This window comes from Lissotriton helveticus, chromosome 10 (assembly GCF_964261635.1).
Source record: "Lissotriton helveticus chromosome 10, aLisHel1.1, whole genome shotgun sequence".
In the NCBI taxonomy this organism is placed as follows: Eukaryota; Metazoa; Chordata; class Amphibia; order Caudata; family Salamandridae; genus Lissotriton; species Lissotriton helveticus.
The window spans coordinates 10,483,444-10,555,532 of NC_136071.1; the positions used below are offsets into that span (position 1 = coordinate 10,483,444).

Sequence of the window (72,089 nt, forward strand, 5' to 3'; positions counted from 1 at the left end):
GCGGGCAGTGCCGTGAGGGAAACGGCCGAGGTGTAAACAAGCCGGGAGGCTGCAGGAGGCGGTCCGCGACATCGGACCACACTCCCCAGCAACCTCTTGGGCGGCGACGCGCCCGTGACGCGTCCAGAGGCGCCAGTAAAAGCCTGACCCCCCGGGAGCCCAGAGGGGGAACACCGTGAATCATACCTGACCTTCAGCCAGCAGGCAGTGCCGTGAGGGAAACGGCCGAGGTGTAATCAAGCCGGGAGGCTGCAGGAGGCGGTCAGCGACATCGGACCACACTCCCCAGCAACCTCTTGGGCGGCGACGCGCCCGTGACGCGTCCAGAGCGCCCGGAGGCGCCAGTAAAAGCCTGACACCCCCTCTCGCCCCGCGAGTCGCGCGCGGGCTGAGCCCGGGCAGAGGGCGGGCAGAGGGCGGGCCGTCTGTGGCCGTCAGGGGCTGCCAGAGGCTGGGCTGGGCCACGTCCCTTTCTACCTGCAGTGAGTACAACCATGTCAACCCGTTCTGGAAAATTGCTTAGGAACGTGGCTGAAAGGGGAGGTGTTAGTGGGAGCCCCGTGATTGGAACTATGGACCGTTTTATCACCAGGGTGGCAGCGGTAATAGATAAGGAGATTGCCATGTCAGAGCGCCGCCTATCTGAGGTCTACCTGCCTTCCAGACGCTCATCCTTGGGTGCCGCTGCACAGGCCCTGACACCGGCTTGTGAGCGGGCTCTACTTGTCTCCCCTGAGGACTTCCCGGGTTGCTCCATAGACCCCCCCCTCAGCTCCTAGACATAGAGCTAAACATAGACAGGTTGGAGCATTTGGCTGCGCTTCTACCTAGTGGCATCGAAGAAGTGGGTGGCTCCAGTACATCCACTCCACCAGTATCACCTATGCCCCAAAATAATGCCATAACACAGTCATCACTGCTAACACCACCAACCCCCGCTATAGTAATTCCAGATGGGGTGCCTTGTGTAACTGAAATTGCTGTAAGTAACCAGAATAAGAGGGCTAAAAAAAAGGCAGGTTACCGTAAAAAGGGTAGGTTGGTGAGACAGGCCGCGCTCTATCAAAGATCAAGAAAGCCCTGCCCAGGTGGGAAACATGCAAAGGCCCTGTTTCTAGAAGATAAAGTTGAGGTAGTGGGGGATGCTGTGGTCACTCCGAAGGGATCGCCTACTAGCGTTAGTACTGAAAATGGCCCCAATGTTACCGACTCGGTGACTATTGAATCTATTTTTGAGAGGGTAAATAGTCTCTTGATGCCCTTACTTACCCAGGTTAAGGGCCTCGGGGCTAGAATAGACAAACTTGAGCAATCAACCCTTGATGGGTTTTACTCACTCAAAACCACATTCAAACAGTTAAAAAGAGTGAGCGATAATCAGGACATGGGACCAATGGGGAGTGCGCCCCCAGTAGTCTCCTTGCCACTACAGGTAGATCCCAATCACCCAAAAAGGTCAAATAGGGCTGAAACTAACAGAGTGCAAGCGCCAGCACCCAAAAATCCGTCCCCACCTAAAGCAGGGCCCCAATCCAAGGGAACACCAACACTCATAGAGGCTGCCAAAACTATGTCTAAGCCACTTCCACAAGTACAGCCCCAGGCAAGCAGAGGTAAAGCAAAAGCTCTCCAAACACCTGGCTCAAAAGGTAATGCCCAGGGACTAGTGACAGGGAAGGTCACCAAAATTGCCCCCCAATCAATAGCCCCAGCTACTACCTCAGTGGCCCCTCAAAACTCCATACGCCGGATCCCCCCTGTAAATCTCCCGCCAGACTGCCAACCATTTGTAGCTGTTCTGGTGAATGTTCCCCCCTTAAAGGAAGGCCAGTTGGAGAACCACCAATCTCTTAAGAATAAGTGCATCCACTGGCTTAAGTCAAATAAGCCAATTCCTACGGGTGTGGATGGGATTATTTTAGGTGTTCGTAGAGTAGGGTGGGTAGGGCAGGGAAAAAAAACCCAGGAGGGGGACTGCATAATAATAAACTTTCAAGACCCCAGAGTAGTGAGCTCCATTTGTACTCCTATAAAAAACATGGATATACCAGGGGTCAAAGTAGTGGACCTAACCTATTTTTACCCAAGGCAAATTGTCATCTTGCCTCGGGAGAGCCCAAGCACCCCCGATATTTGTAAAAACAGGGACAAACGCTGGGCAGGTGGACTTGGGGGTAGTGGGCCGAATCCTCTGTGGGTGCCAGGGTGTTGCTGACTGGAGGTGGAGAATCCCAGGGAAAATGTAGAGGTAGTTGCAGTTAAAGAAGCAGCGAACCGAATTGACCAATTGGTAGCATCACCCTCCCGAACTACCGCTCCCTCAATTGTAAGTGTTAGTGGGACGGTAGCCATCATAGACACTCCTCCAGATTTCTGTTATTTGCAAGCCCCCTTGGTCAGGGCTATAAGCACTAGTGTTCTTGCGACCAGTGACACACCAGCTGTGACGGACCTAGTATTTAAGGTTTTCAGCTGGAATGTCGCAGGGATCACAAGAAAGTTGGCTCTCCCCGATTGGAATGCCTGGGTTGACGAACACTCTTTATGCATCTTCCAAGAGACCTGGAGCTTGGAGCCGGTACATAGGGTGGGATTTTCCTCCCACTCTGTACTTGCCCTAACCTCGAAAACAGGGAAGGGACGCCCCTCGGGCGGTCTACTCATATGGGTAGCAGCCTCCTTGGATTGCAGAACAGAGGAGCTACAGACAGGTTGTCCGGATATTCAAAATATCATTTTAAGAGACCAAAGGGGAAGAATAGTTCTAAATGTTTACAATGTTTACGCCAGAGGGACCAAGGGAGGGAGGAAGTCGCCTGTACTATCCCTCCTTGAGACCCTCCTGAATAAAACCCCACACAAGTCATGTACCCTGCTCGCAGGTGATATGAACTGCACGTTCGAGCCCTTGGGCTCCGACGTTGCCCTTGACCAGGACGAGGAGGACTCCAGGATAGGGATCCCCGTATTAGAGATTCCTCCCATTAGGAAATGGTCAGAAGTGGCGTTACAGCTATACTCCTTGAGCCTTGAACTAAATCTAAGGGCAGTAAATGGACGGACAATCTCGGATAGGGGGGGGGCTCACACTTATAATAGGCCAGGACACTCCTCTAGAATAGACTACATCTTAATAGATGTATGTCTCTGGAACCATGTGAGGGACATGGTTGTGGTCCCGGCGATTGAAAGTGACCATCATTCACTTTCTCTAACCATGGCACAGTGGTGGTGCCCTGTAAAAAAGGGTCCTAGTAACCCCGTATTAGCTCCTCCAGACGAATCTGTTGTCTCACTCTGTGGAAGGCGCATTAAATGGGCTAAACTGGTCCTCTCCGAGGAAAGGGTTGGAGAAATCTCAAACCTTTTAAACCAAGCAGTGACAACCCTGGGGCTTCCCCTGGAAGGGGTGGGAAGGGTGAGTGGACTCTTTGCCTCTCTAGTAGAGGCTTTGACAAACGTGTTTACCATCACTCTTAGTAAGTCAGGAAATAAGCAAAGTAACAAGCAGGGTGATGGTTGGTATACTCATGCGTGTAGGGTAGACAAAACAAGGCTTGTTGAGGCAGTAAAGCATAAATCCCATAGCGATATACTGGAAGCAAGGAAGGCCTACAATAGATCCCTTAAAACCGCCAGGATGGAGTGGGAAGAGAAATTCTGGGAAGACCTACTCCATGCCAGCAAAAGTAGGGACTCAAGGGCCTTTTGGAACCTTGTAGGTTCCCGGAATAGGCCCGAGGCAGCTATAAGACCCTGTAGTATCCCCCCACAAAGTTGGGTAAAACACTTCGGGGCCTTATACCTCCCGGCAGATGGGGAATTAAATGTTAGGGTGATCTCCCCACTAGCAGTCGAACCCCATACCTATGATCTCTTTACCTCTTTAGAGATCGAAAAGGTAATTGGGTGGGTAGCCCCCCGCAAGGCAGCTGGTCCAGACGGCCTTCCGGGGGATCTTATGCGTGCTTATCCAGTGGAGTGGGGAAGGGTCATTGCAGCTCTCCTTAATGACATCATGATGGGAGGGTCAGTGCCAGACTCCTGGAAGGGGGCGGTAGTGGTCCCAATTTACAAAAAAGGATGCAGAGAATCACCGGGGAACTACCGCCCAATAAGCCTGATAGACTCCACCCAAAAGATAGCAGGTAAAGCCATACTTGGTAGGATTCTGCAGTGGGTGGAGGAAAATAAAGTATTATCAGACTTCCAGGCAAGTTTTCGGGCAGGTATGGGGACAATAGAGCAGGTGTTCAGGTTGGCACTTTTGGGGTGGAAGGTGGTGGAGCTAGGCAAGGGCAGTCTATACTTGGCCTTTATTGACCTAAGGACTGCCTTTGACCTAGTCCCCCGAGAGAAGTTATGGAGGGTGCTTCATGAGTTGGGATTGCCCCCATATATCCTGTCTCTCCTCATTAGCCTCCACGCCCATACCTTTGCTCAGGTTCGCTGGGGTAGAAATGGAGAATTAACAGAAAAAATACCAGTGTCTAGGGGTGTGAGGCAGGGATGCGTTTTGGCGTCCACCCTTTTCTCACTATATGTGAATGGGGTGGTGGAACACCTCCAACAAGAACCAGCCGACGCTCCCTGTCTCGGAGGAGTGCGGATCCCCACCCTGCTTTTTGCGGACGACACGCTCTTGATCTCCAAGACTCCGCAAGGCCTCCAGAAACTGTTAACACGTTTCCAGGAATTCTGTGCTGCAAAGGGTCTAGTAATCAACGTGGAAAAAACTAAGTTCCTGGTCCTAAATCCTCCAAAGAAACTGGGCCGCCCGCCTATTCTTAACTCTGTTGCCTTGGAGAAAGTATCCGAATTTGACTACCTCGGAATTCGGATTACGGATAGCATGAACTGGTCTCCTCGCATTGCTAAGATGGTCCTTAACCACAAGAGAGTAGGAGGAGCCCTCCTGAGGGAATTCCGGGCATCACCTAGGAGATCGCTTACCCCAGTAATCGAGATCTACAAGGCTAAGGTAGTAACATCAGCCTTGTATGGGGCTGAACTGTGGGGGCATTGCTGCCTGGACGCCTTGGCAACAGTAGAGAGTAAGCTCTTAAAAGCTATAATTGCCATCCCTTCAAGCACCCCGACAGTACCGGTACTGTTGGATACAGGCTGTAAAAACATTAAAGACCAAGCCCGGCTTCGCCCTCTCCTTCTATGGACACGTATCTGGAGGGGTGAAGATTTAAAATCATATGCTGATGGGTTGGCGGAGATAATGAGCTTGGGCGGTTGGGCAAAAATAAGATGGCTGAGTGACACTAAAAAACTTTTGGAGAAAATCGGACTGGGGGACTGTTGGTTATCAAGATCGGCTCCACCTAAAGAGGTGTTGAAGAGACTGTATTGGAACTGGGTTGCGGAACAGCTAGTTATAAACCCGGATCATTGCAAGTCCACTGCTGCTTTTTTAGCAGTAAAAGATGTTGTAGTGTTTGAGCCCTATTTGGACCTAATTACTCTTCCATATGACCGAGCATTGTATTTTAAATTTAGAGTAGGCTCGTTACCACTAGGGGCTCTGGTATCCAAGTGGAAATCAGGTGCCCACACGTCCCCTTATTGTGCATGTTGCCCTAATAGGATAGAGTCCATTACGCATATCCTATTTGAATGCCCGGATTATGCAAAGTCCAGGAGCTTCTGGCTTAAACCCCTCTGCCGGAATATGGGCACACGTAGTTATCTAGTAGCACTGCGCATTTTAATGACGGACACTTCCCCCCCTATTGTATGTGGCATAGCCAAATTTTTTAAACAGTTTTGGTTGATAAGATGCAAGAGATTGTCAGTAGCGGTTTAATGTATTTTTAGCTAATTTATTTATGGCATTATATGTCCTTTTACCTTTTTTATGTGCACCCAATATTTGCCTTTTTAAATGATGTCTTTTTATAGATTTGTATTGGCTGTATTCTGTGTACGCTTATAAGATATCTTGCATATCGAATAAAAGCTTATCAACAACAACTACCTGCAGCTCAATGCCAGCAAGACTGAGGTCTTGCTGGTAGGAAAAGATGTTTCTGCCTGGGGAGAAAAATGGTAGCCTGAGATCCTAGGTAACCCTCCCGAGCCAAAAGGTGAGGTAAAAAAAAAATCTAGGAGTTTGGGTAGACTCCTCCCTTAATTTTATTAATCATACCAAAAAAGTTGCCGCCACGTGTTTTGGGATCCTTCGGAACCTTAATCCTATTTTTAAATTTTTAGATCCTTCCACCCGCCAGCTCATGGTGCAATCTTCTATCCTCTCTTGTCTGGATTATACGAGCTCTCTGCTTCTAGGGGTTAACCAGGCAGAGGTGGGAAGATTGCAGTGAGTGCAAAACTCGGCAGCTAGAGCATTGATAGGGCTCCCCCGATTCCATTTGGTTGCAGGCACCCTGACGAAACTCCACTGGCTGCCCGTGGACAAGAGGATTAAATTCAAGGCTCTCTGCCTTTCATTTAAAATCCTGAAATTCGCATCTCCGCCTATGCTCTGTCCTCTCCTAACCCCGTATGTCCCTCGGCGAACTTTGCGATCGGAAGGCCAGCATCTGGTAGTGGTTCCGCGGATAAAGCGCTCTTGGATGGGCGGCCGCTCCTTCCGCTATCTGGCGGCAAAACTATGGAATGCCTTACCGCTCCAGCTACGCGGCCTAAATGATCTTTTGATGTTCAGAAAGGCCATTAAGACCCATCTTTTCCTTTAGACTGCTTTGTTATGTTAAAGCCGCAATTCTATGCCAGCGGTAGCTGTTTTTTTCTTACTCTTTTAAAAAGCGCCGGGACGCCCCTTAGCTGGGGCAGCTGCGCGCTATATAAGAATATGTAACATAACATAACATAACATTTTCAACGTGGGTTTGGAGAGTCCATACAGGAAATTACCCAATTTTTTCTGCTGAGGTGGATACTGGTCACTAACATTATCTCAGTGAGGGTGTGCTCAACGCTGACGTGTGTCTGAAACATGGGCTACCTTATTTGTTTTTCTACCCATACTAGTTTCTCCTAGCAGTTCAAACCTGTGCATAGTATTTCACACAACTAGCAGTTCTGCAAGTCACTTCCTGTCTGCTCTTGTGTGTTATATTATCAGTATCTGCATAACCCATTGGGTGTATTTGGTTAATACATTTAATTAAGATGAATTATTATGTGGCTCTGTCTAAAAAAACAAACAAAGACAAACTACACGAGTGATAGTATTGAATCCTTATATCAACACCTTCGCTACATTTACTCACCAAATCATTGCCATTCGCTCCCTCAACACATTAGAACACGTCAGAAAAACGACAAAGATTAATGATTTTAATCCTCAAAAAAGGTGTTCCTTTTTGTAACCAATTTAAAGTCTTGGCAAAAAGGAGAGTTGTGCTGCCTCTGTGACAGAAGCTGGCTCTGGGCCTTGCCTCGCTCCACATCATTCTTCTCAGTAGAAGGACTAGTGGGTCCTTGGATGGCCAGGTGCCCTATGCTGCCTGTAGGCCACTGTCCACAGCTCCGGCCATGTTCGTAAACGTCCCAGAGGTCTTCAGCTGCTGGCTAGTGGGGTTTCCAGCTAATTAACCTCGATGTGGAAAATCCCAGCAAGGCTGCAAAGAAACTCTTTATAAAAGGAATAAATATGTTTTAAAAATATATGATCGCTGCCTTCTGTTTCTTTGCTGCACTGGTTAAGGTGCAAGCTATCCCACAAAAAAAATTAATTTGAAGTTATTTTTTCTTTCGAGACACAACTGTCCACCCGTCTGCAGCCTCCGCCTCATGAAAGTCTGTAGCAGTGGTGTCCACTTGGGGTGTTGCTTCGGGGCAGCCAGATGACGTTACCTCTGGGTAAGACACATGGACCAATAATGGTGGCTCCTCACAATCCATTGCCTGGAAACAAGAGAAAGATATTGAGCTGAGCTTGCATTGTCCACGTCTCATCCCAGGACAACAGTCTTTACATTCATCACTGCAAGAAGGGGCCACTTGCAACTACCAGCTCCTAGGTCCACCACTGACATCTAAACAGACAACAGCAATAAGCCACTCTCACCTGCTAGGCAATGTGATGTTGCAGAACTGCCAGAATTTCCCCTGTGGCTGCTGCAGGCCTCACTGCAATACTACTTCCACCTCACTTTACACAGTGCTGCTGGTAACCAGCACTCCTCCGTGTCTGATGTGCAGATCTTTGAAAACACTGAATAAAAGTCAGGTGGACGTGGCCAGGGTGCCACCTGTGCGGTGACTCTTTGTTGCCTAACACCACCGATTCTCAAAAATCACCCAAATCTCCCAAGTTCCCTCTAAGTCAATCCTTCTCTGCTAGTAACTTAGAACTCTGAAACATTGAAATGTACATCTGTGGACCTGCATCGGCCTGGTGATCCACCCACCAAAAGAGCAACTCCTCAGGTGCGCGCACGAGCTGCTAGAAGCTTCTACTTGTAAGCACTATATAAATACCAGGTCCTGGTTGATCCAGTGATGGAGCTCAGTGGGATAACACCTCTCATGCAAAAACCTGTGTGTAATCTACAAGCCATGTGTTTGCAAGGCCCTCTCCGCCTTCATCCTATACAAATAAAATAAGGATCAGTGATTTGGGTTATCAAAGGAGCTTCAAAGTAGCTCAACTGTGACAGCAAATGTGTCATAAAAACAAAGCATTATTAGGTCAACAGTGATATTCTACTTTTTGAAACAGGCACAGGTTTCAGCACGAGCAGTGGATATTTACGGGCAATTCCCTTGAAGACCCCTAGCGACACTGTGATTGTGGAAGAAACATGTGCTAAAGAGCAGCTAGATGGACTCGATTGGTATAAGGATATATGGAATAACATGCCGTTCTTTTCTATTTCAATATGCAGAATTATGTATCACTTAACGAAAAATGCGAATAAAAACATTTATTAAAAAAAAGACCCCTAGAGACAACATCATATGTAGTAAGTGAGGATATGACCTCATCATAGGTGCGAAGTGAGGGCGTGACCTCATCATAGCGTGACCTCATCATATGTGCGAAGTGAGGGTGTTACCTCATTATATCTGGCAAGTGAGGGTGTGACATCATCATAGGTGGCAAGTGAGGGTGTGACATCATCATAGGTGGCAAGTGAGGGCGTGACATCATCAGAGGTGGCAAGTGAGGGCGTGACATCATCAGAGGTGGCAAGTGAGGGTGTGACACCATCATAGGTGGCAAGTGAGGGTGTGGACGTGCACTGGCTATGTGTTCCTCTCACTAAGTCAAGTGAAAGAGGTCTCTGGGACAGAATCTTCCCATCAGCCAGATAACTGCTCTATAACCCAGTGCCATGGGGGTCGGCCACGGACTGTGGACGACGACACTCGTTCATGGTCCAGCTGCAGGAATTGGAAAAGACGTGCCATAAGAAAGTGCACGGGCCAAGAAAAGCGCTACCGATACACGCAATATAAAATAATATAACACTGCTGACATCTAGTCGAAGCAATTACCTCCTCTTCTTTCTCGTCGCCCTCCTCCTCTTCCTCACTGTCGTCTTCCTCTTGGCCTGGCGCTTGACCCTGCACGGCGCTCACTTTTACATGCTTCTTCCTTTGGCACAGCTGGGCGAGCCTCTCTTGCATGGCTGCCACCTCCCCCCGCTGGCACTGCCGATTGAAGGTGCAGAGCTGCTGAGCCACCTGCCAACCAGGGATAGGAGGGCACAAAGAACAAACAAGTTACATAACCTGCCTCTTAACCGTGGATTCTTTTCATCTCCCCCTTTGCCTTGTTGTTGCTTTTTGCTATCCCAGACCCAAAACTTCATTTAACGTTAATCTAATCTGATAATTTGTCAGGTATTCACGAAATGTACCCCTTTATCAGATGAGCACCAAATCTGCTTCTTAGTCATTAAATCCATCTCAATGGTGGGTATTCAGTAAATCCGCCTCCTTGTCAGATGGGCACCAAATCCACCTCATTGTTGGATATCACTAAATCAAACTCTCTGTTGCGCATTAATTTAATCCATGTAAAAAAGGTATACAGGTCCTAAATTCATCTCATGCGGAGCACCATTAGTGCCACACCTATGCAGTATGGGGAATATACATATTCAAGAACAAGAACCCCAGGATTGCAGAGAGGGGTTGGTTGCCGGTAACTGACCGCGCGTGAAGCCAAATCTCACAATGAGCGAAATTCCGTGCAATACCTGTGGGGCGCGTGTACAATCTCAACGGGGTCGGACTCTTCCTCATCTATTTATTATTTACATGAGGGATCGGTTTACCCACACTTTATAGGTGTATTTTTTTGGGACTGGGCCCTTTACCTATTTGGACACCTGTCCCGAATCCACGAAGATAAGGATATTCTGACGTTCCTGACAAACTGCCATAGATCAATTGTGACTCCCACTTTTTGGCAAGAAACATGCTGACCTTTCGTGAAGTTGATCCCTTGAGATACGAAGGAACATTATTTCTTTTATAGTTTCACTTTGTTTTTAAACTTGACAATATCCACCATCATAATAAAGTAGCCATTAGGTGGCCTTTAGTCATTTTTATATAACCGATTTTTATTGTGTTTACAAAGCAAGCAACATCTAAAGCGATACAATCGTGAAGAACTGAACTTTTCCGGGCTACAGCATTACAAGAGGCAGTTATTTCAAAAAGCAGTCCCCGCATGACGGTAATCCATAATAAGACCTCCACTTCCCCAAAACGTTACCATGTTTATGAGGACAGCCACATGCCTCATGTATGGGTTTTCCAGTTGTGTGCATCAAACAACCCCCTTATGACACAGCTGGGGGATGAGGGTGCCCCCGCACGCAGGCAACATCTCTTTTGGCTCCCAGACAGGCAACCCCTATAAAGATCCTCTCGGAGCATAGCCCCCCGTCTCCTCCAGGAGCCCCAGCAGTGCCGTTCGGGTGTCCTGGTCAACCGAGTGCCCCAGAACTGTTGAGATCTCACAACCCACCCCGTCACAAAAGGAGCACAGCGCAGGGCAGTCCCCTGCCACATGACAGAAGTCCGCAGCAGGGAGAGCCCAAAGTGCGCATGTAGCCTGAGTGGTCGGGATATCCGTTGCATACGGCGTGGGGAAAGATATGTTGCATGCAGGAAGTTGATCTGGATCATGCGCATTCGCAAGGACATCGCCAGCTCCCTCGGTACCAGACGTGCCTCCCTCCAATCACCATCCAGCTTGCCCACCCCCTTCTGTCTAAGGGATGCAAAGCCATCAGGAGTATTGATAATCGAAGAAAGATAAATCAGGGATGTCGCTCCCCTACCCAGGCGCCCCATGAAGATTTTAGCCTAGGAGGGCCTAGCTGTGAATCCGGAGGGGGGGGGGGGACTGTAGACAGATCTGGGAATCCGGGGGGAGGTGGTTCCACAGGGCATGCCATGGCTGAAGGAAACAGAAGAATTGTGTGTGGACAGGGAATAATAATCTCTCAATTCTTAAAAAAACATCAGATTATCCCCCTGGTTGACATCTCCAAAGTATGTCATTCTTATCCGGTCCTTGTGGCAAAAACCCTCAAGGCTTGGGAGCTGTTGAAGCCAGTGCCTTGCCAGACGGGGGTCAATCCAGTCAGGTGGCGGTCTCACCGAATAAAGGGTAACGCCGCCCTCCAACAACGTACTGCCACCTGGGTGCAGGATGGTGGTGTTGGGGGCATTCGGCCCGGTACAGCAAGTCAAGGAGCCCCTCAAAGCCCAGTAGGTTAAGTTCCAAGCAGGAGGCGGGTCATCCGAGTCATCTGCAATCCACAGATTGATGAGCACCAGTTGTGCCACTAGATAGCACCCGTACATGTCTGACACCCCACGACCACCGTCAAAGGAAGACTTGGGCCCTGGGCTGAATACCACCCGATGGCGCTTACCGGGCCACATAAAGGATGCGAGTCTGGAGGTCAGGGAGTGGAACCACCCATGGGGGATTGGCTGGAAAAAAAAAACGCTACGACGTGCAAATTGTGTGGGAGACATCTTAAAGAGTGCTATGCGTCCCATGGGGTTAAGAGGCAGTCGGCATCCGCAGCACAGGTCGCGGTCAAGGGACAAAGCTAATTGGTGAAAATTAAGAGCCCAGGCCGGGTCCGTGAGACATTCTATATGAATCCCCAGGTACTTGAAGGAGTTCCGCATAAAGGGTACTTAAGGGCACCAGTGTCGTCCCGCAGCATCCCCAGTGACTTCCACCAATAAGGATTCACGCATTAACCTGAAGACCAGAGGCCTCTCCATAAAGACGAAGGATATCCAGACAGCGGTGACCAGAGGCCTGGGGGTCGCCAAGAACGGGGAGAATGTCATCGGCGTAGAGCAATATCCGTTCCTTGAATCCACCCCCTCACCTGCAGCCCAATATCCAAGCGTCAAAGCGTATCAGGCGTGCCAACGGTTCAATAGCCAGGGGGCGAATAGTAGTGGGAAGAGGGGACAGCCATGACGTGGCCCTCAGCCATTTTTAATGCTCCACTCTTTCTCCATTCAACACATTCAGCACCCTCACTGCAGGTTCATTGTGGCAAATCACTTTAAAACATGCCCGGCAAAGAGACCCTCGAGGGACCCGTTGGGCATTGCAGCGCCGGCCCCAGAAGGAGCTGCCCGATGATGAAGCGTGACACCCATCCGGGTGAGTGACGACTCTTGCTCCAGAATATTTATATTTCACCGACCATTCTTGGCATGAGCAGGACACTAATGGTGTGCCCTCATGAGATCAATTTAGGAACTGCATACTCTGTGTACGTTGATTAGTCTACATCGGGGAGCGAGTATGCTGGACCTTGATTGCTCCTAGTCCCCCCTTTCTTTTAAGATATTCACTTCATCCAACTCCCTGTCAGCTTATTGTTGGTATGCATTAAATGAATTTCACGGTCTAGTTTTCACTAAATCCACCTCTACACCAGATATTAGCTAAAGACTCGCCTTTGCCAGATAGGCATAAAATCCTCCTCTTCATCTGATATTTACTCAATTAATATCCTCCTCAACCATACCAAAAATTATATTCTTTATCCACTGTTTACCAAACCTGCATCTTGGTTACTTTTCACTAAATCTAGCATTTTAGCAGCCATTTACCAAAGATGTTCCTTTGCCTGGTAGTCACTTAATTAACCTCTGCACCCCCCATTTAATAAACCTGTATGTTCATATGGTATTCACTACGTCTCTCATTTTGCCTCTTAGTTCCTGAATGTACCTCTTAATGAGGGGTTCAAGGAACATTCCTTCCGTTATAGCATTAAAGGAATATACGCTTGTGTCCCACAGTCAAATCCACCACTTCGTTTAGAATTCAATAATTCTCTCTCTTCATCAGCACTGAAAACATTTACTTTGTCTGTTACCAACAGAAATCCACCCCTTGTCAAGTATTCTACCCTTTAACAACATTCAGTACATCTACACCTTCATCCGGCAATCACGAAATCTGCCTCCTCGTCCGGTATTCACTAAATGTGCTTCTTCAACCAAAGGTACTAAATCTGCCTCTATCTCCGATATTACTAAACGATGCGGATTCATCCGCCATATGTTAAACCTGCCTCTTCTATTGTATTCTCGCCAAATCTACCTCCTCGTCCACTATTTACAAGATTGAGGTCTTCCTCGCTTATTGATTTCATTTATCTCCATACCTGGTTTTTAATTAATTTGTTGCTTCATTCCGAATCTTTTTTAATCTGCACCGTCATCATATTTTGAGTCTTCACCCTCACCAAGTGTTCAATAAATTCGCTAAATCGTCTGGTGTGGTCTTAACCTGGTGTTTCATTTGGCATTAAGATGCTTGTTCAGTCTTTGCTCAATCTGCGCCTTCATCTGGTATTTACTAAATCGAACTCCACCAATGCTATTGAATAAATGCTAATTTGCGTCTCTTAATCAATAAATAGGTCTCTGTGCTGGACAGAACCTAAACCAGTCTGTATTTACTAACGGTCTCTTTGTAAGGCCTTAATTACATTTGCCCGTTTAACTGGTTTACCTTTCTCTTCATCAGGTCTGCACAAATATAACTTTTCAGATAGTATTCAAATCTCTGTCCCTTCATCTGGTGCTCACTAAACCTGCCTTATCTGGTTAGTAACATATCTGCCTACATGGGATCACAGAATTCTACCTCCCCTTTTGTTACTCAATAACGGTGTCTCTTCTTAAACGTATTTATGTTCCCTAAAACTACTGGTTTGCAGAGTGGTTACTGTTTCTACATCTTCAGCAGATATAACCCACAAGTCAACACATCTGGTCTTCACTACATCGGTCACTCTACGTAGCGCTGAATGGGACCACGTTTCTATCTGATGTTCAGTGACTCTCTGCGGCGGATCAGGGCACGGTTACGATGGTAGCACACAGCTGCCCAGGTAACTTGTGAATCTTTCACCGCTGGGCTTCGCCAGACACTGCTCTCAAGATCACACGTCCTGGCGTGTGTGAGATCCCCCTCACCTCAGGCAGGCTGCCGTCTTCCACCAGAGTGTCAAACTCATTGTTCATCAGCTCAGACAGGAACTCCTCCACTTCGTACTGCTCCAGGTCAGCTGGTGGGGGAAAGAGAACATGTTTGCATCGGGGAATACAGCAGCCTCGTCCAACCCCAAACTCCCTAAAGCAGGCGGAGAACAGCAAGTGTGAAACGAGTCTGGACAAAGAGCTTCACCTGAGAATCCGCAGACATGGTCGACCCGCTGATGAATCTGCCCCCTCTGTACACAAATAATGTTAAGAAGATGAATCCGCAACTCTTTACGCAGCCCCCTATTAGACCTACGGATGAATCCGCAACTCTTCACGGCCCCCATTAGACCTACGGATGAATCTGACACCCTCTGTACCCACCCCTGGTGTCTCTTTATCCCGTTAATGACTGACACGCTCTGTACACAGCCCCGGGGGTCTCTTTACCCTATTAATGAATCGGACTGTCTCTGTACACAGCTCCTGGTTTCTCTTTACCCTGTTAATGAATCTGCCCCCTCTGTACACAAATAATGTTAAGAAGATGAATCCGCAACTCTTTACGCAGCCCCCATTAGACCTACTGATGACTCTGACACTCTGTACCCACCCCTGGTGTCTCTTTATCCTGTTAATGACTCTGACACTCTCTGTACACAGCCCCACTGTGTCCACACTGTTCGATACAAAATTACACTGCCAAGAAGGTGCTCTGGTAACCCTAACCCCCCCCCCACCCACAGAAGCTCTCCATAGCCTCACATTAGACAGGGCCCAGAAATCAATACTGCTCAGAAGGCCTGTTCCCCATCTCACTGTTGGTTCCATAATGACAGTACCTAGAAGCCAGTGGTGCCCCTGAAGACTTCACTTTGCTCTCACCATTACTGTGGAAATACTCGGCGACGGCTCCCACCATCCACTCAGCCTTCTCCCGGCTGTAGGCGCCTCCGAAGCCGTTGTCCACCGCGATCTGAGGAGCAGAACACACAGGCAGTTACAACAGGAGGCATGGTTTATAGGTGAGAGGGGAGCGGGATGTGAGAGAGGAGGGGGGTGCCAGGCAACAGAGGAGAATGGAAAGATGCAGGGGAGGCTGCAGCATTGACTTGCAGAAGGGACTAGGGGTGGAAGATAGCGTGTGAGGGGACGAAGGAAGGATGAACGTGGCATGATGAGGGACAGAGGTGACCGGGGAAGGAAGATGCTATGTTAAGTCTATAAATGCGCTCGAATGCCCATATGCGTTTTAGCGCTACAGGGGTGTGGAATTTAATAAAATATCTACTTGTCCATGGGGCAGGCTGCTTAATAAATCCACTTGTCCCCTTTGTGCCATGTAATGCAGCAACAAATTACGCAGCAATCTCATTATATAAGAGTTGTGATATAGCCTCTCTGATTATGCCAGGGTTCATACCATAGTAGTGTTTGAATACTAGCAATTCCCTTATGCTGCTATGTTTCTGCAGGTCTAGCTACCGGGGCTGTAAGCAATAGTTCCAGGGTTTGAATGCCCTTTTAGGTCTCGCCTGTCGATGCGCATGCGCATCGAGCAAGCGAGACTATAGGGGCTCATCCAGACTTTATCTAACTTGCAAGGAATCGTGGCGATTCCTTGCAGTGCCCGTGACTTTTAAGCTCAATGCGCATGTGCATTGAGCTTAAAAGCGCGTGCACAGCCGCCCGCATTCCTCCGACACCTTTGAAGTGAAGCTTAGCTTCACTTCAAAGGCCCGGCTTGTTCACACCCACATGCCGCTCTGCCCCGCTCCGCCCCCTCCCCTGAGTCATCCTGCCTGCCCCTTCCCGCCGTGTCGCATTTCTCCTCCCCCCTCCCCTCTCTTCCCTCCGTCTTGTTTAAAAACAGTGGGCACAGACAGTGAGAGTTCGTCACACAGACCGCCTGAAATATTAGGCTATTCGGCACAGTACTTGACACGAAAAGTTGCGGTTTACAAGTCCGTTCCTCGGAGTGCACAAGTCTGGGTTTTATCTTTGCATTCTGATACTCGGTCTGAAACTATAATTTGATATGGAAGGATACATAAAGGACCTGTTCACAACTTAACGAACACCAGAAATGTTGAATTGCGTATATTATTCAGCACAGTATGATGGAACGACCTTTACACACACTAAACTGCCTTTCTGGTCACGCTTCCTCATCGATGAGTCAGGCAGTCACATGTATGCTGTAAGGCTCCTCCCACCCGTAACAAGATGCAGGTGCTCTTCCTCATGACTCGCATATTAGATGTCCCGCCATGCTCTCCACGCCTCTGAAGCAATAAACTCCTCCCCCTCAGCAAAGCAAGGGTCGTCGCGTCTGTACACAAACCCACGCAGCTCTCTGGCAGAGACAGGGTGACGTCACGGACGTCGGCCGCCGTGACCTGCCACTGGCTGCTGGAAATATACAGGAAGTGGGTCGCTGACATGTGAAGAGGGGCTTGAAGTCACCATAGCTCGTTCAACTGAGGCGATACAGGAAGAAACGCAGAGGCAAGCCAAGGTGAGAAGCAGACCGGTAAAATAGCGTCTCAGCACGGGCAGGTCTGCTGCAGACTACCTCGGCTCGCACACATGAGCCACACGTTTTCCACTCTTTAAAGGCAAACCGTCTCTTTACACCCTGTTCACATACGAAAGGCAATTTAGTGATGCACACAAGTCTCAATGTGTTTGTTTGGCTAAAAACACAACAAAACCACCACATAGATCTATATTTACGACGATGTCAATCCCTACAGCTAAAGTGACGCATACTGACTAAAGGTCGATCAATGGGGAACTTGTCTTGATCACGAGAAGATCTGTCGGGATGTCCGGTATTGTTTTGTTTTAAGCTAGTTTTCCATAGTGGGGACGTTCGAACGCCATTTTCATTTACTTGGTCGAAATACTTTTTTTATTGACGAAATACTTTTTTTATTTTTATGTGCAAAACAAGCGATGTATGCGCCATCTGATTAGAGTTGATAATTCGCGTTCGCTCTTGTACATGCTACTTACGAATAAGATCGTTCCAGTCTTTCACGTGTAGCAGTCCGGGTTCTACACTGAATCATGCAACAACGAATACAGGAAAAGTATACACGTTAACGAACCATTCTTGCAAGAGATAAGTTCAACCGTACAGTATACGTTTTGCAGCTTGGCAGGTACTGCCCAGTAACTTAATGCAGCTTTTTTTGCACTGTGAACCCATGAAGGCTCTGGAGGACATGAGCGACACCGGCGCTGTTTGGGGAACTTGCTACCACCTACAAACGCTCAGTTTGGCATTGCCTACAGGAAACAAACAAAGATTTAAAAAAAAAACCCATAAACAATTCTAAAAGCACAAACTCTAATGCTGCGAGACCTATTGCATTTCCAATGCTTGTTTAGTCTGTGCAAACCTACTAACGTGCATGTTTTAAGGGTTTTCACAAATTCTTCTCTAATCATTTCCCATACTGAGAACGGTTGGAAATTTGCTACTGACAGTGGCAGACTTAAAACTTCTTCCAGGGTTGGGAAAAAAGTGGTTGGAGGAAAAGTGAACTTGAAACCATTCAGATTTTCACATAAGCAAATCTACACCTGCATATTTGCTCATGCTAAAATGCAGCTCACAAATATTTTCTAGGAGTACTATTTCTTGGCCTACTTCTGTAAATTCTGGTGTATTCATGGAAACTGTACATATGCACTTAATGCAAGGATATATACCATGGATGCACTTTTGAGACTTTCTTTAATAATTGGGCCTCTAATTAGGCCTGGCGTTAACCAGGACCTTTTGTTTTGTTTTTTATTCTGTCTCTCTCCGTCTGTCTATCAGCTGGCGTCCCTGTAAGTGACAGTATTTTGCTCTTTTAGAAGAAGCATATTGGCACACAAAGTAGTTTTGTTCAGTGCCCAGAACCGCTTTGGCAATGTGTGCTGAGACCAACATTTTTTTTGTTTTGCTTTTGCCAATGCTTGTTAGAATGGTGAGGACCCAGCAGCTCCCACACTGTTAAGGTTTTACAAAAACCATGCCTAAAGAAGTCACGCCTTGACAAAACCAAAAGGCTGACCACCAATTTCAGACCCACTAGCTTTGCCAATGCTGGTTTGTGCTTGTTTTCCATATTTGTATTTAAACTGGTTACACTGATATTCTATTCTGAATATGTTTCGGAAATACTAACATACATCAACATGTTACTAAATGATGCTGCAAAGATACGGTACCTAAAATCTTACAGTAGTTTAGCTAAATGTTTTCTTTTCTTGCATGCATTTTTTTGTGAAAGTTTTATTTTGAAAGCAAAGAATCATCACTCTTGCTTTCAAACTTCTGCAAATATTTGCATATAATCAGAGAGCATTCTGGGTGCATTATACAGAGCCTCATATTATTAAACTTTGAAAATGTGTGTACACTTTTATACTGGAACCACCGTCAGTAGTGCAGGCTGAGCTTAAAACATTTACTTTTAGTGCGCACCCTAATAATAAAGGCTCTGCGTTAATGAACCATATATACAAGTTTGAACAACATTAACACACATATTACATATAACACACACTTTACCTTAATTGTAGAGAATTCCCTTCCCTGAGCCACAATGTGGTACTGTAAACTGGCAGCCAAAGGGTTAATGCTGCAGGGGGCTGGGCCTACTTGTCCCATGGACAAAATGCACATTAACCACTTCCGCGCTCATGACGAGCTCAGCTCGTCATGAGCGACGACGCTCGCACGCTGATGACGAGCTGAGCTCGTCATGTAACGCTGCTTTTTTTTTTTAAACGCAGCGCGCAGCGGGAAAACCGCTAGCGCGCATGCGGTTAAAACTTGTTGCCCTTGACCCCAAACAATATGTCCCGGGCGTCGGGCTATAGGAATTCCACATCCCTGAGCGCTAGCTTTGCTGCTATCAAAAGTACCCATTAGTAAACAGAAGAATATAGCACATTCTGCATTGAACAACCAACTTTCAAAGCCTTCCTAAATATTAGATTGGGCATGGCTCTGAATTTGCAGGGGGAGAGAGTTCCAAGCCTTTGCAGCTCCAATTATAAAACTTCTTTCACCCCAGGAAGGTATTCTAAACGTTGACACTACCACACATTTTGCTGTCGCGGATCAGTGTCCTAACTCGGACTTACCAGCAAAAACTGTTTTTGAGACATTCTGGTCCTTGGTCGTATATCGCTTTGTAAGTGGAACATAGGGCTTTGGAAGTGAGTCTCTGTCTAACTCCCAGCTGGTGCAACTTCCTGATAGATTTAGATACGGACTGGTATTTTGGAATCTTCACTAGCAGTCGTGCTGTAGCATTTTGAAGAATTTGCAACCGGTTCATTAAACGCAGATGAAGGTTTATATATAACCCATTACAGTAATCTATTTTAGAGAGTACTAACCAACTGACTAGCGTTGTTTGCAGATCAGAGGGAATAAAAGGAAGATCTTTTTAATGGTCCTTAATGTATGGAATGAGGAGACCTTAACCGCAAAGATTTGATCCGTATATGTGAATTTATCATCAATTACTACCCCTAGATTTCGGGCCTTACTACCCAGTGACGGGAGTGCCCCAAACTCCTGCGGCTGCCAACTAGGGGTCCAGAAGGAGGACCGAGAACCAAATAGCAAAACCTCCATTTTTCATGAGTTCAATTTTAAATAGTTCCTATTCATCCAGGTTCTGACCGCCACCATACAGTCACAGAATCTGGATCCGGTCTCATTTTCATCACTAGCCATAAAGACGACAATTTGAGTGTCATCAGCATAAGATGTAAGAGAAAGACTGAGTGACCCAAATACTTTGGCTAGGTGGGGTGACACACATTGAACAAAGTAGGGCTAAGCAAGGACACCCGAGGGACCCGCAAAGTAGCAAATAAAGTTGGGAGACAAATTCACCTTGCAAAATCCCAGGCTACCCCAGTGACGCCAATCTCGCCCAACCTATCTATCAGCAGCCCATGATTAACAGTATCAAAAACTACTGATAGATCTAATAAGGATGAAGGCCGCTCTAACTCCTGTCAAGGAACCATCTAATCCCCTCTGTGGCTCTAACGCTGACTCTGTACTATGGCCGCTGTGAAATCCAAATTGGTAGGGTCTAATAGATTACTTTGTCGAATGCAATTAGTCAGTTGTTTGCTCATGCTTTTTCAGCTATTTTAGCTGGTAAAATAGCCAAGAAATAGGCTGATAATTCTTTGGGTCCAAAGGACTGAGAGAGGGCTTTTTGATATTGGAAGCAGAGAGGCTCTCTTCCAGGTGGTGGGAAAGAACCCTGTCCTATACATCAGTTGAAAGTCTTCACTCACCTTGGAGGCAATAGTATCCGGCGCCAATTTGGTCACCCAGGGTGGACAAGGGTTATATGGGGATCGAGATGTAACCAAATTATTCAAAATCATTACTCCTCTTTTTTTGGAGGGGTGAACTCTTTAAGGAGTGCTTTGCTGTGTGTATAACTAGATACATAAACCAAGTAGCTAGAGGGAGAAATCAAATTGTTAGGAGAAAAGAAGACAGACTCTCAAAATCTATTATACACCTCGTCAACTTTGTGTTGAAAAAAAATCAGCTACGGCGTTACAAGACGATTGGCTTCTGTTAACCCGTTTGTTGGATGTTTCTGTTGCCAGTTTTATAACAATCTGGAATAATTCTTTAAATGATAGTATGCATGAAGAAGAAGAGAGAAGAGGCACTCAGGCAATAGAGGAAATGGGTGGAAGAAGCAATGACTGAGGAGGTGGGACTGAGGAGGGCATGTCAGGGACTACAGAGAACTGTGACCAAGAGGCAAACTAGGGAAGATAGCCCACAGGGGTAGAAAGGAATGTGAATGGAGAGGGAGAGGGTTAGGAAAGGCCCTGGGAATCCAAGGGAGAGTAACTGATGATAAGAAAGGCCGGCCTGTCAAAGGACGGTGCATCGGGCACAGGAAGTAGATCAGCAGAGAGGAATGTATACAGCTCTAGTTGTCCCATATAAGAAGTTAGGATACCACCTTATTTGATATCTTAAGCATATCTTATTCTGGTAAGAGTATGGAGGAGTGGCACTCACGCCTTTAGATACTTTTGGGCGATGATCTGTATGGTTGTGTTGAGCTGTGGGGGAATCCCAGTATTGTTTAAAAATAATGATATCTAGAAACAGATACCCCATCCCTAAAGCTTCCTCCACATGTCCGACAAGCAGCCTGTGCCATCAGGACTGAGTAACCTTTGCACTGTAACTTCCTACCCTGATTGTTTACTAGAGGAGTACTGGTGAAAGTAAACAATAGGATGCAGGTCATATGTGTCTGCAAGTCAAGGAGACTAGGACATACTCAGTCCCTCTCATGACACCCAACCTACATCTCTGTATACATGCTTCTCATTCATTCTACTTAAATGTCTTCATTTCATATCTTGTCTCAGGATAATGTGGTTATTTGCGAGGGGGACACCAACATCGGAATGTTTTAGTACTACCTCGGATTAACTCTTTCAGTTCACCCACACTGCTGCTGGTAATGTCCTCCTGCAGACACAGATTCGGCTCAATGAACGTGGAGGGAAAGTGAAAATGTGAGGACCCCGAGTAGACACCCCCGCCTCACACGTCCTCTTTTGCTGTTAAACTCACTAAGTGGTCATTTAGGAGACATCCATGTAGGCAAAATAGATTCTTGGGGACTCATTTCTAGTCTGCTAAGTTCCTCTAGGCTTTATGTGGGTTCTGGTGGCCATGTCTGATGACAAACATATTTCCCTCAAACAAGTAACAATCAAAATGGAAACAGTGCAATATTCTTAATATGGGGTGCTTGCTGTCTTTGTAACCAATTGAATATAAACTGCCTTTATCTACAGGAACAATTTTTGTGATATGTCCATTTAAAATAATGCTACTGGAAACTAAACCTTTAAAACTGTTATTTTGTATACTGCTTGTATGTAATAGTAACTGTTTTCATGTTAAGTACTCTACTATCCGTTTGGATCTTATCCATGTTATAGGAAACTGAAAACAATAAAAATGAAGAAGAACCATTCCTCGTGTGCCACACAGAAACAGCCTAGTAAGGCTCAGCCTTTTCAACAGCAAGCAAACCTACACCTGTTTATAGAGCACTAGTTCCTATTTGGCTTCTGGGTGAACCCAATAAGCATTTACCCGGCTGCCTGTATCCAGAGCGTGCCATGCAGTGCTTCTTGTTTGAACCTGGGTGGAGAATGTGCATTGATGTGGCTCCCTGTAACAGTACACTTCCCGTGCTGCTCCTGGGCAGAACGAATGGACATTCATCTGTCTTCTTGGAACAAGTAAAGGTCATGTGCTCTTTCACTGCTGCTCTTGCAGACAGTTTGACATTTATCCCGACTGCCTGTATCCAATGCATGTCATGAGAGACCCCTTTGTCCCTTTTGAATGGATCTTAGCACGCAAAGTTTGAAATATGACTTGAATTGCCAACTCTTGATGATAAAGGGATGAATGTCCATTGTACGTTTAGCAATAAGCGACAGACTCGCCAGTCCTTTTGCCCTGACTCCTGTTATTTTTTTCACCTTTACTCCCACACTGTCTCTTCCATTAACCTAACACATTATTCCTCCAGACTCTACTAGATGTCCCCTCAGCAGACTACTGTGTCTAAAATATGCACTGCCCCAGAGGCTAGAATTCTGTCATTCTTGGGTTGACTCCATATGCTGTTTCCTACTGGTTTTGCACTTTCAGTCCTGGGTTGGCTCCGTATTGGGCCTTATTGCAGTGCTAAATTAGTAAAAAATAATAATAACAATAATAATTATATTAAGTGTCAGGGCCCTGGCCAGGAGGTAACAACTGCTTGCAACACCTACTGTCCCTGCGAGTACTGTCAATAACAGTCCCACCACACCTGGTAACCATCAAACTCCTACAAGTGTGACTATTCAGACTATAAGAATGGCTTGGGTGGCAAGCATTAGTCATTTTTACTGTATATTGAATGAATAAACATCTGTTGTCCTGATCTCTACATTAGATACACAGCGTCCCCATGTGACAGACTGTTGTGAGTCCCGTTGTTGACAATTAAGTGCCAGAGCAGAGCACCGGAAACCACAAACTCAAATTAAGCACTGCTTTATTATTCCTTGGCACTAAAACGAGGGACTGTGATTTTGTCACATCAGGTATGACAGCATATAATGTTTCATTGTTGCCATTGTCACCAGATGGTAGCTATATGCTTGTATGCCTGCTCACATAATCACTACACAACTGTATGCGCAATCGCTGGAATGACAGCCTACACAACAGACTGCATACTCTCTTAAGAACATATGGTGAACCAGATTATATGACAGTTTACAACACCATTATACACAGATAGGACTCAACACTGCATTGCAAAATATTGTAGTTAACTGCACAACACTCTATAATTCAGTTTACCTAACAAATGACTCTAATGTTGCAAGTATTTCACGGAAAAGTAGGTTACACATCTACAAAGAGCTTCAGTACCCTGTCTGGGTTAGAAAGCGCTATAAAATTGCCATGACTATAGAATGCAATATGTCTACCCTAGTAACGTTATGAAGCATCTCCCAGAGCAGCAAACACACAACTTTACCCTACATAGGTAGGGAACTGTGCAATAAATTTGCATTAAATGCACTTTACAAAATGTTTGACATCGCATTAAAACAGCAATGACCGATTGTAACCCTTAAGCAGAACTAAATCACTAACACTGGTTTCCCACGGGGTCATTTGCTACCCAAATGCAAAGCGCTTCATCGCCCCTTCATGGGTAGTAAAAGCTCTATAAATTTTCATACAGTGGTTAAATAGAAATTTGTAGAAAATATTGTCTTTTTCAGTGGACTGCTGCCTGGATAAGATTTTGGCCTTTAGGAAATACCTTTGATAGCTATAAAAGTGTTTTTTTCAATTCGCTATTTCACTTTTGAAAGATACCAGCCTTTTCTATTTATTACCACTTTTTTCCTGCTTGACATAAAAATACTGGATTGGAGAGGTCCTAAATTGAGGGGGAAAACTACAGATCGCAGTCGTGTTCTGAGAGAACTGCGCTCTGCTGCTCTGGCCTGGGTTGATGACTCTGCGCTCTGCTGCTCTGAGGTTGATGACTCTGCGCTCTGCTGCTCTGGCCTGGGTGCGTGGCTCTGCGCTCTTCTACTCTGCCTTAGGCTATGAGCGGGTCTAGGCCTCGCGTGCGGTGGATTGCTCGGCGTTCTTTTGCTTTGGTCTGAAATGCCCGCGTTGTTGAGTTAAGCCGCGCGCCAGCCCGGCCGGTTGCAGGGACGCGCCTATGGCGTGGACGGTTCCACTTCCCTGAACTCGGGAGGGGGCGCCCCACTGACCTGCAGCACGGCCCAGTTCTCCAGCGCGGCGCGGATCCCCTCCTGCAGCAGCCCGCGGGGGTCGCTGCTGGCCGCCATCACCGGAGCGTCCACTCCTGGCCACGTGAGAATCTCGCGCGCGCCGCAAATGCCAATGAGGCGTGCCCACACCCGAGCGAGATCCCATCCCATCGCAAGATGGACTCCGCTCTTGTGCGTAACGTGCTCTCGCGGACATTTTGGAATGGGAATGTAATCTCACGTAGACGCCATGATTGAAGGGGCCTTCGTTGACGTGCTCATGTACTCCCGAACTAAAATGTCCGCCACGTTGACGTCTTTCACCTCTGTTGGACTCACAGTTCTAATTAAAATCTAGAGCGCCAACCTCTGTGTTGATTGATGGAGCTACAAGAGAAGAAGCGTGCATTAGCATTTCGTACCCACTAGGCCTCTGCCACCCAACAAAACGTGGTTTAATCCTATGTCAGGACTAGAGGTGTGGAATATGCATTTCTTTCTTCACTTTAATTATATAGAAATCAGTTTCAAAGAACATCTTTAATAAAATAAACACAAGCAGAAATAGAACTCCCTTCAACCTATGGAGTGCAAGTGTCCATAACAGTCCTTCAATCACATTTATTCCCATGTCCATATCCAAGACATCCTCTTCCTCTTTCTTCACTGCTATGTCAGTTAAGTCACTCTCTTTTATTGTCTCCCGTATACCATACTATATTGCTGTATTATATATATTTATATATATATATATATATATATATATATATATATATATATATATATATACTGTTCTGCTATTGTTTATTGCAATTAGAGCCAGAATGACAGCAAGTGTGTACGTTCTTTGATAAGTACTTGAAAGACCCCAAGAAGAATATCAACCGATCACAGCGAGCTTGCCAAGATAAGCTCCTGGACGTGGTGGGCTGTTGTAGATCATAGAGTTGGCGGAACAGACCAAAACATCAAGTTCCCCCATGCCCACAGATATAGTGGCTGGCTGGGCTCAGAGAGCCATGTCTCTTTGGGAAACGTCACCTGCGCCTCGTCAATCCTGATTAAAATATTTCCAAGCTCCAGAAACTGGCTACTTCAGAAGCATGTGTCATTGCCTAAGGGAATCTCTTGGGAGAATCCATCGTCAAAGAACTTGGAACATTCATAGTGACTTTTTCCGCCCTGGACATGGCACAGTTGTCCATCAAGAGGATCTTCCCAGGGAAGATTTTTGCCGGGCAAGGGCAGGGCCGCTTCTCCAGTCATTCCTTTCAGCAAGGTTCCTTTTGAGGGCAAAATAAACGAAACAATGGATGTCACAATGTGAGACAGTCAGGGACGTTCTTCCCCAATAGAGGTTCTGGCAGAGGCAGCAAGGCGAGCAGAGGTGCATTAAACGCCCCAGGTGGTTTCAAATATAAGGACTACTCTTCTTTCCCTCAGGACATACAGGGGAGGATCCAGTGGTTTGTACACCAATGGAGGGAACTTACCTCAGATCCATGGGTTCTGTAAACTGTACAGGAGTTTCACCTAGCATTCTTGAGCTCTCCTCTTAAGGTTGTACGTCCAAGGCCCTTGACAGGATGGCGGACAGGTGAGGAGCTCTGGCCGGGAGCTCCCGGGCTAGGGATTGCCTTCTTGGCACAAATCCCATGGATTCTACACCATCCTTGTACCTTTATACATACCTGGGCTTCTATGGACTGCAGTCCTTCGATTCTCCAATTCCCGCGACGAAATTCGAGTCCTGCCTCAGCAACTTATGAGGATCCGTAAATATTCTACAGACCGCAGAGACCTAGCAATCATGGCCGATGCCCGGTGGAGCTACCTAGGTAGCTATAGAGGAGATTGACTGTGGATCTTCCCCTCAGCCATCACCTACCCAGCTGGACATTGGGCACACTTTCCTTCGTCTCTATGCTGTGTCTCCTTCCTCCCCTACCTTCCGACGATTCACTGAAGATCTGCCGTTGGCGGAGCCAATTCAGCACGGCCGATGCCCGATGGAGATGCCTGAGTGGCTGTGGAGGGGATGGACAGGGGATATCTCCCCTCAGACGTCTCCTGCCTTCCAGGCTTGACCGCCGTTGCTTGACCTCTTGCTTCCCCTTCTGGAACGGCGACTGGGGATGCGCCAGTGTTGCTTCCCTCGGCGGGGGTGCAGCAGCGGGAGTTCCACATCACTGTGGACCAGTACACCTGAGCTGGTTTTTCACTTTTCACTTTTCGAGTCTGGGGCGATGCGTCCTCCTGGTCCCCGCTGCTGCCTCCCTCTTCCGGGGCTGCGGCCTAGGCGCCCAAGCCATCTTCCCCTGACATTGCGGCATGCCGTACGAGGACACTGCTGCCCCTGTAGCCCGAGCGTGTGCACGTTAACAACCCGATTGTGATAGGCTACCTCCAGCCCTCCTCCCGCCTTGCTCTGGTGGCTGCCTCCCCCTTCCAGCCCTGCTCCGTGGAGTCTGCTCTCTGGTGGTGTTTTGGATTGGACTTTTTTTGTGAATCCCACCATTTTGTGATAATGCCATCGGTGCCCGTGACCCGGGTCCTCCATCTTGGCGACTACGACCGATTCTCATGCCACTGGACTGCGCCCTGTGTCGCCTGACTGACCTTTACCCCAAGTTGACCCCCCCCCCTTGGGTCCCCTACACCCCTCTCATCGGGTACAGTCACGCCGACACCATGATGTTGTGATTGATGGTCCAAAGCCGGGTTGTTTGACTTTCACTTTAACTTTTTGGTTCCCCTGAAGTACTTTCCCCCTTGCCGGTCGGTCTACCTAACCTGATCTTCATTCCAACCTCTTTTTACTTCCCCCCCCTCTGCCTTCTTTACCCCATTGGACGTGTCTTTACGCTATGCTATGCTCTATTAACTCATGTTACTATGTAACACTGTCTTTTTCCTATGTTATACTATGCACCTGTAACTGATGTAATTTTGTAACTCGCTAATCCTCATGTAAAGCGCTCTGATACCTCCGGGTATAGCCAGCGCTATATAAAACTCTGCAAATAAATAAATACAATTTTCTCAGCTCAGGGGGTGAGTCTTACAGACACCGAGGACGCTGGCCTCCTGGCCAAGGGTTCTATTTGCACGTCAGTATTACACCGAGGAGGGTTTTAAGCAACATTTTCTTAGTGTGGAGAAAGAGGACATGTGCTCCCCTCATACATTTGAGGGAGTTTAACGAGTGGCTGGTGTACCACCACTTCCAAATAGAGGGTATTCACATCCTGGAAGATACCCTCTTGACAGGGGAATGGATGGTAAGGTTAAACTTGTAGGATGTATATCTTACAGTCCCTATTTTTCCTCCTGTCAGGTGATTCTTTCAGTTTTATTGGAAGGGCCAATTGTGCAAGCTCCAAGCCCTCCCCTTTGGTCTCTCCTCAGCACCAGGGTTCTCCATCAAATGTCTTCGCCCGGTGCTAGGATTGCTGAGGACAAGAGGGGTGAGGATGATCATCTCTCTGCACGACATACTCCTGCTGGATTAATCACGGCACAACTAATCTACAATCTGAACATAACTATCGCACTCCAACAAGACCTGGGCTCTTGATCAACAACAAAAAATCTGAATTGGTTCAGTCTCAAACGATTTCCTTCTTAGTATTCATGATAGATTTGAATCTTGCTATCCTGAGCCTCCTGGAGATGAAGGTTTCCAAAATTAAGGAGTTGAGGAAGGCCTTGAGGAGAGACAGGATTTTGCTGAGGCAGCTAGCCAGGATAGTGAGGTTCCTGCTCTCTCCAATCCAGGCCATCTTCCTGGATCCGGTACATGACAGCCCTGCTACACCTCAAGGCAGCACCCCTCAGGAAGGGGCTAGTTCCCCTCAACCATGAAGCCAAGACATAGCTGCAGTGGTGGATAGACCACATGGAAGCCTGGAACGGCTGGGTGATTTTTGGATCCACCCGAGCCTTTGTCATAGAGCCAGGCGCCAGCCGGCGTGCACGGAGGCCAGATGCTGCAACATCTCCATGAGGGGCAAACGGTCAGAGGAGGAATTGGCACTCCATATTACCTGAAAATACATGGGGACTCGTCAGGGCCCATGACCCAGGGTGCACAGCCCAATGATCATCATTTAGATTAAATGATATTCTCTGGTATTGTCCAATTTTTATTCCATGTTTATTCCAACAGTAATCCAAACTTTTGCAAACTTTCATAGATTCAGTCTTTTAAAAGTTCCACGAGTGCCAACCTCGGCTTTGCTCATAGACACAAAAGGTTCACAAGCCATATAATTCAACAATGATGACAATCCATGTAATCCAGCATGGAGATGGCATTCCCAATTCATTTCGGGCACATAAGCCCTTCCTCAAGGGTAACTACAGTGAAAAACATGAGTATGTGAACCATACATCATCATCTAGCCCTACGCTGTACACATTGCCTGGAGCATTTGAAAAATGGTGAAATGTAAGAGGTATAAGGTGTGCGTTTACTATCTTTCGGTGACTCCATATTATCTGCCTGGAGCTCCTGGCGGGTCATTTGCCATCAAGTCCCTGACCAGGGCCAAAGTCTCCTGTTGCTTCCTCTTGAGGATGGACAACTTGTTGGCGGTTCAGTACATCAACTGCTTGGGGGGGACGAGGTCGAAGGCCCCGTCGAATCTGGCAAAGGACTTCTGGTACTACTGCCTGCCACGGCAAATCTCAGAAACAGCAGAAGACCTGCCGGATGCGCAGGACAAAGTAGTGGACTGGAACTCCAGGTATATAATGGACAACTGGAGATTGGCTCACAAGATTTTCACAGCCTTCATCAACCGATGGGCACCTTGCCAGATTAATTTCTTTGCACCCAGAGTGAATTACCAACTGCCCAGCTATGTCAGTTGGAGACCGGACTCAGGGGTGACGGCAGTGGACGCTTAGCTGCAGGATCGGTCAACAGTGCAGATGTACGCCTTCCCCCCCTTTTCTGATGATTTCCAGAGTCAGACGTCAGAAAGCATTGTTGTTCTTGGTAACTCCGATCTGGAGATCACAGGCATTGTTTCCGACACTGATGGAGCTAGCATGGGACCTGTCCACAGCACTGCCGTTCTTCTGTTCATTGTTGTAGGTTTACCTTGGTTGCCTGCATCCCGGGTCCTGCAGGGTCATCTCAGACTCATGGCGAGGAGGATTTCTGGCGACTTTGGCAAAAAAACGGATTTCAGAAAATACTGCTAGATTCATCCAGCAGGCTTGGACCTCGGTAACCATCAAAATGTATTATTCAGCATGGAACAGGTATAATCGGTGTTTGGAGAAACATGTCGATCCCATGTGGGCAGAAGTTACAGATATCTTCAATTTCTTCGTGGAGTTGGCTCATTCGTGTCTAGTTTATCGCACAGTGAACTCTTTCAGCCGTTTCAGCAGGTCAACCCCCCTCTGAACGATGTCCCGGTGAGAGAACACCCCTGGATTTGCAAATTGATGAAAGGGATCAAGATAGCAAAGCCCCTGGAGACTCGATATTCAGGATAATGGGATGTTAATATTATTCTAAGTTTCCTTATGGGCTGGCAGTATAATCAGTTCCTCTCTCTGTGGGAACCATCGGCCAAACTGGCGATGCTTTTGTGTCTGATTTCCTGTAAAAGGGTCTCGGACGTGAGAGCATTGGATGTCTCGGCTAGAGCCTTCACTCCAGAGGGAGTGACTTTTAAAGTTTCTAGGAGGACAAAGACGAGTACTAGGTTGGAATCTTATCCTGCTTTTAAAGCTACACCCAAACCTTTTGTAGTCAGATGTATTAAGGCATACGAGGAAAGGCCGTTAGAGGTAAGGCCGACTGGGGAGAGACAACTCCTCATTGCAATAAAGAAACCTTTTGAGGCGGAATCCCCTCCTTCTTTCACCTGGCAGGTCAGATGGATCATGACCGAGGCAGGCATAGCTGTCCTCAAGTTTGGCATCTATTCCACCAGAGGAGCCAGGCCATTTAAAGCCATTCAGGTAGGTGGTAGATTGGAGGATATTATGAATGCCGCAAATTGATCATCTGAGTCCACTTTTAAGAAGTTCTATTTCAAAACCAATTTCGGGCGAAGCTTCTTTGATGGTGAATAAACTTTAAACAGGCATAATCCTTGTCTCGAATCTTTCCAGAATAGAACATTTCCCAGCTAATTTGAAGAAAAGTTTCTATTCTATTAAGGAGATGGAGGCGAGGATTATCCCTCCCGGAGATCTGCAGCTCACAGACCTATTTCCCACCTGGATTTAATGTGTTAAATAGTAGGTATATCTTGGTAATATAAGGCATGTCATGGCTCATAGTTGTTTACGATATCAGTTGCTGGTAGATTTAAGTAAAATTCCTTTGTCTTGGATAATAAGGTACATACCATGTACTTTTGTAGTAATGAGTTTCTAGAAGGACTCCGATAAAGTTACTGTTTTGTATCGTAGGTAATGATAAATAAAACGAATAGGGATGGCTAGTGAAATTTTGGTGACTGTTGCCCTGCGATTCCTGTATGCAGTTGCCTTTACAATAAATTGAAGAAATACATTACCAACCTTGTGGCTTCTTCCACCGGGGCTAACTTGTGGTTTTGAAAGTGACTGCTATTTAATTAAAGTGAAGAAAGAAATGCATAATCCTCACTCCCGTGTCCTTAATAGAATTGAAACTTTCCTTCACATTAGTTAGGAACGTTTTCATTCTGCTCATTCAAAAACAACTACAACTGTTCCTCAGTCAGGTACGGCATCTTATGCGTTTAAAGGCTCAAATAAATGAGCCATTTTCCTATATACATCCCAATGCTCTTCTTTCCATAACTTAAACTAGCCTTACATTTTAAAGTATGACCATTGGCTGTGATAGAGTGAAATTTCTCATTTTTCAAATTAAATGCATTTATTAGCAAAGTGCAAATTAACAATGTTAAATAACATGCACACATTTAATGAAAAATTTCTATTAGGTATTTACACTTAGCCATTATAATCAAATCTTCGAGTTAACATGTTGTATTAAGTTGGCCTAAATATTATTACCTCTGTACACCATGCTTACCTAACGCCAGGGACAATAGTGAAAATGTATAGTGGAGCACGGACCACATGCCCCAGATGTTCAGCAAGGGTTGCAGATTTTGTACATACGGTATGGAGTGCCCTGTAATAGTGCGTGACTGGTCACGGGTGTCACTGTATCTCGGAGGTGACAATCTCAGTCCTACCAATGGACCCACTCCAATGTTTGCTGGATGCTTGCCCAGTCACTAAACAAACAAAAAAACGTGTTTGCTTCCAGAGTCCGGGGTTATTTTTAGCGAAACGCCAAATACCCTTGGCGTGGAAATCTAACGTAGCTCCGGCTCTGAACCACTGGTGAAAGGATGTGGTTAAGTGGAATAAAACAGAAATAGTTGTACACCTAGATATACAGACCAGGAATGGGAGGTGTCGCCTGCTTGCCCAATGGGAGACTTACCTTAGGAAAATTGAGCCAAAAACTGACACATATCCCCCTTGGAAGTAGAGGCTTACTGGTAATTGGGGGGGACACAACTTTGCACAAGGGCATGAGTGTATGATACCAGAATGCAATAGGTGAACAACTTAATGTGAAGAGACACTCTTCCTAAATAAAGATGTGTGTGGGGCGGGTAATAGGCCACTTAGGTGTAAAGGATGACCTTTAAACCCCGGTGTAATTCAGGCATTGCTGTTTGTTTGTTGCACTGTATACTGAGTTTCTGAATATCAGGTGGTGGTCACATTGGTGACCAGATGTTGTACAATGTGTACTGTATGCAATGTTCCACTGTTGTGTTTGGATAAGAACAGAAAGTGATTGGTGGGGTCGCAGTGTATTGTGCATATTCTATTTTCCCAAATGTGATCTATAAAACGTCAAATAAAAGTATATGAACAAAAAATAAGTTAACCTGAATATTTATGGCATTTTGAATGTTGACTTTACACATTTATGGCTTAGAGGCCTGTTCACGCACGTATTTATTTTTTAAAATATATTTTTATTGCAGATTCATAAACAAACAAGGAATTATTTCGACCTTCACACCTCTGATCACCTTAGGTCACCGATCAACAATGAAACTACACACAGCCATTTAGCCCACATCCCGGAGGCCGGGCGGCATTAGCTACAACTCTGTCAGAGACATCAAATAAAAGATCGAGCAGAGGCATCCGGTCAACAACACAGTCTAGTATCTGCTTTTCTATAACTCCAACCCCCCTCCAATACAGTCAACTGGATACAGATTCCAATAGATATCAAATGATAGCAACACAAACGCGTCTCAATAGCACTCAGTCATCTTTGGAAACGCCCCCCACGTGAGTCTCCTGATATTCTACACTCACATAAGCCAACCACGGTGTCGGGAGCATGCCCCTAAGGTACTCTGTAGACTAGCCCAAACATGAGTCTGGCGTCACTGAAATTCTCTCTGCCCCCTTTAACGGTCCCCAACTGTCCCTCCCCTTATCCCACCCCCCTCAACTGCTGCTGGTGCGGGCCATGTCCACTGTCACATATTTAAATCTCTGTTCACGCATTTATGCAGTTACTTTGCACAAGATATTTATTTTTCTTCCCACTGCAGATGCTGTATTTTTCCAGAAGCCTTCTGTTAACTAGTGAATAGGCATTTGTTATGTATTAGATGACTGATAGTGAGGTTCTCACCAAGAGGAGAGGAAGATGCCAGGAAGTGCAACTTGAGGGAAGATCTGTCTGAATATGATTCTGTTCAGAGTGACAATTCGAGGACCTAGCCATGTATGAACCATTGTGAAGACATGCGAAACTAGGAAGGACACCTAGTAATGAGTTGCAATGCTGCAACTCATGTTTCGTTGAATAATAGTTGGTGGAGTAGAGATTTCTTGATTCCGGAGTCGAGGGCGTTCCCGTAGTCCAGCCTGCTGGTGATTAGTGCGTGGGTGACTGTCTTCCTGGATTCAAGGGGATCCATTTGAAGGTCTTTTGGCGTATGCGGAGGGTGTTGGCGCGTTGATCTGTCGGTTCATGGTGAGGGAGGAGTCGAGTATGATGCTGAAGTTATGGGCCTGGTCCATGGGAGTGGTAGGATTGCTGAGGGCAGGGGCCACAAGGTGTCGTCCCACGCGGAAGAGGTGGATCTGAGGATGAGGACTTCCGTTTCTCCGAGTTGAGCTTCAGGCAGCTGCTCCTCATCCAAGTTGTGATGTCCTTCATTCCTTCCTGGAAGTTTTGTCGGTTGAAGTTGGGTTCCTTGGTGGGGAGAGGATGAGCTGGGTGTCATCGGCGTAGGATACTATGCTGAGTCAGTGTTCTCTGACGATGGTTGCGAGGGGGGCCATGTAGATGTTGAAGAGTGTGGGGCTGAGGAAGGTTCCTTGGAGTTCTCAGCATCTGATCTCTGTGGGTTCGGAGAGGAAGGGCGATAGTCTAATTCTTTGGGTTTGGCTGGCGAGAAAGCAGCGGTTCCAGTCATGGAGTCTGGTGGCTTGAGTGTGGTGTGAGACGGTGTCGAAGACTGCTGAGAGGTCTGGTAGAATGAGGGCTGCGGTGAGGCCTTGGTCGAGGAGTGTGCGGATGTTGTCCATGGAGGTTAGGAGGGCAGTCTCGGTGCTGGGATTGCTGTGGAAGGTAGATTGAGATGTGTCGAGGATGTCATTGGATTCTATGAAGTTTGTTAGCTGTATGTTGATGATCTTCTCGGTGACTTTGGCGGTGAAGGGGAGGAGGGAGATGGAGCTGTAATTCTTGAGGTCTGTCGGGTCTATGGAGGGCTTCTAGAGGGGGAGTTTGACTTCTGAGCATTTCCAGTCATCGGGGAACGTGCCTGTTTCGAGGGTGCAGTTGATAGTCCGTCGTAGTACCGGTGCGATGGTGGAGGTGGCCCTGTGGAAGATGTGTGGTGGGCAGGGGTCCGTGGGTGCTCCACAGTGTATGCTCCTCATGGTCTTTGCGGTGTCTTCTGTGGTGACAGGGATCCAGGTGAGGATGGTCGGCTGGGTGGAGTTCCTGGTGGGAGGTGTTGGGTCAGTGCCTTGGTTTTGTTAGTCGAAGTTGTCATAGACAGTCCTAATCTTCGGTGGAAGAAGGAGCCGAGTTTCTTGCAGAAGTCCTGGGAGGGAGGGACGTCAGAGGTTTCGCTGGGGGGGTCTGGTGAATTCTTGTATGATGTTGAAGAGTTCCTTGGAGTTGGAGAGGATTCTGTCCTGGATGAAGTCCGTCTTTGTAGGTCTGATCAGTTGGTGGTGCTGTAGTGGCGGTCCTGTAGGTGGTGCGTGCTTCCAGGGTTTTGCTGTTCCTCCGTGCTTTCTCTAGTCGTCTGCACACGTGCTTGGATTCTCAGAGGTCCGTGGTGAACCAGGTGGCTTTCGTAGTGTATTGTCTGTCGGAGTTCTGGAGGGGTGCAAGTGTGTTGGCGCAGTCGGCGATCCATTTGTGGAGTTCGTTGGCTGCAGAGTTGGCATCAGTTGTGTTGAGGGGAGGAGTGCGGCTGAGGGCGGAGGCGAGGGGCTCTTAGGTAATCTTGCTCCAGTTTCTGCACGAAGGGCATGGCGTTGGCTTGTGTGCAGTGGGTTTCGAGAAGGAGAAGTGGATGCCGTGGTGGTCCGTCCAAAGGGGTTACTTGGTGTGGCTGAAGAGAATGTTGATTCCTCTGGTGAAGATGGGGTCAAGGGTATCTCCTGCCTTGTGGGTGGGGGTGGTGATGAGTTGCTTCAATCCGATGTTGGCGAGATTGTCTAGGAGGGTGGTGGAGTTGGGGTCAATGAGGTTGTCAAGGTGGAAATTCAGGTCTCCGAGCAGTACATAGTCCATGGAGGCGAGGGCATGGGGCACGATGTAGTCTGTGATGGTGTTAGTGAAAAGGGTGTGGGGGTTCCGAAGATCTGTAGGTGAGGGTTCAGCCTAGAGTGTTTCTGGGGTTGACTTGGACCTGGAAGTGGATGTGTTCCATAGGGGGCGAGGAGTCGTTCCAGATGGAAGTTGTCAGTCGGAGGGAGCTTTTGTAGATAATGGCGAGGCCTCCTCCAGGGTGGTTGGGGTGGTCTTTCCTCTGGATCTTGTACCCATCGAGGATGGCGGTTGTGATGTTGGGTGCAGAGCTGGTGTTGGTCCAGGTCTCCGTGATGAAGGCGATGTTGGGTGAGAGCGTGTTGAGGAGGTCCCAGATTTCTGTTGTGTGTCTATGCAGGGAGCGTTCATTGAGGAGGATGCAGCTCAGGGGTTTGTGTGCGCTGGTGTCCGGTGCAGTGGCGGTAGCTGTCGGGGTCCGGAGGTGGGTGAAAGTGCAGCAGCAGTGTCTGCAGGAGAACGGGCCTTGGGTAATGCTTGGCATCGAGAGCTGGCAGTTGTTGTGTCCAGGGTTGAGTGTGTGGAGGGTTGCTGAGTCGTAGCGGCGGGGTGTCGGAGGACCAGGGTCATTGTCGCGCAGCAGCCGCCATTAAGTAGGGGCTGGGGGGAGGGAGAGTAGCTGGGTGGTGGGATCTTGGACACACAGGTGGTAGGGGCTGCGGGGTCAGCAGCAGCGGGAAAGTGAACGAAAAAAAGGCAGGTGGAAACAGTAAACAGAAAACAGCACAGACAAACAAAAAAGGTGCAAAACAGTCAACAAGGCACAGGCAGAAAAAAATGGGGCTCAAACAATCAACAAGGCACAGACATAAAAAACGGGGCACAAATAGTCAACGAGGCAAAGACCAACAAAAAACAGAAAGGCTGACAGAGCGGACCGGCAGAAGAGCAAGGCTATCCCACTGGACCAGCAGGATGAGGCGCAGGTAGACGTCTGTGGGTGGAGGAGGGCCTCAAACACCTACCTGAACTAGAGAGGTGCTGGGGGCAGAGACGCAACAACGGAGCTGTGTGAGGGCAGAGCAGTTTTCTTGACCAGGAGCTCAGAGGTCTCCTGGCAAAAGGAACAGGATTGTCACCACATGAAATACACATGTGATGTGCCATGCGACTGCATTACGGGGCTGCGAATGCACTTGTAAATATCACACATGACATGATTCTCAACTACTGCAAAGGACTGGCTGATGTGGTAAGTTCTGTCTCTCACCAGGATGGAGCTGCTCTTGCCATTCCCAGTCAATGAGTCATGACCTTAACTCTGGTGATGGGTACTAGTGCAAAAGCATGTTTGGAAATCTTGCTTGCAGCCGAGGTGGAAAGAACTCTACCAGGTGATCCTGATCACCAACACTGCTGTTAAATGTGGTAGACTACCTAACTGGATAAACGCCTCCCATACCCAGAGAGCGAGATTCCCACTCAAAGAAGTGCTGACGTTTGAAGCAGATCAGTGACCTCCAATGCCTGGATGTTGTGAAGGATCAGAGGGGGGTGTCGTTCTCCAGAGTTTTCCATCTGTGCAAGTTCCTGAAATCTCGCAGAGTGTGGAGAAGAATCTCTGGAGGAGAAAGATCCAAGACTTAAAAAGGGACGATGCTGTAGAGCCACCACAGATGCAAACGAGTGGCCCTGGTGAAGGATTAAGTGCAAGGAGTGGGAGAGCTCAAAACTATTATTATTATGATTATTATTATTATTATTATTATTATTATTATTAATAAACCATTTGTAAAGTGCAGATGTTCACCCAGTGGACATCTTGGCACTGAATCATTGTTGAGAAGAAAACACAGAGTCTTGTATACAGAGGGAGAAAAGAGGAACCTCATTTTATATCTCGCCTATCAAGAGAAAAGCCACGTGTTCAAGCTTTTTCTAAAGCTCAACAAAGTCTCAGTGAATTTGGGAGTTTGTTCCATATTTGTACCGCCTTGACTTGCAGAGATCTCCTGCCACATCTGGACTTTTTAATTCAAGGCACACAGACCAGGTTTGCAGTAGAGGATCTTAAAGATTTATAATAACAAACTTTTTCCTGTAGGAGCTTAGATCCAATTCCAGTAAGTCCATTAAGGGCTTTATGAATTATACACATGGACTTGAAATGACACCCCTCCTTAACTGGTAGCCGGTGACGTTCTCTCAAGGTTTCAGTTGCCGAGTCAAACCTGGTTGTATTCAAAGCTAGTTTAGTTTAGTTAATACCTGTAACCTGTAAAGTCTTTTGAACAGGTAATCTGATGCTCCAATCAGAAGAGAATGACAATAATCTGAACTGCTCAGGATTGTACATTGCACTACCAATTTCCTGGCATGCTGAGGTAGTAAAGGGACAATTTTCCTCAAGTTCTTTAACATCCCTGACATGTAGCTACTGTTCTGTTGACATGCGCCTCCATGGAGAGTTTATCATCAGTCAAAACTTCTAAGTTCCGAACTGGCTGGGCAGAACATGGGCTAATGTCCTTTGACCATGGCCAGAAATTACACGGCAGCGGAGACTGTATTTTTCCAGAGGATCATCACAAAATGTTGGTTTTCCTACTGTTGAATTTTAGATTTCATGCTGAGCCAATTGGCCATTTCCTTGTGTTATCTCTGCTAAGCAAGAATGAGATTTTTCAAACTGAGCCAGATCATTGTTGTCAACAGACAATATTAATTGAGTGTCATTAGCGTTATTCACAAATGAAAACACAAAGGATATACACATAGATTCATCAAACTCAAATTCTGCGAATTTTAAATTGCGAGAAATAGCGAATCGCAATTTAGAATTCACAGAATGGGATTCAAGAAAAATTGCGAGAAAAAAAAGCGAATCGCAATCGGCCGCAATCGCCAATTGCGAGTTTCCGAAACTCGCATAAAATTCGCAGAATCGGCCGATCCCCTTGTTGAAATTGCGATCTCGCAATTACCGAAATCGCAAAAACGGGAAGTCTCATTTTGAGCAGAGTGATGACATCACAACCAGGAAGTAGGCAGTTCCCACCCTCATTCTGCATTGTGAGCCTGAAGTGGAAGCAGCATTGCTCAGAGCTCCACTCCAGAGTACCTCCAGCTGAAAACCAGGAGACACCCCACTGCAGAACAAGTCACAGGAAGCTGCAGGGGAAACTTCCTCAGGAAGGAAAAGGAAAATAAAATTTTCGGAACAAGAGCTCGAATACCTGATAGATGGAGTGTGCAGGGACCATGACCGCCTCTTTGGCAAGGACTCCAGAAGGGTGCCAGAGGCGGACAAAAGGAGGATTTGGGTGCACATCCGCGCAAAAGTAAATTCTGTGGGGGTGACCCAGTGCTCTGTGGACAATTTGAAAAAACGGTGGTACGACCTCAGAGGGCGGGCCAAGGAGAGGATTGCAGAGAGGCTGGGGGAGCGTGCAGCAACAGGAGGAGGAGAGGCCACTGTCCCACCCAACACCCCACTTGAGGACCGAGTAGAGGACACCCTGCATCCCCAGGCATGCGTGGGTGTAACCCAGCTGGACTCCTCCTGACCCACCCAAGATTCACAAGGTAAGTGCCATGCGACTGCGACCCTGTCCCCTAACAATGGCCATGACCCCAGATAATCCCACTAGAAACCCCAGTCATGCAGTCAAAGCACACTACAAAAGCCCTATTGCATTGTGGGACATGTAGTCTGACCACAATTACCATGTAGCCCCATACAGCCAGACCTGTTCAGTGATAGTCAATCCTGCAGCGAGTCAGGGAATGGCAGCCTGCATGCATGTAGCAACCTTCAATGTGTAAGATACAGGTCATTAATCAACGTCCACTTTAATTCACAGGTGGCGCTGAAGTACCCAGTACGGACAGCGATGCCCTACAAATAGAATACATCATGGAGGACACAGAGGGAGATGGCCATCCATCCACACAACCAGGACCATCAGGGCAAGCAGCCGCACCAGTGGCAGTACGACCACCTGCCCCTGTGGCCAGTGCCACCTCAGCGCCAACAGGCGCACCACAGCGTGTGACTGACACGCCAGTGGGGCTGACAACACCAGCTGCAGCGCGAAGACAAACCCGTCACACTGCCGCTGTGAGGAGCCAGTCCAGCGGGCTGCTGAGAGAGCCGCGCAATACCACAACACGCGCTGGCAGGGGGGTGAATGTGCGTGCACCTGGGCTCTCCATTGAGCGCCGTATGCTCCACATCCATCAGACACAGGCCCGACACCTTGCTGCAATACATATCCAGCTCAACAAGACCGCAAGGAATGTTGGACAGCTGTCGGGCAGGATGAAGAGGATGACCGCTGCAGTGGAGGCCAACACACAGGCCATGTGTAGCCAGCGGGACATCAACCGGCGCAGACGCCGGCAGCTGCTGACCCGCCTGTCAGCGTACACGCGGTCAAATTATTTAATAGGGAATGCCACCTCCCAGCTTTCTCGACGCTCCTTGGCCATGCAAATGCAAATGGTCCAGTGCTGCCAGGATGTCGCAAGGGCACTGGAACAAGTGACCACTGCCGTGCAGGGTATGCAGGCAACTGGCCATGGCCAGGCGGGTGGGGGGGGGGATGAAACTAGTGAGGCTAATTCAAGCCTCAGCAGCCAATCCGTGCCACTGGTGTGTCACGGGGTCCCTCTGTGCCCTGGCTCGGGCGAAGATCTTAACTCATCTCCCTTTCCGCCCTGCGCACAGGATCCCTATGGCCCCTTTAATGCTGCATGGGCTTTCCCTGAACACGGAGCTTCGGCGGTGACGTCATCGTCCTTCGACCAATCAGAAGCGAGGGAGGAGGTCATAGCGGTCTACCCGGAAGGCGGTAGCACGTCCATGGAAGCCGGATCGGGAGTAGGAGAGGAGTCGACCAGCGTTCCAACTGAGCTGCCCAGGAGTGACGAGGAGGAAGACTCGAGAGACGCTCCACCGACGGAATCCGGAACTCCAGGAGACCAACGAGGACACGAGTCGCCCCGGCGCAATTCAGGAGAAGTGTGGCTACACAAGGTACGGGACCGGCTCAGGGGTCTCGTCTTTTCACGGGGAGGGAGCGGGTAGGGGTGGTTGAGGGAGGTCACGGGACGGGGGTGTGGCTGTTCTAGTTCTACATCGATGGTCGACCCCGAACACCCAGCTCGACGCCTATTGCTATACTACTCTGGTGAAAGTCCCAGGTGATCCCTCACTCCCTGCCCCCCTCTGTCAGACCTAGAAATCAGGAGAAAATCGTAACCCTGGGTCTTGTTCTTTTCTTTTCTTCTATGTCCTCACAGGAGCTCTCCTAAGGACCCCTGAAGGCAAGGCGGTAACAACAACATCAAGAGACGAACCTAGAAGGGCTCCCTCATCAGACCTGCGATACCATTATCTTTACTTACATGTTTTTCACGACTGTTGTACTCCTGAAATAAAGCAGTACCGCTTATACACAACAGTGGACCCGTGCCTCCTCCTTCAAGTCACCCCTCCCCTCTTCCACACGTTACAAGTGGCGAGCCAGATAGGAGTTAACATTGGTAGGAGACCCATCATCTGATACAAGATGGAGGCTCTCATACAACAAATGAAGGAAGGACAGGACAAGCTCGAGTGGGCCATAGGACAGACATCCAGCCAGGCTGAAGCAGACCGCACAGCCTTTGCGGCCGCAATACAGACTCAAACCGACAATATAATAAAGATAGCTGAAAGCCAAACACAACTCATGACGGTCCTGGGACAAGGCAGAACAAGTGCACCCCCTCCCGGAACGGTTGAACCCCTTCAGAAGTTCACACCAGGGGGCGACCTTTTAGCAATTTTTTTGAATTTTGAAAGGGCTGCTAGGGCTAGTGCGTGGCCCGGAGATAGGTGGCCTTTCTACCTCGCCCCTCTTTTAACGGGAGAGGCTCAAGCCGCATACCAGATGGTCAATAAAGACGGTACCACAGGCTATGCCATAGTGAAACAATACATCCTCGACCGTCTGGGTGTCGATGAAGAGACACATCGGTTAAAATTCCGACAAGAACGGGAAACTCCAGGAGACCTCCCTCAGACTCTCTTTTATAAGTTAAAAGCGGCAGCTGACTTGTGGCTCAAACCTCAAGATGGGAACATGGAAGAAGTAATGAACAAGATTTATCTTGAACAATTCTTAGAATCTCTCCCATATGGAACTCAACGCTGGTTAAAACAACATGCAGGTTTAACACTTGAACATGCTATTGAAATGGCTACGTCATATGCCCGCGCCCAGGGGCGACCTCTTGTAAAGGAACCAGAAAAAAACAACAAAAACGTACCTGGAAAACCAGACAGGAAATTCGTCAAGCCACTCATAGAACCTCCACGACCACGTTTTCCTAGACCTGACCTGACTTCAGGCCCCCAATGCTATGACTGTGGGGAGTGGGGTCATATAGCGCGGTTTTGCAGAAAAAAAAGAGAAAAAGAAGAAGAACCTATGGATGTGAGCTACGCCCCGTTCTCTTTTATACGCTCAGGAAACGGGTCCAGTGTTTTACGTGAGTGTTGTCATTAGCGGGAAAGTGGTTAGAGCTTTACTCGATTCGAGTTGCAGGCACTCAGTAGTAAGGCAGGAGTTAGTTCCCCCTTCATGTATCATGCCTGGGAAAACCGTTCACATTAGATGTGTCCATAGGAACGTGAAAGAGTATCCGTTAGCCAAAATATCCCTTCGTAGTACCTCAGGGACTGAAACAGAAGTAGTGGTTGGGGTTTTAGCTACTCTCCCTGAATCAGTGATTATCGGAACCGATAATCCCGGTTTTGTTTCTCTCATGTCTGATGCTATACAACATACACCCAGGGACAATCTCCTTACCTCAGAACCATGGGCTAGGGATACTCATTTCAGAACAGCGCAACTAAACAATGCCACTCTCACCAACGCCTGACAAATAGCCCGTTCAGGTCAGGACCCTTCGAAAAGGACTTATCCTACCTTTATTGAAAAAAAGGGGCTTCTATACCGAGTGGCCAAAGCCGACGCGGTTCCCCAACTCCTGGTACCCATAGATTTCAGAGACCAGATACTGTTTTTTTGCACATGCCCATTTATTAGCGGGACACGCAGGCGCTGAAAAAACGGGGCAGGCCATTCTACAGCACTTCTTTTGGCAGGGGCTATACACCCAAATTCAACGCTATTATCAAGAATGTCACATCTGCCAGCGACGTAACCCCTATGTTCCTCCTGCTGTACCCGTGAATCCCCTGCCCATCATAGGAAAACCATTCGATAGGATAGGGATGGACCTCATAGGCCCCTTACCCAAGTCTGCTCGAGGGCACCAGTACGCCTTAGTCCTGGTAGACTATGCCACTCGATACCCGGAGGCTTTTCCCCTTAAGACAGTTACCTCAACCGCTATTGCCCAAAAACTCGTCGAGGTCTTCTCCAGAATGGGTTTTCCTCGCGAGATCATTACCGATCAAGGTACACCTTTTGTATCCCGGTTAATGAAGCAGGTCTGTAACCAACTCTGAATCACTCATATAAAAACATCAGTTTACCATCCCAAGACAGACGGACTGGTCGAACGTTACAATGGGAGTCTAAAGCTTAACCTCAAGAAACTCCTGTCTGGGGATGGCAAGAATTGGGATCAGTTGCTACCATTGGCCCTTTTTGTCCTTCGGAGCCAAAAACAAGCCAGCTTAGGCACTTCCCCTTTCGAGTTGTTATACGGACGAAGTCCGAGAACTCTGTTGGAAATAACTAAGGACAGTTGGGAAAAAGAAGGAGCCCAAGAGGCTGAGGCCTTACTAGACTATACCCGCCAACTTCAAACCCGACTCCATAAGCTTCGAACCATGGCTCATGACCACCTAGCCATGGCACGAACAAAACAAAAGACCTTTTACGACAAAGGCAAAAAGTGGAGGGAACTTGATGTCGGTGATTGGGCCTTAGTCCTATTGCCTACATTTACACAGAAACTAAAGAAGGAGTGGCAAGGCCCTTTCAAGATCGTTAAAAAGATCGGCAGAACCACTTACCTATTACAAGTCAAGGGTTCCAAGACACAGATGTACCACATCAACCTGTTAAAAAAATGGTTGGGAAAACCTCCTCATCCAGTTCATACCCTTAGCACTGCCACACACACTGTTGACGATACTCCCATCAATCCAGACTTAACCGATGCACAACAAAAAGAGATCTTATCTCTTCTGCTCCGGTACTCAGACATCTTCTCAGATCAACCCGGGAAAACACAGATAGCCACCCATTCCATTCCTACCCCTCCAGGGGTAGTGGTTAAACAGAAAGCCTACCGGGTCCCCGAAGCAAGACGTCATGCCTTCCAAGAAGAGATTAACCAAATGCTGCGAACTGGCGTAATAGTACCATCCCACAGTAATTGGTGTTCGCCAGTGGTTCTCGTTCCAAAACCGGATGGCAGCATTCGGTTTTGCATAGATTTCAGAGCAGTGAATAGGGTGTCCAAACAAGATGCATATCCCCTCCCTAGGGTGGACGAGCTGCTAGAACGCCTTGGGGAGGCTCGTTATATCACTACTATAGACCTCACCAAGGGGTATTGGCAGATTCCCCTAAACCCTGCCGACCAAGAGAAAACAGCCTTCTCTACCCCTTGCGGTCATTTCCACTTCACAGTCCTTCCCTTTGGATTGCACGGCGCTCCGGCGACCTTCCAAAGGGCTATGGATACAGTGTTGTCACCCCACCAACAATATTCCTCCGCTTACTTGGACGATATAGTCGTCTTCAGTAAAACGTGGGAAGAGCATATCAAACACCTAGAAAACATCCTCACGAGTCTTAGGGCCACTGGGTTCCACATAAACGCAAAAAAATCACGAGTTGCCTTTAGAAAGGTCAAATATCTAGGGTATGTCCTGGGTAATGGAGTGTTAGAACCTCAAACAGAAAAAGTAAAGGCCATCTTGAACGTCCCCTATCCAAAAACCAAGAGGGATCTGAGAGCTTTCCTGGGTCTTGTGGGATATCCCTAATCAGACCTGCGATACCATTATCTTTACTTACATGTTTTTCACGACTGTTGTACTCCTGAAATAAAGAAGTACCGCTTATACACAACAGTGGACCCGTGCCTCCTCCTTCAAGTAACCCCTCCCCTCTTCCACACGTTACATGGTGGTAGTACCCCGCCGCAGCACCAGGCCCTCTGCTGCCTCACGTACAATTCCGGAGGAAGAGCCAGAAAGAAGATTGGGAGCATCCGCCCAGAGGCGCCAATGAACATTTGTACAGTGCCATGAAGGGCCATGCTGCTGCAACAAGCATGCCCTCCTCAAACACATGGGACATATGACGCAATATGGTTCTCATGTTACTGTGTGAGAAATTCCAACTTTATTGTGCAAATAACAATAACAAATTATCTGTTCAAGTTAATCTGTCTCATGTCATTCCTATTGTCATGCATGAGTGAAGTGTTGGGTGAGGGCAGTGGGTGCACTAGAAACAGTTCATTGTGATTTGGTTGCGGCGCCTGTGTCCTTCTGCAGGATTCTCCCCGTGTGCATGACGCACATGTGCAGGTGGGCGGTTGTCCCCTTCCGACTCACTGCCAGAGATCTCGACAGGTATCCTGCGCTTGGTAGCAATGTTGTGGAGTATTGCACACACGGCCACGATGCGGCAGCAGACCTCAGGCTCGTATTTGATGGCCCCACCAGTCTTGTGAAGTATGCAGAATCTGCTCTTCAAAAGGCCAAATGTTCTTTCAATGCAATTTCTTGTGCGTATGTGTGCAGCATTGTAACGCCGTTGCTGTGGTGTTGCAGGGTTGAGGTATGGGGTGAGGAGGTACTCACGGAGACCGTAGGCGCTGTCACCTAAATGAAAGGAGCAGAGGGTGAGTACCTGTTCTGCGCAGCTACATGATCACAGTGTGCTATATGGGGGCATGTGTACTTACCTAGTAGGTGTCCTTCGCCAAAGTCTCCCCTGGTCAGTCGTGTGTGAATGCCACTGTGCCGGAATATGAAGGAGTCATGTGTGCTCCCCGGGTATTGTGCCACTATGTCCGTGATGTAAGTCTTAGCGTTGCACACCATCTGGATATTGAGGGAGTGGTAGGACTTGCGGTTGCGGTACATGTATTCCGTTTGTGCTGGTGGGCGGATGTGGATGTGGGTACAGTCAATGCATCCGATTACATGTGGAAATTGCGCAATGAGGTTCTGTGAATTCTGAACCCATGGGTTCCATTTTGTGTATGGCAGCCATTTTGTGGTTGCCCTCACATAGGCCATGATTGTGGCTGAAACCAGTCTTTTAAGGACATGTAGACCTTAGCTCGAGTTTATGCTGACTCCTGTTTGACCTGAGTGAACTGACCCTGTTGCCTGAAGCTGACCTTGTTAAACCAGTTCCTGCCCTTTAGCTGATCAAGATTGAGGATCAAAGCACAGGACATTGTAGAGTTTGGTATGCACACACACACCCCTTATACTGCTTCTTATCTGTTTTCTGTTCCTTCTTTTATGGTCTGTTTATGGTGTGGGTTGTGGTCCTTTTATTATGGGTTTGTCCGGCTTGTGTAAGAAGGAATGTTAGGCATTTAGCATGCTTGCAAAAGCTAGGACTGCCCCTTACTTGCATGCTGAAGTTTGTAACCCTAGCATATAAAAGGCCTCTGTTCTCTATATTCCTCAGACTCCCTCATTCAGTTGCTATGGCTTCTGTGTGACGTGGCCTCACTTATTAAATTTAATAAAGATGTCTTTTCATATTTTCAGCTTCTGTGCCAAGTTCTTTTTTTTTTATTAGTAAGTATTCCCTGAGAATGAAGATTACAGTTCTTCAAATGGCGCGGCCAACGTGGGCTTCATCAGAGAAGTGACTTTCTGTGGGAGTGATCTTGTCAGAAGACTGAAATCTACTGAGAAGAACAGGGCGGGACTCTACTACTCTGTGCACAGGAATTCTGGAGATTCTCTGTTTCTGCAGCCCAGTATATTTCTGCTCTTCCTGATTTTGATCCTCCACATGATGTCACTCCTGACTGAGAACCTTTTTGGCGTGAGTATTCGAAAAAAGACCGTTAGGTCATGTAGAACTTGACAGTTAGAATTTGGATAACCTTTTGATTAGTAAAAGTAAGAGTTAAGTATAAGTGGGTTGCTCCCAGTCCTTTGTTCTTTGGTTCTTTGGTTCTTTGAGTCCTTTGTTTTTGGTTCTTTGAGTCCTTAGTTTTTGGTTCTTTGAGTCCTTAGTTTTTGGTTCTTTGAGTCCTTAGTTTTTGGTTCTTTGAGTCCTTAGTTTTTGGTTCTTTGGGTCTTTGATTTGGTTATTGCAATTACCAAAGCAGAGGGGTTTGGTTTCTTGGTTTTTGATTTGGTTATTGCAAATTACCAAAGCCGAGGGGCTCGTATATTTGCGAGTGTATTGGTAGAGATAACCCCTTGAAGTTTGAAGCTAGATTAGTGAGCTATAAGATGCCTGGTCTTAGCAAATTTGGGAATGTAGCTTTGGAACTTTGGAATTTGTATTGGCCAACTTTGGATTTGTATAGGTTTGGATATGCAAATTGCAATTTGTGTAGGCAGGTAATGAGGAGATATTTCTCCATTTAGTTTAGTTGAACGGTGCACGTACGAAAAGTACCTTAAGCACCACTTTGATTATAATACTTGCGTATTCCGCAGTATTTTTGGCATGCCTGTTTGTAAGCTCACATAGAAAAATGTGTTGCTTTTTTGGAAGGTACCATAGTGTGATGTGAAGTAAATTAGCCGGCCCCCCTAAAGGGAATATCTAAATAGGTTTAGATTTACAAACATATTTCTTCCTTGGTGATTTTGTATCCCCAGGGAATTAAAATATGACATAATACAAAACAAGGATCCTTTGTTCTGCGCAGTTTTATGAATGAAGATATGCAGAATGATTTTGTTTGGTGTTCTTCTAGCCAAAGCTAGTGAATTGAGTGTATTTTCACTTCTTGGACATACATCAGTCTGTTGGGCTGTTTTTGCAGTCTTTTGAAACACAATTGAGAAGCGTTTCTTGTAAATATGACTTACAACTAGTATTTACAAATGGTTTGGTTTAAGTACAGTCTGTGGGCTGTCCTTGGTTTCTGTCCTGAGTATTCATTTGTGGGTTAAATTTGTGTTTAAATGTCTATGTGGTTTTCACATTAGTGCAAATTTCTGTAAGTGAATAGCGTTGGCACTATTCATGAAATGCATGGCTAAAAGCGCGCCGTATTGTGTGTCCTAAGTGTTTCACCCCTTTCTGTTTATGTCTGAAATGAGCTCAATGTCTGTTCGTGGTTTTTAGGTCTCGGACTAGCGTCCCACGAAGTGGGCGGAGTCCGAGATTTTATGTTGTCTAGTATAGGGGCCTGAACACGCCCCTCTTCTCCATTGGCTGGCCTCGTAAATGCTGGCCAGCCATTGGAGGAGAGGAGCGTCACTCAGTTCAGGGCCCGCCTTGACGCGATTCGGGGGTGTTTTGCTCTCTTTTTTAAGCCCCGCCCCTTTTCTAGTGGTGGGCGTTACACCCTCCCTCTCGCCGAGATCCCAATCTATTCCGCCTGTAATGTACAGGGCTGTACCGGCTGGGGACTGCGGGGCGGGCCCTGTCCTATCGCGAAGGTAGCAGCTGGCATCAATCGCTCTGCTTGCTCCCCCCTCCCTCCCCCTTTTCAGGGCCGACGGGGGTACTGGCTGACTTGGTTAATGCAAAGGGGGGTCGATTTAGTCAAGCAGGCGTGTATCCCCCTCCCCCCCCCTTCCTGGTCTCAGCAGCGGCGGATCGGTTAGTAATGGAATACTGATGGCTGCAGAGGCGGGTATGGTAGTAGACCGTACGCCGGCGCCCGGGTGGGCTACAATTCGCATTGTATTTCTCGGGGGTAGGAGCATATGGTTTGTTAACCCCCCACAGCCGCCTTCCTCACTGCCGCCATTGGAGGACAAGTCCGGAGTGCGGGCCAGCGTTCCAGCCATGGGCATGAAAGGGGCGCGTGCTAGGACAGGGGGCGCTCGAGCAGCATGCTCGCCTGGTGCCCGGCGTGCGGAGGTTTGCTCACTGCGCCCTACGGAAGCCCCAGGGCGTCCGCTGTGTCGACCAACCATGTTTAGAGCCTTTGCGTGGCAGAACAGCTGTCCGCCGCAAACCCCCCTCCCCTAAACATAATGGCTCACAGCGAGCATTGCCCTGTGGGAGACATTGCAGAATCGGTCGCGGGAGCACATGGTTAGCTCGGTGAGGCGCCGCAGGTGAGAGCAGGCCACTAGTGCCTATGGGGCGGGGCTACATATGTGGAGGTCTCCGACTGCCACGATAGGAAATCCATGCCCGATGTCAGGCATTCCCGTTATATTTCAGCTGTATCTCAAGCCGGGGACAGCTGGCCACGTCCGGGCCCTCAGGTTACGGCGGGGATCATTTGCACTTGCACGGGGTCTCCAGGGGTGAGGCGAGGGGTGAGGCGAGAGCCGAGGCGGCAGTGGGGCGGTAGAATGGTTTCTGCCCGCATTAGTTTTGCGTCCCTGTCCGTCGCTTCGTTGTTCCCAATTAGTGCAAAGCAGACTTAAGCAACTTTGGCGCCAGGGCAAAGTCAGGCATGCCCCGGGTCACAGTGCAATCGTACTTGAGTGAGGCAGGGGCTACAGAAGGACAGAACTAGCACTTGGTACTGGTGCCCAAGATGAGGTAAAGGGCAACTGTCTCCATACAAAAGACGAGTAGAGAAGTGCACAGTGTTGGCAGGCGTGCCCGGCTGTGCGGCAGGGGGGCTCCTGGGGCTCGATCATTTCCTGACATACTTACAGGTAGAATACAAAAGGGAGGTGTGCGTTTGGTTGGCACGGCTGCTTGGCATTTAGGGGCTCCGATCTCGAGCCCCGCGTGACTGAGCCGCTCCTTTTGCCATCCAGTGCACTTCAATTGTGTGTGGGCACATGCGGCTCTGAACGGGGCCTGGCCGACCTGTGGCCTGGTCCGTGCGAGCTTCGCGCCCCCCCCCCCAATGTGAGAGAGGTGGGGGTCTCGGGCCGACTGTCGCAACTGGCGGCGGGTGTTGGGTCCGATGCACGTGGTCGCGTCCCCAGGGTGGCGTTAGGATGTCGCCTACCCCTCCATACCTGGGTTGGATACTCCGACGGGCACGCACTACATTACTGTCGGTCGTGGTTATTGGCATCCTTTGCAGGCGCACCCTTGGCTGCCTTGAGTGGTTTGGCGGGCCCCCAGTCTCCACATGGGGGACGGATGGGCGTGCATGCAGACGCGGTCCGCTTTCGGGGCTGGTGGGGGGCGGTATACCACGTGGCTCCTGCCACCTCCGCGCATTCCCCCCTGCTGCCGCCGATGTCGTTACCTTTCAGGGAGCATAGCGCCAGTCTCCGGCAGCAGTTCACACGAAAAGCCTCCTCATAGGCTCAGCCTCACCAGCCGTACGGGTGCACTGAGCAGTGGCCTGGGAGTTTTAGAAGTGCGACTTGGGTTGAGAAAGTGTTTTGATAAGGGCTCTCTCGTAATTTTGATTGCATGCGGGGTTGTCACCCGCTAGCATGAGAATGTTATGCTTTTGAATGATTCTAACACACGTTGCCAGGACTGCCAGGCCAGGAACCGTGAAATAATAGGTAAGGGAGTTACGAAATTAACGACCTTTAGTAAACGTGCTCATAACAGCTGTACATATGCTCAAAGCGGTTCCGTAATACACACATGTTCATATAGGTGCCCTGATTTACCTGATTTAGCCTGCCCCTTATTTAGGAGAATGTTCTAGGCTCCTACAAGGAGTTGCACATTAAGTCACAGTCATTTCCCTGTGCCTGGAAAATCAAGACTTGTAATTTCACTGTAATGACAGAATGTGTTCAAATTCCTGCCATCGGTTGCATAGTTAATGTGCTGTTGGATTAAGCTACTGTACCAGTACATTTCGTGACCTATTTTTGAGAGAGAGAAAATCCGCCGTTACGCGTGCGGGGGGGGGGGGTTGGAGGGATCTCTCGTCTAACCGTCAGAGGGGCTGATCCTCTGTTCGTCACTGACCCGTGTGATCCTGGGCACTGCGATACCTCCTCTCTGGACAGACACGGGATCCGCAGCATCTGACCACCGCTCCAGAGAGCTGCCATGCGCAGTGGCCTGTTGAATAATGCAAGGTGTCATTCAAAGGGGAGCGGAGCTGCAGTACAGCCTCATTACACCACATTTTATGAGCACTTCATTGAAACATTACCCGAAAGCATACACCGATAAAACCGGCAATACAAACGGAATTAAAAACGACGTCAATACAGATAGCTCTAACTTTAACAATGCCGAGACCATTGCATTGTAAATGCTTGTTCTTGATGTTTTCAGTCTATTAAGCAACATTTTGTAAGCATATTCTTGGGTCTGTTGCTAAATAAAATTGTCCTTTTTAGAAAGAAAAAAATGGCGCAAACATTTTGTCATGTTTCAAGTTAGGTGTCTGTGCTTGGGCTTATAAATGAATGCGTCTAAAAATGATAGGCAAGGGATGCAGCTTGCTCTTATATGTGGAATTATCAAAAATAATTGGGTTTATTAAAATTTTTTATTAATTATGAAAAATAATTATTAAAAATAAGTGCTACAAAATTCGTTTTTTACTATTCATGAAGCTTAATGCTCATACTATGACATTCTAGCATTAAAGTTTAATTTAAGTTGTGCTATACCGCATAATGAGAATATTAGCATATGGAATTTCACTTAGCGCAGGCGTACAAACCTCATTTTTCTAAAGATTTACATGGGATATGTCTGATTAAAAATCTCTGTAATTTGTAAAGAACATTCTGAGGATGATTAATATGTATCACAAGTATAGGATATTTATTTTTAAGTGCCCCAAACATCAAAGTCGAATTTGGGTAAAATAGACCATTTAAAACAGCATTCTTGCCATTTATGATAGCTTTAAAGTGCTTTAGGCTTCAGTAAATGCATACATGTAGGTGTAATACAAATTTGCAGACTGTCCTCAATTGGGGTTTGCTTTTAAATGGCCCAGTGAGATTCATTTAATGTTGCTGAAATGAGTACCATTGCATAGGGTAATAGCAAACATCTGTTCTAAAGATGGTATGTTATGTTATTATGTTTTGCGAATTAGTCACAGTAACTGTTTTAATAATATAAGTATAGAAATAAATTGTAGCCCTAACAGGATTAATATATATATCATGTGTTTTAAATAGGGTTGGTTATTGCAGGTTAGAAAGAGTTGGGAAGGGTTTTTGTCTTTTTTCAGCCTTAAGAGTGAGGAAGAGATAGAGGGCTGAGGAGCCCGCAAGGCAGATTTTGACCTTAAGGTCAGTAAGGTGGGAGTTAGGAGTAAGTGTAAACAGATGGAGAAATGATTGCAAAGGGTGTTGGCGCACGGGACACGCAGAGTGTCAGTGAAAGAATTTTACTTTTGGAAAGTTAAAAGGGCTTCATGTTGCAAGCTGACTGACAAGATGGTAACAGTTAAGTGATGGAAATTTATTTTTGTGTCTGTTAATGTGTATTATGTTTTGTCTTCTGATTAAAAGTTATAATTGATGTCTGTTTGTCATGAGAAATGTCTCTCTTTTGTGTGTTGTGTATTTTTTTCTTTTTGCTTCTGCTCACAGATCATTCATGGATTGTTCTGGGTGATTTTAAGGCTGACAAGACACGTGAGTTTGGTTGGTTGAAAAGAGATGTGTTTTTGCGTAATTTCTTTGAAAAGAAATGTTTGTGCATTTTACATATTCTTGCATTTTATCCTTTTATGAATTGTTCCTGCTGGTCCTGTGTGTCAGAAGTGATACACAGTAAGTTGCATTTGACAGCCAAATCTCCACTACCTGGTGATTTGCTTTCAAAAGGAGGGTGAGGATTTTAAACCTGACAAATTAAGCAGGCCCGAATATTGTTAGTACATGACCTGGTGTTGTGCGTCACCGCTCATTTATATATGCTATTGTTTTGTCTATGCTTTTTGTGCTTGATATACAGCGAGTATATCTGATGGCTTGACATGTCCATTTTGTGCGTTTTTTTTGCATGTTTTTGTTTTATGTTGCTGCTTATGATACTATTACAAGTTTACCTGTGTTGTGAAGGGATATACATGACGATGTGTATCCTGTACAACAGCTGGGTGAATTTGCGCTAAATTTCACAGATATGATATTTTTTCATCCTGTGAGCAAGACAGACGACACTTCACCAGTGCATGTCAAATTTGGCTATAATGGTATTTGAACAAAAATAAAAAAAGATATACAGGAAACAAGGTTTCACCTACAGTCAGGTTACTGCCCCCTTTCCTGTAAGGAACAGGCAGCCCTAAAATTATGTATCCTGAATTAGACGTAAGGATAAATGATAGATCTGTGACTTTTGTGCATGGTGACCTAATTTTTATATTACATTAGTCAATTTTGTTCTGCTTCCTGAATAGTGTATGGCTTTGTACTATAAAGGAAACAAGGTTTCATTTTTCCCTGAAGAAGGAATTGGAACATTAGCTGAGATTACCGTATATGGTGTAGCGGCCAGCGGTAGAGTTTAAATTTGTGTACTATTTTTGACTTTTTGTGTATCACCTATACTCTTGGTATTGTGTCACATGCCTGACTATCACCCACGCGCATCGTGCCTAGGTATTGGGATGTTAGCTGTGACCGAGTCCCATTTCCCTTTTCCATATTCCTTTCACCAGTCAGCCCTTTTATTATTGTAGGTGTATTGTTTAGGTTCACACTTCCAGATTGCAGTAATGTACTAGGAACCCCTATATTATGTATAATTCCCTTTTGTATGACTAGACTTTTTAAAAGAATTTTCTTTAGGCCTAACTCGATGTTTTCCAGTCTAACCGTCATGGTAGTGATGGACTGGTTAACTGACTCAATGCTATTATAAGACAAGTTTCCACACTTTGATTATTAGCCTGTGTATTGCGTAGTGCACTTGGTGCACAGTTATTAAAAGGGAGTTATCTACATGTCCCTGATAATCTATATTATACAATTTTTCTTTTGAGATGTTCTAGATCAGGAATTTAGGAATACCTAGACTTAATCATGTCGCTATCTACCCTTAGATGGTGGAGGATATGCTCTCACACGGAAACCCAATTGAAGAGCCTAGAGGCACGGTCTTGCCTACTGCCTTTGTCTTTGTATTGCCTTTGAGAAATGACAGTGTATTCTAGACCAGAATTGTCCCATGGCATATGGCCACTCCTTTGAAGATTGCAGGCCACCTGCTTGCAGTCCCCTTGTTATACAATGAACTGTTTAAAGCATCGCACTTGCTCCATCAGACGGCATTGGACATCACAGAACAATAATTTCAGTGCAAAGAGCGAAAGAGAAGGATTCTTGTTTTTTGAGGCTTCAGTTTTCCACCCACCTGTCATGTGCTGGCAACCTCTGACAGTGTGCAGTTCCTTGAGCCCCTTGGCCTGAGTTTTGGCCACACAACCTGTTTTCCTTTGCTCCAACGGAAGTGCAGTGCACCGGAGGATCCAAGATTGGAAAAAGGCACTACATTCTGGTGCCCATGAAAGAGCAGCCTGAGCGTTCTCTGACACTGAGTAATGAGTGTTGGAGCCTGAGAATGTAGACCCAGATCTGCATAAGATGATCTGTGCCCTTGATCAATGAAGAGCACACTATGGGGCCGATTAGGATGGCGGACGGACTTGCGTCCGTCCGCCACCCCTGAGTAGGAGGGACCGTCCGCATGGGCAGCGGCGGTCCCTCCATGGCAATTAGGATGTGACCGCCAGGGTGGCGGTCACATCCTCTATTTTTTACATTGCGGCGGGTGCAGCTTCAAGCTGCACCCGCCGCAATGTTAAAAATGCATGTGTTGCATTTACATGCACAAAGCGGCAGGCACCGCACGGTGCCTGCTGCTTTGTGTACGCAAATGCAGGGGGGTACCATAGGTACCCCCCATGTGCACCCCCCATTCACCCAGGGGGCCCGCAACGGGCCCCCAAAGTGAATGTCCGTATGCTTTTCCATGGCGGAAAAGCCGCCGTGGAAAAGCATATTTACACCAACATCCTAATATGGCGGACGGTGTCTCATAGACACCGCCTGCCATGTTATAGCTTTTCCGCCGCGGTCGGAAGCCGACCGCGGCGGAAAAGCGGCGGACGGAATTCCAGACCCACCAGCCATCCTAATTTGGCGGTGGGTCTTTGGAGTCTCCGCCGCGGTTTTTCCGCATCCTCCAGGCCGGCGGACACTTCCGCCGGCCCGGAGGATGCGGAAAAACCGCCATCCTAATCGGCCCCAAACTGTAGTGCCTGCCGCAGAGGAGAGATATTGGTGCACTGCCTTGAGACATTGAGACTTTCAAATGAGCTGTGAGTGTTTGCCAGGAGGGCACTCCAACGGATACTGAGAAACACTATTTTTCATGGGAGGCCTGAATCAAGAGGCCCATGCAACAACTGGAACAGATATGATGGACAATAGAAGCCTGCCAGAGAGGCTTTTGAACGGACTCTGAGCATAGTTGGTTTCACAAGTGGTTTCCGTGTGATTGCATAAAATGGGTTTAAGGAGACTGATCATTATTGTTTTGCTGGCATTGTTTGAAAGTAGTATTCTGTTTAGTAAAAGCAGAATAAAGTCCATTCTCTGTGGAAGAGTATCCCTTTTCATCTGAGAGCATTAATAAGGATCGCCACTGTTTCACCTGAATATATAATAAGTTTCTGAAATGCATAGGAGCCCTAAAATGTTACTAGATAATTTTAGGATTTGCTTTCTGCTTAGAGTTGTGAAAAACAATAAATTTTGTTTGTAATAGTGGTCATTACTTTCTCCTGTTGTCTATATGTTCTTAAAAACTTGTTTTCTAGTGTTTTTAAGCATGATGTTGTCTCTGATGGGTGGGATTGTTTTTGCTACCCAGTTGACATCTGTACCCACCTCCCAACCTATGTCTCTTCCTACTACTACTTCTTTGCATTCTTTCCATACTTTACCTGAACATGAACTGGTTAGGAGGTCAGAGTTTACTAATAATTCCTTTGTACAGATTCTGCATCAACACCAGTTAGTAATGAACACCACAAATTGTTGGGTGTGTGGTCTTATGCCACATACTACAGATAGAGGTTTTCCCTATTTGTTTCTGACATTTAGTTACAATGGGTCTGTATGGGCATATCAGACGATGTTTATTTATGCCAATGAAGTCTATCCCTTGTGTTCCATGAAAGATAACTTGAGTAATAGTGCCTTAGTGAAGGGAATAACGGATAATATTGACATCGATTCAGATACAGACTGAGTGATTGCCTATGTAAGGGCAAAAGGAGGGTCTGAGGTTCTGTGAATTCTGAACCCATGGGTTCCATTTTGTGTATGGCAGCCATTTTGTGGTTGTCCTCACATAGACCATGATTGTGGCTGAAACCAGTCTTTTAAGGACATGTAGACCTTAGCTCGAGTTCATGCTGACTCCTGTTTGACCTGAGTGAACTGACCCTGTTGCCTGAAGCTGACCTTGTTAAACCAGTTCCTGCCCTTTAGCTGATCAAGATTGAGGATCAAAGCACAGGACATTGTAGAGTTTGGTATGCACACACACACCCCTTATACTGCTTCTTATCTGTTTTCTGTTCCTTCTTTTATGGTCTGTTTATGATGTGGGTTGTGGTCCTTTTATTATGTATTATGGGTTTGTCCGGCTTTTGTAAGAAGGAATGTTAGGCATTTTGCATGCTTGCAAAAGCTAGGACTGCTCCTTACTTGTATGCTGAAGTTTGTAACCCTAGCATATAAAAGGCATCTGTTCTCTGTATTCCTCAGACTACCTCATTCAGTTGCTATGGCTTCTGTGTGACGTGGCCTCACTTAATAAATTTAATAAAGATGTCTTTTCATATTTTCAGCTTCTGTGCCAAGTTCTTTTTTTTATTAGTAAGTATTCCCTGAGAATGAAGATTACAGTTCTTCAGCAACGTTGTAGAAATGTAGCTTGGTCTCATTCAAGTCCTGTTGGGTGGTCGGGAATGTGATGTAATGGTGTAGCCGGCTCAGCATTGCCTCCAGGAAACTCCTTAGGCAGCGGGACATGGTGCTCTGGGATATCCCCCCTGCAACAGCGACTATCCCCTGGAAGCTTCCGGAGGCCAGTAGGTGCAGGCAGCACAAGACCTGGACATGGGTGGGCACGGCATTGGTCCTCCTAGTTTGATGCTGCATCAGGGGGTCTAGGTCCCGGATCAGCTTTATGATCATTGGCCCATTCAGGCGGTATTTAGAGTAAATTTGCTCCCTTGTTTGGCCCAGCAGGGTGACCCGCAGGCGGAATATTCGCTCCTGGATCCTGCTTCTGTTCCGTGCTGCAGCCTGGAGCCTTCGCCGCCTGACCACCATGTAGAGTCCTGGCATTGTGAGAGTCCTCATGCTACTACTGTGTTTCCTTAAGTGTGTTTGTTCAGGACTGCACCTGTGGCTCGTTAGATTTTTTTTTGTACATTTTTTTTTTCTTAATGGTTACCACCTGCTTTTGTTTCTCCTTAAATTGCGCCTCGCAAATAGCGATTTTCGGCTTTTTCGCTATTTGCGAGTTTTCATGAATAGCGTTTGCGGATATTTAGCAGAATCGCAAAATAAATCGCAGAATCCATGGATTCTCGCTATTTCCGATTCGCTATTGGGGTTCCTCCTAAATTCTGCGAATTATTTTGCGATTTCGCAATTTTCTTTTTGCGATTTCGCAAATTCTGTGTTTTTAACATGATGAATTGCTTTTCTGTAAATTGCGATCGCAATAGCTAATTCGCAGCTATTGCGATCGCAATTTTGCTTCATGAATCTGGCTGTTAATCATTGTCAGTAGTGGCCGGAGATAGAAGTTTAACAGGATGGGGCGTTAAGCTGACCCTTGAGGAACACCATGACGAATTGCTTTAAATTCACATATATATGAAGGATGGATATTGCCTGGAATCTACCAGTAAGAGGCGAGTCAAACCAGTCCAGAGGGACACCACCTATCCCTATCTCCCTAGGTCTGGTAAGTAGAAAAAGAGAGAAGAATGGCCAAGAGCAGAGAGCAGTTAAAATCTAGTGTCTGCTGAATGCATACCGCAAACCATCATCAGGGAACTGATTCAAATTGTGCGAGTCAAACTGAAGATCAAGAGAGCAAGAGTTCCTTGTTGCAGATATTTGTCGCCCGAGTGGACTTGTTATACTAGTAAAACGCTTGGAGCCTGATTATAACTCTTCTTCCTACCTGCTCGCTCTGCTGGAGCTTTGCCGGCGAATACTCAACAACTTGCCGCTCCCGCTGCGCGGGAGCCGCTGCGTGCTGTCTTGCCCCCACCTGCCTGGATAAAATCATCTGCCCAGCTGCCGCGGTGCTGAGAGGCTGCAGGGGTGTAGCGCTGCAGGGACTCACTGTTCCAGGAGTCCCTGCGAGACCTGACGACATCCGGTCAGCGCCCCCTGCCTGCCCCGCCCCCGGCCGGCTGACTGAAGAAAAGGGGCTTGTGCAGATCATTCTAGGATCACCTAGTAAAACGCTTGGAGCCTGATTATAACTCTTCTTCCTACCTGCTCGCTCTGCTGGAGCTTTGCCGGCGAATACTCAACAACTTGCCCCCACCTGCCTGGATAAAATCATCTGCCCAGCTGCCGCGGTGCTGAGAGGCTGCAGGGGTGTCGCGCTGCAGGGACTCACTGTTCCAGGAGTCCCTGCGAGACCTGACGACATCCGGTCAGCGCCCCCTGCCTGCCCCGCCCCCGGCCGCCCTCACAAGTATAAATACAGTCTAAGAACCGCCTTGCGGGACGCGAGCGGGACGCCGGGCGAAGCCCGGGCAAAGGGCGGGCCGTCTGTGGCCGTCCGGGGACGTACAAGGACTGGACAGGCCACCCTATTAACATCCATATCCACTTTGTTCATGTACTGGGGAACTGTGTGATAAGTAATACATCTGATTGCCAGTGTGGTAAGTGTAACAACAAAGACCCTGAGACTGACGAAAAGGGACACGGTGATTTGTGCTGAAGTCACAATAACAATCACATAAAATTCACTGGAGAAAGCACTATTATTTACAACTATCAGGCTTACTTCAGGAAAGTCTAATGGGATTCAAAAAATTAAGATCTCGTACAATATTTATGAAGCGAATGGGCACTGAGGAAGCAGTCAGGAAATCCTCTGACAAAGCAGTAAAACATGGCCGGATAACCAGGACCCCGGCAATTAGTAATTACTTTTCTGCCTTATCAACAAAAAGGGAATCATCATCTACCTATATTCCGGAAATAGAAAAAAATCTGGATCCTTTTGAAAATATGGAGGAAAAAATGCTTTATTCTTTGAACCAACAACCTACCGATAATCTAAGTGAGCTTGATCTTGAACCTAATCAAAAGATAATCTGCTCAACACAGGAATTACAATCCCTGGACCATGATGCGATTCATGTAACATCTTCAACTCCAATAAAACGATCAGGGAGCCCAGATCGTATCGATGATCCTCATGGAATCAATCTGAAGTTAGTGAACAATAATTCAGAAGCACAGTTAAACCTAGACAAATTATCAAACAGTTCTTCGAAAAAAACACTAGAACAAGATCTTGCACTTGATTCCTCACTGGACCCTTTCTTTCCTAAAAATATTAATAACACAAACTCCGTAAACCCAATGTCAAAGGCTCTTTTTTTAGGTCTCGCCTGTCGATGCGCATGCGCATCGAGCAAGCGAGACTATAGGGGCTCATCTACTCTTTATCTAACTTGCAAGGAATCGTGGCGATTCCTTGCAGTGCCCGTGACTTTTAAGCTCAATGCGCATGTGCATTGAGCTTAAAAGCGCGTGCACAGCCGCCCGCATTCCTCCGACACCTTTGAAGTGAAGCTTAGCTTCACTTCAAAGGCCCGGCTTCTTCACACCCACATGCCGCTCTGCCCCGCTCCGCCCCCTCCCCTGAGTCATCCTGCCTCCCCCCTCCCCTCTCTTCCCTCCGTCTTGTTCCTGCCTGCCCCTGTCTCTTATGTAGGGCGAGCAAGCACGACTTTCCGTAATGGGAAAGCCTACACTATCTTTGGCTTCCGAAAATAAAACGGCAACCAGTGCACATCTTAAAGGATGCTCGAGCCAGCTCTGCATCCCCTTAAACATACATTAGTTGATATTTTTTGTTAAAGGAGTAGCTCCTGTTACCTCAAATATACATCATTATTGTGAATCGCCATTAACACTGCTGTGCTTATTACTCGCCCTGTGGTTTGTAAATACGTAACTTTTCTTACCCGCTCCGCCCCCTCCCCTTCCCGCCGTCTCGCATTTCCCCTGTCGCACTTCTCCTCCCCCCTCCCCTCTCTTCCCTCCGTCTTGTTTATTGTACCCGCTCCGCCCCCTCCCCTTCCCGCCGTGTCGCATTTCTCCTCCCCCCTCCCCTCTCTTCCCTCCGTTTTGTTCCTGCCTGCCCCTGTCTCTTATGTAGGGCGAGCAAGCACGACTTTCCGTAATGGGAAAGCCTACACTATCTTTGGCTTCCGAAAATAAAACGGCAACCAGTGCACATCTTAAAGGATGCTCGAGCCAGCTCTGCATCCCCTTAAACATACATTAGTTGATATTTTTTGTTAAAGGAGTAGCTCCTGTTACCTCAAATATACATCATTATTGTGAATCGCCATTAACACTGCTGTGCTTATTACTCGCCCTGTGGTTTGTAAATACGTAACTTTTCTGAGAAACGGATTGGGTGAGTTGGTGCCCCTAAATAGTTGTGCCCTCGCATTTTTAAACGTCCTGCTCTGCTTGCAGTCCATTGAAAGCGTTGCATTTCAGTTCATTGTTTGGCATTAAATGGGGACCTCCAACAATCTGAAACGAGTTAACATCCGCCTATTGTGTTTCTAAGTGCTCTCAAGCTGCAAGGCCGAAACCACCGTGTGTGGGCTTCCCTGCACCAGCCACGGCCCATGCACAATAATCATTTCAAGTCCCGGACAAGTAATTGGATCTCGCCCTTCATTTAACAGCCAATCAAACTCAGTTAGCATTCTCTTTTTTCGAGAAATTAAATCTTTACTGGCCTCAGCCTCCGAGTATCAGAACTCTGCCTTTTTTGCAATATAATGTCATGGTACTTTTACTGTCTATGCCCTGTCCGACAACACAACGAGCGAGACTCACTTCATGCGAATGTCTGGCGTTATAAGATCAGAAAATGTCTTCTAGAATTAGTTATATGGCTAAAAGTGTCATTTCCTACCCAGAGTGGCCTGGCAGAGGGCATGTTCAATAGAGGGTTAGGTGAAAACCTATTCAAAGCGGGTTTCTTCAGCGAACTAGTACCGCAGAGCCAGTCAACCTCATTTTGTTTAAAGGCATATCCAGGTCCTCCAAAATTAAAAGCTAAAAAAATGGGGGCTCTTGTATTTTTATCACGACTGTAGTGCCTGGGATTATCCCCCCCCCCCTTCCCCCCATTCTTCTACCACAATGTTTACACATTTCAAGGCTGTCTGAACACGAGCTCCCTTCCAATCTGCAAACTCCGTGCAAGTGTTTCATTTGCGGCTTTACATAACAGTTTGCACCACTGCAATTTCTGGCATTCCATGCCCCGGCGGCAAAGTGTTACAAAATAAAACTTATGTCTTCACACTAAATTACTGTCTCGGGATACGTTTTACATAACTCTATCAGCTAAGTGTGTTTTCACGGACCAGGAATGCGACCCGTGTTGACCGCGGCCTTCTGGGGTCTAAGCAGTTATTTAAATTGTTGCATTTCGGGGGGCTATGCCGTGAAAGGCGCTCCCCATTCAGCGCCCCACAATAAAACCCGCGTTAACATTCCTCGCGGGGACGCAGTGTCGCGCCTTTGAGGGGAGGGCTGCCCCCCTCATTCGGCAAAAATAAATCCATTCATTTGATCGTGTAGCCATTGAGAGGCGACACAAAACAAGCCAAGTGTGAGAAATGCTATGAGATGAAGTAAACAAAAACATTTCCATGACAAAAAGGAGTCTCTGGCCCTTAATCCACCCACCATATGCAAGCGTTTTCATCAGCATAGCGCCTGATTTGATCTCGCATGACAAGACTGCACGAATGACTGCTGACATCAAATAATTGTTTGCGGGTTTTTGTGATTGCGTGTGTATTTATACATGTATACACACACACACAAAATGTAAACACGTGTAAATACACATTACGTCCATAAGAATAATATATTGCCGTCACAGACATATGATATTCAATATCATATAATGTATTGGAGAACTGCATGCATGCTACTGTACCGGCATGTATGTGTGAACAAACACGTGAAAGTTCAAAGAAAAGTCTACATGCCAAGTTATGTACAATTTACAGCATTTGTATCTACTAGTGCAAAAACTGCTGGATTAAACAGTGCATTTATGTAAATAGAGCGCTGAGACATTTATGTGGAAAGGGAAGATTTGAAAGCAAACTTATAACCTGATTTAATTATGGTCCTAAAGTTTTTTTCATCCAACAAAACTCACCCTCAACACCTCACTCACACTCAACTCCTCACTCACCCCCACCCTCACTCACCCTCAACACCTCACCCTCACACAGTGCAATAGGTCTCACAGGATTTTTAGTTAAAGCTTTTACAAATGTTTATTGCTTTTTTGATTTGTAATTCTTTAGCATTGGCTACAAAAAATAAAAATGCAAAAGATTTACAACAAAAAACCCATAAACAATTCTAAATGCACTAACTCTAATGCTGCGAGACCTATTGCATTTCCAATGCTTGTCTCTACAGGAAATCTTGGAATCGGTCCTTTCTTTTCTAAGACATATCCTGGAAAATTCGGATCAAACTTTAGATGTACAAATTGGTATACTAACGTTTTTAGTAGAGGAGAAAAAGAAAAAAGAATCAGCCGAAGCAATGAAAAAACAACAAACATCTGATACGACACAACTGCAAAAGAATAACTCAATTAAAATCAACAAAAGTATACAGATACAAACAATATGTTACTCTAGTACTCAAACATCAAAAATAGAAAAAATAGGAAAACAAATAAAGGAAAATCTGGAAATCCATAAGGATTCCACCATATACTCCTTAAAGAAACTCTTCAGAGAAGAACTCCCAAAAGCTGTCAAACAGTACTCTATTTTTTCAAACCCTACCAAAAAAAGGGATTCGCATAAAATTGTTTGTGACAAGGGTGACCAGGAAAACAGCACTAAACACATACCTGATGCTGACCAAGGAGAAATAATTACTAAAATAACAGAAATCCAGGAAGAAGGAAGGAAAAAAAGGAGAAGAAAGCCGATAAGAAGAATTAATAAAAAGAAAAATAGTAAGCTCAAATTTCAAAAACCTATTACACCTCGAAAAATTTGCGAGAGACAAGATGAAATTCCAATCCTTAATATTGTCAAAAAAGAGGCAACCAGTGACAGAAAAATCATACAGAAAGTACAATCATTGAATCCAAGAGCTGATGAATACTTTCCGTCCATATTATTTTCAGAAATAGGGCATAGCAATAAAGGAATGGGAGAAGATGATGACAAGAAATCCTTACGTGGGGAAGCAAAACCGTCCAAATTTTTACAATTTGAAGAACTCTTTCCAATCGATAACGTGCCACTCAATCGAGGAAGGATAATCAATCTTCTCCAACAAATACTGCCTTTACAATCTTTGACCAGCAAAGAAATAGACCTGGTGATCTTCCCCAAAAAAGAAAATAACAAAATAGCAATGGTATCCTTTTGGTCATCAGTTCTTCCTGGGATTATTCTTAGTGAAAAGGAGATACTTCATAAATGCGGCTATGACGTAATTGAAATATCTGAACCGGAAGAAAATAAATCTAATAAAAGGTCCAATGGTCCTTTTGGGCCAAATCTGAGCATGCAATCCAACAGTCATTACAAAAACACTCTTGTATCAGAAGATGCAAGATCGATTCATCCAGGGAAGGATACCCTGAAAATCCATGTGAACAATGGTGAAAGGGTAGTCTGGTGCAAAGACTTAGAAGTAAAGGAGGTCAAAAAAACTATAAAGTCTTGGGCTTGGGTATCGGAGATACTAAACAGTAACAAAATCATTAACTGCCAACAACTTACTGTTTAACAATGGCTTGAAGATTACCTTGTGGAATATGGCTGGAAAAACTAAGAATAAAATGATTGAAGCTACCATAAATCAACCTGATATCTTGTTTTTACAGGAAACCTGGGCAACAAATTCTTTCTTCCATAAAGGCTACTATGTTTATGATATTCCTGCAAAAGCAACTAATCGAGGCCATGCAAAGGGTGGTCTGGCAATCTTACTCAGGGAGGAATACTTATGGGCTCAAAAGATCGTCGAGACCAATTCCGAGAATCTTCAATGCATTAAGGTGTCATTAAAAACACACACTTCAGCCCCACCAAAGTCAATCCTGCTCTTCAATGTATATGCCCCACCTGGCACTAACCAAGACGCCCTATTTGCGGATATTATGGAAAGAATCTCTCAGTTAATAGAAGACCGATCATATCTGTCATATATAATCATGGGCGATCCTAATGGAAAAATCTCTAACTGCGAAATTAGAAAGTGGGTAAACCTATATAAAGAAGAATCACTGGAAATATCAATTCCAAAATTTCCCAAAGGAATAAACTCGGATAAAAGAGGTAAATTGCTATTATCATTTCTTCCAAATCTAAATGGGACAATCTTGAATGGCAATGTAGAAGGAGATACACCGGCATCGTATACTAGACGAGGAAATGGAACCTTCTCAATTATTGACTACATAATCTGTGGCATGGAACTACTGGAGACAGTTACGTATTTGCATTCCAACTTCATCGATGAGAGTGATCACGCATTATTACATCTATCCACTCATTGGATGGCCAACCAATCCTCTACAAGCCAGATCATATTCTATAATAGCACTACCCTGGTAAAGGCTGATCAGAGGCGGATTTTTTGGAATTCATCAACCTTGGACAATATAACCACTCTGATTACAAACACTCAACTTCTAACAAAAACATATTCAGATGATCCAATAATAAATTTTGAATACATAGTCAACAACCTTAAATGTGCTCTTCTAGATAAGTTACAACAGGTCTCATCAGTAAATAATAAGAAGAACAACAAAAATAAAAACTGGAATACATCTACTGCTAAAATACTCAACAAACTCATACGAGTTCAATACTTGAATTATTCTCCATCAACTCAGGCAGAAATTAATAAGTTAAACAACCAATTAAGAAGAGAGAAGCACAGCCACAAAAGAACGTTTCAAGACCGTAACTGGGTTGATATCCAAATAGCCGCTAAAAAATATAATCAGAGAGAATATTGGTCCCTAATTGCTAAAATAACTGGAACAAAAAAGAAACTTCAAGCTACTCTGGTCCCACCTCATGACTGGGAAATTTACTTGAGTGAACTTTATAAGGCAAACCCAACCAACCCTGATGAAAAGGACGCTGATAACACCATGGAAAAGAATAATTCCCCGATTACAAACACCTCAGCATTCTCTATAGCAATGCATATCCAAAAAGCAAAAAGCACTGGTGCCTCAGGCCCCGACCAAATACCCATCAAGGTCTTGCAAGCAGACCCCAAGGAGTGGAGTCAGATGCTATCACCCCTCTTTAATTACATCTTTAAAACTAGGAAAATACCAAAGTCATGGCAAGGGAGCATCATTATCCCTATTTATAAAAAGGGGAACAAAAACATAGCCGGCAACTATCGCCAAATAGCACTGATGGATGCTACAGGGAAAATCTTCGCCGCAGAGGTATTGGATCGACTAAAAGACTGGGCTTTCTCGTTAGGTTTAATACCCAAGTTTCAAGCAGGTTTTAGACCTAACCATTCTGTCATTGACAATATCTCAATTCTCCAGACCATTTTTGACAAGTATATAGTACGGAAATCTCAGTCCGTATACGCAGCATTCATTGACTATTCTACCGCTTTTGATCGTGTCGACAGACCAACTCTATGGAACAAACTAAGGAGATTAGGAATACCGGAACAACTGCTGCAGATTATAATTAATCTCCATACCAATACATGGTGTAAAGTGCAAATGGGGTGTGAAAAAGGTTTGACCAAAACAATTAAAACGGCTAATGGACTCAAACAAGGGTGCCTTTTAGCTCCGATATTATTCTCATTATATCTCAGTGACCTGCCAAATCAACTACAACAAGGTTCAAGTTTGCCTCCAAAGATCGCTGCACAAAGTATACACGCCTTACTTTATGCTGACGACATTGTGATGTTGGACCTTACGCCCTTTGGTTTACAAAAGCTCCTAGATATTTTACATAAATACTCAAATGACAATTTTTTTATTCCAAATTTAACAAAAACAAAAGTTGTTTCCTTTTCTGGCAGGAAACAAAGTGCTAAGTATTGTTGGAGGCTCGGCGGAGAAAAAGTAGAAGAAGTTGATGAATACACTTATCTTGGTAGGATCTTTTCAAAGAATTTAAAAAATACAAAGCAGATAAATAATTTAAAAAGGAAATCAGAACTACATGCTGGTGCCCTCTCAAGACTTTACTCTGCTACAGGGAACAGGCATTTCTCTTCACTGTTAAAAATATACAGAGCAAAAATCCCCCGTTTTATCTTACGCTATGGAGCACATCCCTATAAAACAATGGGCTTATATGGACCAAAAAGAAGGGAAAATCCTGAAAAAAATCTTGAAGGTCTCAGAATCTACTCCAGTCCAAGCTCTAAGACTAGAATTCTCACTTACAAGCTCCTATGCTATAGCTGTTGCTAATGTTATTAGGTGGGCCTATAATCTTCTTCATGCAAAAGAAGAAACACTACGCTTCCTGCTTAAAATCGAGACTTTTGAATTAGATGCTTCAAAACAAACATTCTTTAGGAATATGACTGTGGTATTCCAAATTGCCAAAATCAGTACGGATATTTTGCTCACCTGGTCAACCTTGCAACTGAAACATTTCTTAAAATGTTTTACCCCTAAACTGAGCTTTGAACTTGACTTCGCACATTGTAACAAATTAATTACTTACAAACTCTTCGTTGAATCATTGGAGTACAAGCAGGGACAGCCATACATAGGGTTTTCCCTCACACATGGTGCAAGGAGGGCAATTACAATGTTGCGATTAGGTATCCTACCAGTGTTAACCTTTACATCAAGATGGTTACCTGGTGGATCCCCGTTATGTACCCTTTGTCAAGGGGGTGACCAGAACATCGAGCACCTCCTATTTGCATGCCCTAGCCCTAATGTAGTAATATCACGGTCAAGATATCTAGAGCCCATATACCAAAAATGTAGAATTTCAACAGTAAAGGAACTATTATTTGTGTGTAAACATCCACCAAACGAACTTGTATGTTATAATTTCTATAAATTTGTAAAATCCTTTTTAACATTGTATTAATTTGTAAAGAATTTTTCTTCTTGTAAATTGTTTTATATAATATTTGTGGTCCTCAGCTGAGTACCGAAACAAATAAAACTTTTTGACTTTTGACTGATAATTTGTCTAATCTGACAGTTTATGATCCGAATGAACTAAGGACAGAATCACTTGAACCCCCTTGCATCCTAGCATGCAATTTAAATCTCTGAAACTAATTCATTATTAAGCTTGATAAAGTTTACATTTGATTGATTCAGTTCAACAATAATTGCCTCTTCGAACAATGAACTGTTTTTGAACTGAGTTATTGAAATAGATTATGATAAGTGATATAAAAACTCAAAAATTATTGCTTAAGAAAGAAATAATAAAAACAAAATAAAAGGGGCCAAGGGTGCAGTAGGAGAGTAGGGTTGCCATTTTTAGGAGAAGATGGAGTAGGACAATGGATGCCTCACGAAGACAGACTACTGTGAATATATAAGATGAATGAAAATAATCGCAAACTAACAACAAGAAGTTTTGATTATTTTGCACAAATAGAATCAAACACAGACTATTCCGAGTCATCTTGCTGCTGTATTCTACTCAAGGTCTGACTGTAGACAAATGTTTTTCCTTATAGAGGATAGATATAGGTTAGTAATTGCAGTGCCACTACTAATTGCTGTGTTAGTATTCATAATCCTTTTAGTTGGTGTATTACTCCTGAGAAAGGTACCCTTAGATTTCCTCTGCACCTACATCAGCTTCTCATTCAATAGATGAGAGAAAAAGTACGTTGACATTGAACGTTTAATCTAGATTAGTTCAAGAATACACACATGCTTTAGCTATTAACCTCTTCCATGCTCATGACGAGCTGAGCTTGTCATGAGCCACGGCGCTCTGGTGCTCATGACGAGCTCAGCTCGTCATGATCCGTGGAACGCTCGCATGCGGGGATAATTCCCCTGCTGTGCTGAGCGTTCCACGGCAGGTAATGCACCTGTGACGAGCTGAGCTCGTCATGAGCACAGGAGCGCCGTGCTTCATGACGAGCTGAGCTCGTCATGAGCATGCAGGCGCTGTGCGCGCCCCCCTCCCCCCCAGCACAGCGGGAAAATAACCCCCGCAGCGAAGGGGTTAAAGATTGCTATGTTTGCGCACACTTACCAGCTTCAGCCACTGAGGCTGTAACTTACCACCACTTCCACTTTCACATGCAGTTACCTGTAGAATGTTACTTAGTTTGTTTTATAGGCAGAATCGTTTTGAATGTTGTTTCTCCAATTATGGCTTTATCCTTTCGGAAGTTTCCATTCATACAAGAATGAATCCTCACCCACATGCTAAGGAAATTGAAACAGCTTGGTTTTTCTTCAGGTCTCTACTAAAATAGACATGTTAAAGGCATATTGTACTGGGGTAGGGACTGGAGGGGAAGGAATGGAGTCAGTAGGCTGAAATAACGCTTTTAGAGAGGGTTTTATTTTCAAGTAAGCTTTTTTCCTTCTATTTGTCAGTCTTATTCGGGCGATCTCGTCAGACGCCCTTTGGAAAAACCAGGAGTACCAGGGTGTTGCGGCATTGACAGGGGGGTGTTGCAGCCAGAGTGATGATGGTGTAATCGACCTCCAGGCGTTGTCCGGGATAACGCCACCCAAAAGAAATGAACAAAGAAAGAAGAATCAGGGGGACGTCCGGAGCACTGTTGCTTAGGGACCGGGAGTGAAGGAAACCACGTGCCAAGTGTATTTACAAAAAGACGGCCGTGTCGGTAGTGCTCGTGAGGTAGGGGTACAGGAAGTCGATTAGGCGGTTTTCACACAGTGGGCTGACCACTCAAACCCGCCCAACCCGCAACCTTGCCCCGTACCTTTGTAAGCCACGCTCCTCCCGCGGGAGCGTGGCGGGGCGCTTCGCCGTAACGTTGGCCTCCTGGCTTGCTGGTCTCAGCTGGGCTGGTCGAGGCTTCGATTCTCTGGTCCGCACTCCGTTTCCACTACACACCGCACTCGTCCTCCGGGAAATCGTCGTCCGTCGTCTTCCGGGTTCCTCCTCCTTTTGACGCGATGACGCTCTGGATGGGCGGAGCCTCGTCTTCACTGCAATCGGGTTTAAAGGTGTAGCGTCCTATTTCCTCCTCGCATTCCCAAGGATACACAGAGTCAGCGGTCGACCAATCCTCCGCAGGAAGGGAAGAAGACTGCTGGATGGAAAGAGAAAGGGGCGAGAGGGGAACAGCTGACCACCAGTCACGGGAAATGGACTCCTCCTCATACTCTTTGTCCTTACAGGGGCGACCCGCCCCGTCACACATATGAACACAAGTGTACATGTTTAATGAATTCATTAGAAAATAACTTCATACAAGCTTTAGAGAAAAGGAGAGCTTATGTGTTTCACGAGGCAACCGAAAAAGAAAATGTTTTAAATAATGAGTGGAAAAAGGAGGAAGATGAGTACAAAGGGGAATGGTTTATCTTAGGTTAAAATTAGCCAATGACCGAAAGGGAAACTATGTTTTCACAAGAGAAGAAATCACATCAGGACCAGACACATGGAAATAAGCAGTTTTGCACACATTGAAAGTTCTTGAAAGTCCTGTTGAAATATTAACTGGGGAAGAATCAGGGATACTTTGTATGTGGACAGGACACTTATTTGCAACTGCGGCTGATTGAGAAGGTGTTGGTTATTTTGCTTTAATATTTAAAAAAAAGGATCATGTGAGTATAAAGATACTTTGACAATGTATCCATTTCACAGACATAGATGTAGTACTAATGATGAGACACAAATATGGAATATATGTTTGGTGCTATTCCCCCAGTAGGAGTAGTTCTAAATGTTGAGAAACTCAGACCGCTTTTTACTGTAGTGGTTCAATTAGCCACTAGTACAGCTAATGCTTTGGACATATTGTTAGCAGAGAAAGGCAGAGTCTGTAAGATGTTGAAAGTGCAACATTGCTGCTCATACATACTAGACAAGAGTAAGGAAATAGAAGAATTTGCTAAACACAATTCTGACTTAAAACCTGAATTAGAACATTTAGAAGAAACTAGCATTTTAGGAACCTCAGGTAAAGCAGCTTCTGCTATAGGTAGTTGGTTTGGAATCATTGGTAATTCCTTTTTAGGTGTTATATTAAAGCCTTTTTTGATTAATGGCATTTGATTGTTTGTTTTATAAAAGGAATTTAAAAGTTAATTAACAAGGAAGAAAAAGGAAAAAAGAAAAAGTCAAAGGAGGGAAGAAATAGAAATGTAAAAGAGAGAAACAGTAAGGTTTACCAGGATTTGAAAGAGATGCAAAACTCAAAGGGCAAGATGGATGACTCAGCAGAGAGAGGAGGTGCTCCTTGAAGATTCAATTTGTGTTAGAATGTGATGGCTATTCTAGCCATCAGATGGGGGAACTGTTAGAGTGAAATTCCATATTTTGCAAATTAAATGCATTTATAAGCAAAGTGCAAATTACAGCGTTAAATAACATGCTCACATTTAACACAGACTTTGTAGTAGGTTACTACACTTAGCCATCATAAATAAACGTTTGATTTAACATGTCATAATGAATTAAAGTAGCCTAAATATTAATGGCATTTTGAATGTCGACTTTACAGGTTTAAGGCTAAGAGGCCTGTTCTTGTATTTATGCAATTGCTTTGCACAACATATTTTTCTTTTTACTGCAGATGCTGTATTTTTTTCCAGAATCCTACTGTTAGCTAATGAAAAGGCATTTTGTATGTATTATATGACTGATAGTGAGGTTCTCACCGGGAGGAGAGGAAGATGCCAGGAAGCACAACTCGGGGGAAGAGCTGTCTAAACCACAAGATTCTGTTCAGAGTAACAACTTGAGGACAAAACCATGTACGAACCATTGTAAAGGCTAGGTGGCGAGAGGTCGGGTAGGTTCAAGCACCTGCTTACAACGACGTAACTACTGCGACTGAAAAAACCTCAGCCTGGCCTTATGGGCCATTATGCTCACATTGAATAGACAGGATCATTCTACGGGCCCAATGAGTGGTACTACTAAATTGTACTAAGCCACCACACCACCCCAGCACTTACCTCACTCCCATCCTGGTCATGAAGAAGCACGAAGGATCTCCTCCTGAGACCAAATTACTGCACGAAACATGTTGACCCTACCCCCATCCTAAGCGGACTTCACACTCGTCTAGATACTGAGGGCCATTATCACCCTTGAGCACCACGAACATTCTGTTTTTTTAATGATGAAAGAGGGATTTTTTCTTTTAAACTGTACTACCCTCACTTCTCTCTAACCATCTTTTAATATCTGCACTTCACACCACCCATACTCAGCCCCCCACACACCCATACGGCTAGATCACTAAAAAAGATCTCCGACAAAGTGACCTTTGGGGGACCCATAGCCATAGGTCATTGCAGCGTCGGCCCGGACGAGAAGCACCGCCCCATGATGGAACATGACATTCTTTGGGGTGTGTGGGGGCATCAAGTAAAGGACACACTTTCCCCTACCTTTTTTCGAAAAAGAACAACACTCCCTTCTCTCTTCCTTACTCTTTCTTAGGAACTATAACTCCCCTCAGTAACTATACTATTATTCAGGAGCACGAGCCACTGGACCTGTAGCCAGCTCCTTATCCCCCCTCCCTCATCTCTAGTGAACCATTGTAAAGATGTGTGAAACTAGGGAGGTCACCTGTTCCCAGAGCTCAGAAGAGAATGATTGGTTCCCAGAAGTCGTAACGAGTTGCAATGTTGCAACTCGTGTTTTGTTGAATTATAATAGCATATGTTCCTTAGACTAGGGAAGCAGTTCCTGGAGACTTCGAGCTGGGAAGACCTTTCCAGCCTCTGCTAATCGCCACTGCCTGAGTGTGAAAGCTTCATGTCTACGCATTCCTATTCTCTCATCAACAACCTTTCTTTGTTTTTCTGAAGCTGACACCTTACTCTGTTTTGTTTAATTTAAATGCCATTTTCACCCA

At 46.1% G+C, this 72,089-nt stretch overlaps 1 protein-coding gene across 1 annotated transcript; it reads right to left on the reverse strand.

The window, feature by feature from the left end:
* Nucleotides 1-7,205: 7,205 nt before the first annotated feature.
* TSR2 (TSR2 ribosome maturation factor) lies at nucleotides 7,206-25,009 on the reverse strand. Its single transcript, XM_078664556.1, has 5 exons — nucleotides 24,856-25,009; nucleotides 15,361-15,451; nucleotides 14,470-14,561; nucleotides 9,478-9,666; nucleotides 7,206-7,881 (listed from the first exon to the last, which is right to left on the reverse strand). The coding sequence occupies exons 1-5, from the start codon at nucleotides 24,931-24,933 to the stop codon at nucleotides 7,717-7,719; spliced, it is 615 nt and encodes a 204-aa protein (XP_078520682.1). The 5' UTR covers nucleotides 24,934-25,009; the 3' UTR covers nucleotides 7,206-7,716.
* Between the last annotated feature and the right edge of the window lie 47,080 nt (nucleotides 25,010-72,089).

Coding starts and splice junctions, on each gene's coding strand:
- TSR2 (XM_078664556.1), bottom strand. CDS start 24,933: ATGGCGGCCAGCAGCGACCCCCGCGGGCTGCTGCAGGAGGGGATCCGC. Junction 14,562..15,360: donor CGAGTATTTCCACAGTAATG/GTGAGAGCAAAG, acceptor TTCCCCCACCAG/CTGACCTGGAGCAGTACGAA. Junction 7,882..9,477: donor GCGACGAGAAAGAAGAGGAG/GTAATTGCTTCG, acceptor TCTTGTTTCCAG/GCAATGGATTGTGAGGAGCC.